Source organism: Pseudorca crassidens, chromosome 9 (assembly GCF_039906515.1).
Source record: "Pseudorca crassidens isolate mPseCra1 chromosome 9, mPseCra1.hap1, whole genome shotgun sequence".
NCBI lineage: Eukaryota > Metazoa > Chordata > Mammalia > Artiodactyla > Delphinidae > Pseudorca > Pseudorca crassidens.
In genome coordinates this window covers 88,876,344-88,948,271 of record NC_090304.1, presented here as the reverse complement: position 1 = coordinate 88,948,271, position 71,928 = coordinate 88,876,344, and the positions used below count along the sequence as shown (strand labels likewise).

At 42.3% G+C, this 71,928-nt stretch overlaps 2 protein-coding genes across 2 annotated transcripts in view; both read right to left on the bottom strand.

Annotated features, from left to right (window-relative positions):
* POU2AF3 (POU class 2 homeobox associating factor 3) overlaps positions 1 to 6,276 on the bottom strand; it is an 11,758-nt gene extending 5,482 nt beyond the window's left edge. The window contains exons 1-5 of the mRNA XM_067751697.1: positions 6,216 to 6,276; positions 4,570 to 4,715; positions 4,143 to 4,288; positions 3,064 to 3,422; positions 2,193 to 2,287 (exon numbers count right to left, since the gene is read on the bottom strand). Of these exons, the coding sequence (XP_067607798.1) occupies positions 2,193 to 2,287; positions 3,064 to 3,422; positions 4,143 to 4,288; positions 4,570 to 4,715; positions 6,216 to 6,276 (807 nt within the window). The remainder of the gene's footprint in view (positions 1 to 2,192; positions 2,288 to 3,063; positions 3,423 to 4,142; positions 4,289 to 4,569; positions 4,716 to 6,215) is intronic.
* A 7,075-nt stretch (positions 6,277 to 13,351) lies between these two features.
* On the bottom strand, positions 13,352 to 65,380 carry POU2AF2 (POU class 2 homeobox associating factor 2). The gene is made up of 6 exons (XM_067751696.1): positions 65,276 to 65,380; positions 56,727 to 56,826; positions 42,339 to 42,448; positions 17,769 to 17,811; positions 14,946 to 15,244; positions 13,352 to 13,753 (listed from the first exon to the last, which is right to left on the bottom strand). Exons 1-6 carry the CDS (start codon positions 65,378 to 65,380, stop codon positions 13,352 to 13,354), a joined length of 1,059 nt encoding a protein of 352 aa, XP_067607797.1.
* Positions 65,381 to 71,928: the final 6,548 nt, after the last annotated feature.

Genomic DNA, 71,928 nt, shown 5'->3' with positions numbered 1-71,928 from the left:
CCTAGAATCCTAGATCCTTCTGATGGTGCCCAGTGAGAGATTTTACATTTGGCTATCATAACTAAATCAACTCTGTGTTACTCCTCCATGTCTGTGAGGATCTGGGTGGATAAAATCTTCCAGAAAGCAAAGTAGGGCTGGCTTTGCTCTGCATGTTCCTGAAAGGCACTGGCTCAGAAGTACTGCTTGATTATTTCTCAGGGAGGAATTCAGAAAATTCAGATAAGTCAGACTGCTCCAGGGAACAGATACTGGTCAGATACACAAGTGCAATGTTTCAGCCTTGCCTTCCTTCCAGCAGCTAGCTAACAGGGGAACAGTGGCCAAACCAACCTGTAAGAGGCCAAGAGTAATAAAATTGCCATGTACAAGTGGGCAACTGCAGTGCAGGTTGCAGCTGGAGCAGAATTCTACCAGGTACCAAAGCTCCTTAACAAAAGATTACATTTTGTTAGGAACGTCTTGATGATTTTTTTTTGGCACCAGCAGTATTTCGCAGTTCCCTTGCTCCTGGTTTTATTAATTTTATAATAATCTCTGAACTGAAGGGGTTGATGGTTGAGGCTATCAGACTCCTGCTCAGCACAGCTGGATCTGCAGAAAGATGAATTTTAAGAGCCATTGGGTGGGAAGTTTCTTTAAATATTAAGAACAAGAAGATCATAGTCCCACTTTTTGCTCTACCATTAGTGACTGTAAGGCTTTGACCTTTAGACGTAACAGAGGCATACAGATCCCCGATCTACTTACCTCCCCTGGTTGTCATAAGAATTAAAAGAAATAGTGAGTGTGCAAAAGTGCTTTAAAAGAACCACTGGGAAACCCTGTACAAATGGAAGGAAGTTTTATGGTGTTAGCTGAAATTCTACACGTGGAGGTACTGACTTTACATCCAGAAAATGTAAAATTTGTGCTGTACGTGCCATATCACAGCAAGCTCACACCAGAACTCTAAAACTCTGAGCAAAGGGTGTGAATGAACATTACTGAAGAGCTGGCTTTCAATCCCTGGTTGTACTTTTATTTTAGCTGCTTTTTGGAAATAATAATAATGATAGTTAACATGTATTGAGCACTTTCTAAGTGGAAAGCACTCTTCTAAGTGCTTATGTGCAGTGACTCATTTAATCTTCACAAAATCCCATTATCTCCAGTTTAAAGATGAGGAAACTGAGACTGAGTAACTTGCTCGAGGCTTCCCGCCATGGAGGAGCTGAGGTCTGAACCCAGTCCATTGGTTCTAAAACTTGTGTTGATCACCCCTACCGCATCTGCCTCTTCCCGAAAAGGCCCAGTTTCATGAAGTCGGGCATTGCACACAAACAGCACTGGACACAAAAACTGTTGTGCGACAGATGCCAGTAAGCTGGAGACAGGACCAGGCTTACCACTGGCAATATGGGCTCTGTCCTTCATATCCGACATTCACACTCAAACCAACCCAAAGGCAACTGTGTGATCAAGGGCTCTCGGCAATGAATTGCCCTCTCTTGGAGGATAACCCCACCTAGTTTATTTGGTTCTGCTGCTGCCCTGAGCACTCTTGGTAGTACTTTCTGCTTTAGGATGTACATAAAATGGCAGGGTACCCTTATGACTGCCCAGATCAATCGCATGATAACTTGGAACTGCTCAAGGCTTCATTACATCTTAAGGAGGTTCTGTATTTCAAGCTGTCTCCTCTGAGGCTACACGGCCCCTTTTGGCTGGGAAATTTCAGTGCCTGGTGATTTACAGATCAATGACCTCAGAGGCTGGGTTCCAGAAGAATGAGGTGGCGGGGAATGCTCCACGGAGATTCTCTCCTTGAAGGGCTCCCTAAAAGGAAGTTTCTGGGAGAGATTTTCTTTGCGTATGTGAGGGCACGTACACTGTCTTCCTACAAAATAACAACCTACTTACCTACTGGCTGCTTCTCTCCCTGTATTGGACCAACATGCTCTTATACTCAACTATGATCAGTGAGGGATGGGCTCCCCCAAATCTTGAGCTCCACAACATGCCCCAGCTGTTCTCTGTTGTTTTCTGTGGTGAACTGGGATGAAGGTGGGCACAGACGTTATAAGAACAGCTATGGAAGGCCAGGCCTGGGGATGGTGACTGGGGCCTAGGGTGGCCTCCTACACCTTCCCAGACACAGGGCTGAATGAAGCTGAACACGAGTTGGGAAGAAGTGAAGGGTGTATGCTTACGGTTCCCCCCGAGGCTGCCTGGTGTGCCCTTCTCTGCTGCAGCAGCTCCTTCACTGTGATCTTCACCCGGACACCTTGATACACCTTAGGTTTTTCTGGGGAAAGGCAACCGAGTCAGTGGTCAAGTGTGAGGTTTGGGTGTCAGGCTGGGGTGTGGGGGGGTTCTTTATAAACTATGGCACCTGAGGCCAGATCTCTAGGTCTGGAGAATGCAAAGAGAACGCTAAAAGACAGATGGGAAAGAAACTCAAATTTCTCAAACTCGAAAGGATGAAGAGATACCGTGGGCAGGTTTCAGGGCCCCAGTGGAAACAGAACCTATGGAAATCTGTGGGGCTCCCTGCCCCAGGCTGAGCCCTATCCCTAGGCCAATAGCACAGGTTTTTCTGCTCAGGAATGTGGAGACCAGTCTAGGGGAGCTCACCCCTTGGCTAAGTTAGGGGAACCTAGGGTTCTGGTCTGGGAGAGGATGGAGACCTCTCCCAGACCAGAAGCTGAGGAGGGGCTGGGCGTCGCCGCAGCTGACATAGCCCACCCCACTCCCACGCCAGTGGAAGTTCTGAGTCCCTTCCTTCTCCGCCAGGGCAGACGTGGCTTCTGGGGAGCCTCTGACCTCTACGTGCCCTTGGCCTGGAAGCCAGCCCTGGGGCAAGCAGCCGGCAGGTGGGTTTGGCCAGCCTTGTCCTTGGATCGGTGAGGGACTCGCCAGACTGACCCCAGTAAAGGGACCAGGCCCGAGAACTCCCTCCCTCTCGTCTTTTTCTTCTGCCTTCCCTCCCTCACCCCCTTTCTCGCCTTTCCTGCTCTCCATCTTTTCCTCCTCCCTCCTTAGTCTCCGCTCCCGCTCGCTCCTCTTCCCGTCTCTCCCCACCCCCTCCCTTTCTGGGGCAGGCATTTCTCCGCGGCGCCCGAAGACTCCGAGTCGAGTCCGCGAAGCGCGAGCTGGGGAAAGCGTGCGGTGCGGCTGAGCGGCGCACTCGGCCCGGAGGCCGCCCTCCGGAAGGGGCCGCCCCTGGGGCTGGCGGGGCCGGGCCTGGGTGCCTGGCTCGCGGGAGAGGCCGAGCGCGCCCTAGGGGTCGTTGGGGAGGGCGTCCTGCGCGCCGGGAGCGGGGGCAGCCGCAGCCCCGGGCGGGCCCCGCGGAGCCGCGGTGAGTAGGTCGGGCCGGGCGGGCGTTTGCGGGCGGCGGTGGCCGCGGGATCCCAGGAGCGACTCCGGCCCTGACGTCGACCCTGGAGTGAGCGCGGGAGAGCCGCGCGGGGAGGGGCGGGCCGCGCGATCAGCCGGGGCGCCCGGCGACAGGGCCGGGCCGCCAGCGCCTCGCCTGGTCACTGCGGAGACCGCAGCAGGACAGCTGGGAGCCCCCCGGGCCGGGTCCTGGGAGCTACGGTTCTCCCCGGGAAAGGAGGTCGCGGTGTTCGTCGCCCAGACCCAAGGAATCCCGCGTCTGGCCCGCAGGGCCTGGGCGCCGCGCCCTGTCCGCGGTCCAGCGTCTCCCTGCGACTTCCTCGCCGCGTCCGCGTCCCCGCGGACAGCGGGTGCTGCCCGGGGTCCGCACAGGGGCCGCCACTCAGCTCTGCGCGGGCCGGCTCAACTGGCTTGAGTCCCACGCTCACCGTGAGCCTCTAGCTCCCGCCGCCGCTGCTGGGCGCACAAAGTCCGCGCCGGGAAGTCCAAGGGTCACAACTATGACCAAGTGAAAGGACCGGTGGTGGACCGGGGTACGCGGACGCCACAGCGGCCAACTGGACCTGTGGGCCTCTGCCCTCGGGACCAGGCGTGGAGTGGGAGCGGCCACAGCGTGGCCCGTGCCCTCTCCGGATCCCGGGCTCCTACTTGCATGCCCTGACTTTGTGCCTCTCTGTTCCATGCAGGAAAAGCCGTGGAAATACACCCGGATCAAAACGCCCCTTACCCTCGTGACCCTACCCCAGGACAAGAAGCCGAGTTACCCGACATCGTGGTCAGCAGAAGCTGGGTTGGTGGCTGGATGCTGCAGCTGCAGGGGCTCAGCGCCTAGGAGGGCTCCTGTGCAGGGGGAGAGGCAGAGATGCAACATTTTTAAAGTTTCACAAAGCATCCAGCTGCACCCAGGTTCCTGGAGCAGGAGACAAACAGAATTAATGTTTTATACCTTCGGGTATAGGTTTGAGTTTTTTCCCCCTCATGCCAAGTATTTAAAACCTCTAGAAACCCATGATTTGACAATCAATGATTGCGCGATACTTTCAATTTGAATATTCAAAGGCTTAACAAAATGGACTATCTTCTGCAGAAATCCTGCACACAGGCACCCCACAGAGAGTCCACAGAAACAGGGGGTGAGACCCCTTTGGGGCCTGGCCCTTGCTTTTATTGTATTTTGAGCATTTTGCCCACCTTCCCACAGACAGAGCAGGAGTCCTCAAAGATGCTCTGTATTTCTGCCTCAAAGGCAGCTCTGGGAGCCTTGAGTGACTTAGGGTGCCCTTCATGACCACCTGAGCCAGGCTGGCCGGGCTGACTGATTTCCATCTCTTCAGTCTCTGTTTTAAGAGAAAATCTCAGGTTTTGGGGAGTGAACATGGCAGCCAGTAGGTCTGGCCTGGCAAGGAGTCAGTCACTCTGGGCCCAGATTGCAGGCTGGAGGCCTGCAGAGGCCTCAGCTCTGCGCCTCATCTCCTTCTGGCCCCGCCTGGCCACGTGCTGGCTTCCCTCTCCTTTCTTCCGCTCTTTGTGCCCCAGACACTGGGGTTTCAGTACAGAATGCCTGCCTGTTAAGACCCTTTGCTCCTCCCCACAGAGCTGGGGATGCCTGTGGGGCTTCACCTTCTGGAGAGTTTCTGAGGCTGGTGTTTTTTTCACTATGAAGTTCCCTTTTTTCTCCTCTTTATCCCTCTAGAGCCATTCCTGCCTTTTTGCTGCAGGAGCGTGTGTTGAGAGAAATGATAAGCTTGGCTTCTGCTCATTCTAGCTGAAAGGATATGGATTTGTATCAGGCCTTCACACTTTGGGTGAGAGGTGGGAGGGATATGAAGTCAACTGCTTCATTGGTCCAGGCCTAAGCCCCTCACAAATGACCAGGGATTGTGCTGGGTTAAGTTCTCCAACCACTTGCTGTACCTCTTCTGTGTGATTTGGAAGCTGAGAAGACAGGAGTGGTCCAGAGAGGGAGTGGGTGCCAGGCCAAATCCTCTCCTGGCCCCCAAGAGAGGGCAGGGTGGGGCTACCTTCCCAGATAAGCCAAGACATTTCCATGTTGCCAGGACAGGCAATGGTTATAGGCCTCTGTTCTTTGTTCTCTGAATTCTCTGAAATGCAAAAGGTGGAGTTGAGCCCCTCAGGCCACCAGAAAAATACCCGAATGCCCTGGAATGTGTTGGATGCAGGAAGGAGCACACAGAAATGGAAGAAAGGGGCTCTAAGAGTGACAAGACACCAGGGTCTGTGATGGATCAGAGTTGCTTGGCAACTGAAGTTGTGTCTCTGGGGGAGGGAATCAGGGCTGGGAACACTTGAGATGGCACCTGGCAGTAGGTGTGGTGTGTGTTTGTCCCCAGCCCAGCTGGAATCTGTCAGCTTCTGGAGCCTCTTTCTCCAAAGGCACTGAGCCTGTGTCCTGAGTTTCCCTGATGTACTCAGGACCAGACTCATGAGGAGGCGAAGGACCCTGGGAGTTCAGAGAGCCCCTATTTCTTTCTCCCTGTCCTGCTATGTGTGGGCACGGCCCCCTTCTGAAGGAACAGTGAGCAAAGCAGCGTAGAATTAGGGACAGTCTCTTGTCCTCATAACTTCTTCCATAACTTCTTTTCTCTTTTGTCCTCCTTTTTGTTTTATACTTATTTTTTGGTTTGCTTTAAAAAAATCTTCCTCTATGGCCTTTGTGTTTATTTTTTTCTGAGTTTCTTTCTTTTTGTCTCTCTTCTTGTCATTGCTTTCTATTTCTTACCTACATTGCTGTTTTTCTCCCTGGCTCTCTGTGTGTGTCTGTTTTCCCATGTTCTGGGGTGCTGTCTCATTTTTTCAGGCTTAGTCTCCTTCCTAACCTCTCCTTTCAGTGGAAGTGGACAGGGATGACAGGAGGCCATTGAGCGCCCTTGGCAACATCATCGAAATTGGTGCTGATGATTGGCTGACCTTTGGAGAAGGCAGGCAGGGCTGAGTGAGAGGTGAGCTCCTTGGAAGTCACGGGCTCTGTAGAGACAGCAAAGACCTCTTTGTCCCTTCCTCCAGAAGCCTCTGCCCAAAGAAGGACAGCAGTTCTGGGGGCTTCTGTGTTGGCCCCTGCTGCTGGGATGGATGTTCCAGTGCTGTTGCTAGCCAGCAACTTCAGAAAACTGGGTTTCCTTAGGCCTGAGCCCTGATTTGAGAAAGAAGCCCCCCAGTTTTTAGCTCAACAATAAGGAGTTTCATTGCCACTGTTTCTATAATTGCAGAACCCCAGCACAGGTATTTAAGAGCCACACGCCACACCTGCGGGGGTGAGGGAGGGTTCTTCTTAAATTGGGTCCTGTGAACCCTCCTTGTGGGGCTGTGTGTGTCACAAGGCCTGGAACAACCGGCTCAGCACTGAGGCCCCATGGAGTTGGATGTTCCTCATAGACTTTTTAGAGTTTGTCCTTTATTGAGTGTTTATTGCATGTCAGGCACTGTATGGTATAGCCTCCCCATGTCACAGATGAGGAAACAGGCTCAGAGGGCTGAGCGGCATGACCAAGATTACTGAGCACACACATGGCAGGATTGGGAGTCAAACTTTGATAAATCAGATGCTAAACCCTTACTCTTAATTAACATTGTTGTCTTCCTGATCTTTTATAGCAGAGGCTTTCAAACTTTTCGGACTTCAAACCACACTAGGAAATTCATTTTACATGTTCACATACTATATCTATAACAATATTTATATATTTACAAAACAAACTTTTCATGGAACAATGTACACCTATGCATAAGAGATATCCTGAAAGTTTCTATTCCATCTTTTCCATCTCATTCTATTCATGAAAACATCTGTGTTGATTCGGAGTCGCTAATATAATTTAATGACCCACCAGTGCGTTGTGACTGACATTGGAAAATATTGCCTGTGAGACATGCAAACCCACTTGTCAGAGCTGTGCTCGTGGACAGCGTGTCCTGTCTGCTCTACTGTCGGGGTGTGTGGGGAGGCTGGGGCAGTGCAGATACTGACTGGAGAGTGGTCTGTAAACACTGGGGTCACCGGAACCCCGAGAAGAGGCTGACTGGAGGGGAGGGGAAGTTGCTAATTAGGCTTATGACAGTTTGTGCGTCTCAGACTGGAAACTCTTCTTTCTTGCTGGGGTCATGGTCACCTTCAAGGTGTCTGCCCTGAGGTCCTGATCATCTCTTTCGGGTTTTTAATAAAAGACTGAAAAAAATGTTGTGGGTTTTAACAGGCTCACTTGCTTCAAAATATAATATAGGATCCAGATGTTTGGATGTTGGAAGGGATCTTTGAGGGACTGAGACAGACTTGGAGTGTTTTTCCAACATCCCTGCCGGTCGTTGTCCGGCCCAGGCTCCCTCTGCCACTTGGCTGAGCTGCCAGCCCACAGAGGAAGTGGGAGCTCACCGTGTGTCAGGCCGCCTGTTCCACTATTGGACTGCTTTAAATATAATTGGCTGAGACAAAATCCAATGCGGTGTATTAGCTGAGCACCATCTATGTACCAGGCCTGGTGCCAAGCACCAGAAATACAGACTGATAGTCATGCTTTCTGTCATCAACTGCTTGGTGAGTAACATGGAATACCTGTTGTCCCATGTCCACACCACTGCTCCTTCATTACAGGTCTGTTTAGCTCATTCATTTGTTCATTCATTCATTCATTCATTCAACAAGCATATACTGATGATCTGCTCTGACCAGGCAGAGGACTAAGCCTGAAGAAGGTATCATGTCCCCTTCCACCCCCACTGCAAACCTTCTCTTTTTAAGGTTCACCATCTGTAATTTCTCTAGTTCTTCATATGTTATAGTATTTCAAATCTCTGAGCCACGGATCTCAGAAACCCTTTAGTTGGTCCTTGGCCTTCTTAAAGTCCTGTAGCACCAGCATAATGGGAATAGAATACATTTTTTTAAAAGTTTTAAACCGAATATTTTAACTGAAATTTTTTGGCAGGCTTTTGTATGCAAATGACACTGCAGAACATTATATTTAGGAGACGTTATTAAATTAGACACACATGACACATGAATATGAAAAGACTTTCAGTAGAAGAAAAAGAGGGAGTTTATTCCCTCCAAATTTGACTGTGGCTCTAAATTCTCTTCATTAATGCAAAGTTCTTTTGTCATTCTGACTGTGGGACACTGTTACCAAACCTTGTGGGAAATATCAAGTTCCAAAAACATGGAGGAAACAAGTATTTACTGGGTCCAATGTGAATGTTTGGTCCATATGAAAATGACCAGGAAGACTATTAGATGAAGGTTATTTAATGATTTCTGGTAAGTCAGTCTCCTCCCATAAAATATATCCAAAGTTTTTACATTAAGAGACTTCCATGGGGAATGAGCATTTGATAGTTTATCATTTAAATTAGGAAGATACCATCAGATTCTGCTTGAAAAGTTCATCTTTTACTTAAGACATTTTTTTTAACATCTTTATTGGAGTATAATTGCTTTACAATGGTGTGTTAGTTTCTGCTTTATAACAAAATGAATCAGTTATACATATACATATGTCCCTGTATCTCTTCCCTCTTGCATCTCCCTCCCTCCCACCCTCCCAAGACATTTTTATTATGCAACATTTGAGACATACAAAAACATAAAGATTACTGTGATAAAAGCCTGTGAATATATTATCAGTGTTAAGAAATAAGTGATATTTCATTTATGATTAAATTAATTTATTAAGCCCTAAACTTTTAGATTATCCACTCAAGATATTTGGTTAAGAGAGAAGGTTAGCAGGGATGGCTATCAATTTTCCCAATTTGAAAAGCTAATTCTTAGGTACTATTTGATTTGTCCACATTTTCTTCCTTTTGGAACTTGTAAATTTTTTTTTTCACTCTCTTTTCCTTTTGGCTTGTAATATACTGACAATGACATTACATATTGCAAACCCACACATTTATCAGAGATTATGATTAGAGGACACTTTTATAGCAAAGATCAAATATAACATGGTGTCATCATTTACAAATAATTATAGAAGATTTTCTTATTATTTATTTAACCTGATCTTTAGGGATTCTAATTCCTGATCTATTTATCATATGTGTTTTTATCACACCAGAGATAATACCAAACACTGAATAACTTTTATTTATAAGAATTCTTAGCAATATTTATAGTCTACATAGATACGAAATGAATAGATAAACATTTTTCTATGCTACTTCAAAGGTTCAGTAATTTTCCTTCTTAAAGACATTTAAAAATATGAAATCAGTCGTCTTAAATGTATTACCACTACAACTCAATAGCCAGTACTGTCATGATTTGCAAAGAGTATGACTAAGTTAAATCCTAAGCATGGTGAGGACTTTCTTATACATCAGAATTGTCACCCGTAGTGTTGAGGTCTAAGTTGTTACTCATCTTTGTGGTATAATTTTCCCTCAACTTAACAGAGATTTACTGAGCACCTACAACTTGCTGGACACTAAGCCAGGTGCTGAGGACATAGAACTGTCCTTCCCTTGATGAGTTTAGTTAGAGAATCCTCTTTAGCCAGAGTGTGCGATTTTGCACTTAACCTCTCGAGAGTCAGTAGTTATCAAATATGGTGTGTAAGATGAACAGTGTAATATTGTTTTGAACAGTGAGGATACCTTAGACAGAACCTCATGATCGAACATAAAGAAAGAGTATAATTTTGATGTGTGGTTGGTAGAATGACTGTAACGTAATGTGACTTAAACCTTGGACGTCAATTGTTGTTTCAGTTCTTTAAATATACCTGATGTTTTATTTCTTGTGAATGTATTATTTAGATTTACATATTAAAAATGGATCACAGAGGTACTAGTAATTCCTTTATATACGTTTATATTTACGTGTATATAGATATATATGTATGTATGTAAATATATATTTTACTATTGGGATTAGTAATTCTTTTCCCTTTGTGGAATTTTCTGTACAGTGCTCTAGTACTGAAGTCTTCCCCTTGCCATCATATTGTATTATTAACTGAGCTGTAGCAAGTCATAACGCTGATTTAAAAGCAGTTATTAAGTAAATGAGGTAAAGCTGTGGTTTTCTTCTCTCTTTCTTTGGGGTTTGTATAACATTGTAAGAGAAGTACAAACAGTTTCAACTACATACTATAGTATCTGTTTTTAGCGATGTATGGGGGGATTGCCTATATTTTAGCTTTTACATGGGAAAATTTTGCTTTCCACTTTTTTTGGACATTATCCTCTAGGGAGATTTCTTAGCTTGAATTTGACATCACCATCTCTGCTTACTTTAAATCTTAAGGGACCTGAAAGAAATGGTGTTTTGAACCTGAACACTTAAATTTTCTCTGGCTTCCCCAGGAAAGCTGTGAGTCTGGGAAGAGCAGGTTTGAGAAGGAGAGGGAGAGGAGAACATGTATAATCTTTATGTTGGCATTCTGCATTATTACATAAAGGTGCAGTTAGTCCCTGGCATGTGGTAGGAAATAGAGAGTACTTGAATGGGAAATGGGACAGGGAAATATAATTCATTTTCCTAGCATAAGTTTATATCTTGGTTTCACTTTTTACAAAGTATTGTAAATTCCCAGAACAATAAAACAGAACCAAATTAAAATATATGCAATATAGCAACACTATCAAGCTAAATAGAATTCTTAAAAGTCATTTACCATTTGGAAATTATTAGCACCATTCCCCACTCCACTTGATCCTTTAGACTAGAGAACTGAAACGGATACTAGACAGAGTATGGGCCTGTGTGTGTCTCCTTTCTTATAAATTAAATTTGCCAAACACTATGAAAGGGCTTGGATGCTCTGAGAAGAATGTAGACACCACTGGTCACTGAGCTCTACTTATCTGAGAGCCAGTGAATCCTCAGGTTGTGAGAAGATGAACATAATAGGTGAATAGACAATAGCAAACTAAGAGAAATAAGCATGCCTAACGTTTAGTGTTATAATTAAACCAAAGTTAAAGTTATAGGAATACATATTTATGACTTACACATAAACTTATGATTATTGTGTTATATGCTACTTAGTAACAAATGGTAAGCAGTAGATGACTGTAATTATTATAAAATTTATACAACCAATCTAGAAAAGTGACTTTGAGATCCTTCCTTGTGAAGACCCTGCATCTACAGGGAGGGCCAGATCTCTTCCTTCTGATGTGGGGCCTGCCGTCCAGGTATGAGTGAGGCTGGATGACAGATGGCTCTACCGAAGATGCTGGCAACCAGGACTAAGGTCTCCAGTCTCAGCAGACTTGAGAAGGGCAGCTCTCTCCCATGGTAGAAGCTGTCCCCTTCCACTGAAGAGCAAATATTGAGCAAAGTAAAGATCAGGTTGTGAAAAGGAGTGGTGGGAGGGAAGGAGTAGGCAGGGGACCCGGGAGAGTGCAGCCCAACAGCTATGGACCACGAATGCTCCTTTGTTTGTTTCTCCAGGGATGCTGTCCCAGGAGGGGGATGAAGGTTGTGAGGTAAAAGAAGGCTCCTATTCAAGTATTTCTTTGAGAACTCCACAAATTATGTGTGTGTTTGCTCAACCAGAATATATACCCTTGAAGGCCTAGACAAGGAGGAATATCAATTATTCACTTCTAAATGTGAATTAATATCTGTACTTGACTTTCTAGACTCCTACCTAGACCATGGAACCCTGTCACAGAGGATGCGATGGAGACTGTATTGAGGGGCTTTGGACCCCCAGGAGATGGAGGGAAAAAGCACTGCATCAGGAGAGACCCGATGGGTCAGAAAAATGTGGTGAAGAGAATAAAGAAAGGAAGGTGGTAGGAAGACAAGAAGAAGATTGTGGGTGTGACCTGTGAGCCTTGACTCACACTTTGCAAAGTTAAAGTGTGTGCAAGGTGTTTATGATGGGCTTGGCCTGCAGAGAGGCACACTGCTTGGTGGGGATTACTATGGGAATTTAATTGCCAAAGAAGTCCACACCAGTCAGACTTACATGAGATAGACTGATGCTTCAAATGTCAGTTTCTTCATTTATACATAGTAAGAGCTATATATTTCTGACCGGTGAGCCATCAACAAGGTCTTTCTTCAAAGGTCATGTTGTCAAAGGACCTGACAACATGTCCTTCTCCAAAGACCCTTTGCTTCTTGGTGTTCTGTAGTCTTGTTTCTTGCCGACAGCCCGGGACTGCTCTCTGTGTTTTCCTTACAATGCATGCATTCTTATTTGATCGTAGAATGTCCATTTTGCTAATGCATTCTGATAACTGTCAGTTTATTCCATCAGAGAGACAATGTCTAGCTTAATTAAGGCTATCATTGATCAAAGAAAGTCTTTGGTCTGTGTTGTTTTTTGGATTAGCCTGATTTTTGGACATCCTGGGCTTTAGTGCAGAGTCAAAACCATGTTATTTATGAAGCCATAGTGTCCTGACCTCATTTTAATGACAATAAAGCATTTACATGTGGTGTCACATTTGTTACCTGCAAGTTATTGTTATTTGCAAGTCACCGTAAGGGGATAAATGCATATAATGCTTCACACTTTATAAAGTCACATGATATAAAATGAGTTTTGTTTTATGCACCCTAATCTATATTATATCCTATGCATTCTCTTTTATTGAAGAACACACATAGTTCATAATTAAGAAAAACTGGAGGGAAATCGGTATGTTTTATGATCTGCATGAAGTTTTTAATGTAATTTAAGAAAAAAAACTATCAGTGCTAAAAATGATACTTCAAAGATAACAAAACATTCAGAACATAATGGGTTACTAAATTCCCCCAGAGACCCCTCTGTCAGGCTGTCTAAGTAGAATATGGTCCCTGACACACTGAATTCACGTTGTGGTGTGTTTCAGTGGGGTTATAGGGGGAGGATCACAAGTGAATGCCATCATCATCTATTAACAAAGGGTGGCACCATGGCTTATCCTGAAAATCCGGTTCTGAAGGAGCCGCCACACCACGACAGTCTGCGAATACAGACACTGACTTAAAGAAAAGCACAGAAGTCCTCTGGCATCCTCAGTAAGCTCGGCGGCACTCATATGCCCCCCATGCCAGGCTTCCATCTTCTGTGGTCCACGGAGAAGGGTCCTGGAGGACAGAGGTGTCTGCCCCCTCGTCCGGGGAGAAGGGCCCCACCTTGGGTGGTGGGTCATTGGACATTGTCATGAAAGAGGTGAAGGGGTAGGGGGATGGGGTTGGGTACCCCTGCATGTGGTACAGATCCTCCAGTGTGTGCAGAGAGTAGGACTGAACCCCCGCTAGGGGGGCCGCCCAACCGGAGCTCCTGTGCTGGGCAGTGCTCCCCGACTCTAGCTGGGAGAGGCAGCCTGTGCTGGGCGCCAAGCTCTGCAGGGCATCGGCCGGCATGGGGTCTGGTTGGCCGAGGCCTTCGGGCACCATCTGCTCCCATGAGTCCCTCTGAGGAGGATGGAAAGATCACTGGGGTTAGTCATTAGGTGATGGTCTGACGTGGGTAGATTTCCTTCCCAACATAGGGTGCTGCTGGCCCATGTCTTCCAAAGCAGACTAGGTGTCCTCCCTCTGCTGTCCAAAGCCTCCCTATCAGGCAGCTCTCCCCTCTGGTGTTTGACATCAGCAGTGGGAGTTTTAGTTCCTTTCTTACTCTAGAATTAGATTGTGTGTGTGTGTGTGTGTGTGTGTGTGTGTGTGTAGAGAGAGAGAGTCCTTTCCCCAGAAAACATTAAATGTGAAGATAATAAAATGAACATTTTGACAGCGTTTCATCATTTACTCCTGGAAGGAGTAGACCCTAAGCTACACAGTGGGCTTCTGAGAGGGCTAGGAAGGCTACCTGCCCTCAGTGAGCAAGGGGGTAGAGCCTCATAGGCTTGGAGCTGGAAAGATTTGGCTTCAGTTCATGGCTGGGCCACTTACTACCTTCCTGATTCTGAGTATTTCACTTTGTGCATCTGTAAGATAGGGCTTTAATAACTATACCCTGAGTTGTTGCAAGTATTAAATGAACAAGTGCACATAAAAGTTCCTGGCTGTAGTAGATACTCAATAATGTTAATTCCTACTCTCCCACAGCCTGTTTTGTCTAAAATCCCATCTCCAGAGATTCATGACTTTGTGGTTGAGGGCTTTACAGTATAAGAAATTTACTAGTATTCATTCATCTTTATGAACTCATCTCTGGAAGGACTGCGAGAGAACAAGGTTCTAGAGGGTAGAAATGTCGTGGGAGAGGGGAGGCAGGGAGGGGGAGGGCGAGAGGAGTCCTGATGCGCCTGCCCTGGCTGACAGCCTCGCTGTCTGCGAGGTAACTTCAGTGCTCTTTCCTTATGCACGGGAGGAATAACGGGGAAACATCTGGCACAATCGGTAGAGTATTAACAAAATGGATATATATCCTGTTTTATCAGTCGTCCCCGCCCAAATCCCTAGATAGAGCTTCCTGCCGCGTGGCTGGCACGGATCTTTGAGGAGGGTTCCCTGGGCGTGGATCCTGGCATCTCCCGGGGCGGCGCAGAGCAGCCTCCCGGGGGTCTCCGGGGCCAGCAGACCTGGTTGCTAAGCACATTGGCTGGCCAGGGCCGCGGGAGCCCCGACGTTAGTGACCCCCTAAACTAAGCCTCTGCATACTCACCAGCACGAAGTGTGCAGGCTCGCTGGGGAAGGGCAGCGGCAGGAGCTGTGGCAGGGGTGAGGCGCTGATTAGGGAGTCGCTGTTGGGGGTCAGGGCCGTGGGGCGGTGGTCCCCGTAGAGCTCCGGGAAGTAGGAGTCCAGGTGGGCCGGGTGGCCCTGCCCTGCCGAGGACTCGCAGGCAATGTCCTTCGCCACAGTTCGGGTGCAAGCATTGTTTGCGAACTGTTTACTGTTGTGGAAGTCCGAGTCGGTTAGGAGGGATCTCCTGACACCATAGTAACCTGACATCACCGGTGAGCCTGTTGCCAAGGGGAAAACAAACGGGCAAAAGTTGTTTCCTTGGAGGAAGTCAAGGCATCTCTGTTGCAGCCAGGTCTCTCCACGTGTGAAATGGTATTTCCAACGCAGGCCTGACGCCAAGGCCAACATTTAAATAGATAAATGTCTTGAAAGGCATTAAATATAGCGGCATTACCTCTTTTAACTGGTCCAGCCCAAATAATTCATACATTTAAAGTTCGCTCTGCCTTTGGGGATAAGTTCACTTTAGATGGAGCAGTAACTGTTCAGTGTCTCTCACTTCTTGTGCACCTTCAATGTGCCAGGTGCTGTGCTAGGCGCTGTGCTTATTCTATCCCTTTGGGCTTAAGGAGATAGAATAAGAAGCCCTTGGCATTTACATTTCATCTAATGAAGTATCTTTCACAGCTTCTGAGCTCTGTCCCCATAGATACAGGACCGTTTGCAAGAGGCTGCTTCTGGGACATGTTATGTGAGACTCAGCATCTCTAGATAAGGTGAGACAATAACCCCGCCCCAAATCAGAGGCAGGCAGTACTCTTCTTCTAATTTTTTTGTACGCTGGCCGTGACTTGCACCTATTAGGCACCAGAAACGGCTGCTTGCTTTGCTTCTGTGAAGCAAAGTTAGAGGACCACAAAAAATGTTCTCTGGCTTTGATGAGTCTGGTGTTATTTGCTGCCCTCTTGTGGCCACGTTGAGTCTCTCACTCAGCTCACCTGGGCACTGCAAGCGAGAGAAGGGAATGCGTGGCACAGAAAGCTCCCCTTGGTGGAAACCTGGAGAGGCTGAAACTGAGAAGAATCTCATTTAAGGTAAGGCCAGTGAAATAGTCCCAGAGGAGAAGAGATGTGTTTGCTAAAGACTTTCTGATCTCGTAGCTCAGTTGTAGCAGGAAACCCTTCATCACTTAGAACGTGGTCAGGAGCATAGACTCAAGGGCTGTAAAACTGATTTTTTTTTTTTTCCCAGCTGGTGGTGGGTGTGATCCAATTAGCTAAGACCTACTCCCTCAGGTCACAAAGAGGCTGAGCTGGGAGGATGATGCGGGTGCTTGTCTTTGTCACCTTTCCCAAACACAGTGGACCGCTTCTGAGCTTTGTCCCTGCCCACCCTGCCCACTCTTCCACAGGGAGAGAAGACAAACTCATCAAGACCCTCCTTCTTATTACACTGACTCAGTCATACATGACTCTCCAGACACAGCACTTTGGCCCCTGCCACCTGATGTGGCACTTCGTATTATGCTCGATACTCTCTCTCCTGAGTTACAGCCCTCTTTCCAATCCATCTGCAAGCTCCATGGGGGCAGAGCTTAGGTCGTACACATTTTCTGTAAACCCAGTCATATAATACTGTGTTCAACAATTACATGTGAATTTATTCATTCATTCAGAGGAAATCAAAATTCCCTGTAGAAACTTAAAGCACAATTCCACTCACTCCACTTTCATCTTAAATTCTATAGCCCCAAACTTCTAATCTGCTCATGAATTTGAAAGCTGCAGTTAGAGGTTTCATTGTAAGCATAATTCTCCAGAAAAAACATCTGTGCAAGTGAAAATTAATACCAATAAATAAGGTTTCGTTTCATGCCAGGAATTTATATCCACAGTAGTGGTTAAGGCTGAGAACAGAATGAAGAATAAGTAAACAAGGCTTCCAGGATCTCATGTCTGTATTTCCAATTTCCAAATAAAAAAATACAGAGAAAAAAACCCTTTGCTTTTTAAGCATGTATTTTTCTCCCTAAAAAGAGGAAGAATAATTCTAGATGATAACAGAGGCTGCAGAAATTTTCTTCTGTAGAATGGAGCAGATACAACCAGATTCCAGCGACAATAAATATGATTGGGAAACACAGCATAGAGACATTCAGATATGTGGGATCGTCTCCTGCTCTTACCCCCTCCCCTTTTCCAGCTCTGAAGATTACCAAAATTAGTGAGAAACCGTATGCCCTTCTGAGTTTGGGATCTGGAAGGAACATGTGTGTGTGTGTGTGTGTGTGTGTGTGTGCGTGTGTATGTGTCTACGTGTGTATACACACACATATGAGAGTGCCCCAAATTATTATTAAGAATTCTCCTATTCCATCCCAACAGGAGTACTTAATGAGACATATGTATTAAAATGAATGTAAGATGCTTAACTAAGTGCCTGGCATATAGAAAGCACCAATAAATAATTGTTATTCCACCTGCCCTCAGGTCTCTCTCTTTCTGTTCTGAAGCATGTGCATAATCTATCAGACCACAGTGCCAGAATCTTAAACATTTTAAAACTGTATCAAGGGCTTAATTGATATTGCTTTTGCCCAATAAACTTATGCTGGATGGAATGCGTTCCAAATTCAGGAATGACTGAATGAGGTCTGCTTTCCCTGATTTTACATTTTAAAAATAAATGTTTTAAAGCTTCAAAATTTTGCAAGTGCTGTAAGGCAGCTATGAAAGAATGGAAGCCTAAATGCCTGATTTTGCTCAAAAGAGAAGGAATTGCCCCTTGAACTGCAATACTCACCTGACATCGGGCCAAACGGAGGCTGAGTAGAGCTGACACTGCCCTGGAAGACAGAGGGGGCACAAGTGTTTTCTTCTTTAGTTGCAAGTTTGAACTTAAAAAAAGTTTAGGAATACGTTCTACAAGCTTTATTTTCTGCTACTAAGAAACATTTTAGGAGAGGTTAGCTTAGAGGAGGGTCAAATGAGAGTTAAGAACACAATACCAGAAAACAAACAAGGGACAGAGAGAAACCAACGTTTTAGATTCTGATAAACTTGCCAAAAAGCACAGTTTAGATGAAATAATTTATCTTTTTTTCTTTTTTACTGTTTGTGTTAATATCCTTCATCAAATAGATATCAAAGATTTATATAAATACATACATACATGCACACACGAATATGTTTGTATTTGGTTTTAAGATTGAATGGCCACTTTTTAAGCTGTCTGCCTCCATGTTGAATGGAAGCTTCACTAAGGGTAGAGACCTTGACTGTGACTTGTTCTCAGTGTCTGGAACAGAGTGTGATCCATCATAGACACAATAAAAATATGTGGAATAAAAATAGGCGTCAAAGATCCTGCAGGTTAGTGAGCATAGGAGGCTGAGGGATGTTGTCGGTTGAATTATGTCCCCTGAAAAGATATATTGAAGTCCTAATTACCAGAACCTGTGAATGTGAACTTATTTGGAGATAGAAGGTTTGAAGATGAAACTAGTTAAATTAAAATGAGTTCGTCCTGGAGGATTGTGGGCCCTAAATCCAATATGATTGTTGTCCTTATAAGAAGAGGAGAGAGACATGCAGAGACACACACACAGAGGGGAGAAGGCAGTCTGAAGAAAGAGGCAGAAATCTGAGAGCTACAACTTCAAGCTAAGGAACACTAAGGTTTGCCAGTAACCACCAGAAGCTAGGAAGAGGCAAAGAAGAATGCTCTCCTAAAGCCTTCTGAGGGAGCCTGGCCCTCCGACAACTTGATTTTGGACTTCTAGTCTCCAGATTTGTGAGACGGTAAATTTTTATTGTTTTAAGGCATCCCATTTGTGGTTAATTTGTTACTGTAGCCCTAGGACACTAATACAGGGAGTGACTGATGATGAAACAGATAATTCAGTGTAGTGTGAGTAGTGGCATTGTAGAAGTAAGGTGGGCTGAGGTGGACACCTAAGCCAGTATTAGGGATGGGGTGGGAGACATATCCTGGAGGAGGTGATGCTTAAGTTGAGTGCTGAAGGAAGAGTATCCAGGTGTGTAGAGTCTTAATATATACAAATGCAAGCTCTGGCTCCAAGATACCCAGGAACAATGTTGCTGTTGTAAAAGGTGAGTCCTCAACATCTAGTTCTTCGGATTTGAACACTTAGTCTTGACCTTAATAATCCTACAGACTCTCAAGAGTTGCAAGAGAGTTTACAGAGAGTCTCATTCAACTACCACTCAAGGCTGAAATACTCTCCATGTTATCAGCCCTGGGTGCATTTAGCCTATAGTGGTGGAGAACTCAGCACCCTCTGAGAAAGCCTATTTCTTCTTTGGGGACCTCCAGCTGTGATAAAGTAGGCTGAAAAGAGTCATGTTCTTCATTCTAATCTTGGTCCATACAGAATAAGGTAAACCCTTCTTCCATACATAGCTCTTCAAATATCTGAAGATAACCCATCATTTCTCAACTGTCTTAATCAGTCTGGGCTGCTAGAACAAATACCCATAGACGTGGTGGCTTAAACAACAAACATTTCTCCCAGTTCTGGAGGCTGGAAGTTTGAGATCAGGGTGCAAGTAAGGTCGGGTTCTCTGGGGGCCCTCATCCTGGCTTGCAGTTGGTTGTCTTCTCACTGTGTCTTCATGTGGCACAAAGAGAAATCATCTTTTCCATGTGTCTCTTCTTATAAGGGCACCAATCTCATTCATGAGGGCTTTGCCCTCATGACCTAACTACCTCCCCAAAGGCCCCATCTCCAAATACCATCACGCTGGGGATCAGGGCTTTTTTTTTTTTTTTTTTGGATTCCATATATATGTCTTAGCATACAGTATTTGTTTTTCTCTTTCTGACTTACTTCACTCTGTATGACAGCCTCTAGGTCCATCCACCTCACCGCAAATAACTCAATTTTGTTCCCTTTTATGGCTGAGTAATATTCCATTGTATATATGTGCCACATCTTCTTTATCCATTCATCTGTCGATGGACACTTAGGCTGCTTCCAGTGATGAGGACTTTAACACATGAATTATGGGGGTGGGGTACAAACATTCCATCCATAACCCCAAACTGGAATTGTATCTTCTTCAGGCAAAATGTCCTCCAACCGTTCAGAAGTAGCACAGTATTTGAGAGTGAAGACTCTGGAACCAGAGTGTGTGTTTGAATCCCAGCTCTGCCTCTTGTTAGCTGTGTGATCTTGGGCATATGAAGAGTAAATGTGATTTTATGTGTCAAGCACTTAGAATAGTTCCTGGCTTAGAGTAAGGAGGATGTAAGTATTAGCTATTATCACTCAGATGCATTTTTATGTCGCTTCAAATCTATGGTATATGCCTCTAAACATGTTTTCCTATTTAATAAGTTAATACTTTGTTTTTTTGTTAAATTTAATTTATTGACATATAGTTGATTTACAATATTGTGTAAGTTTGTACTGTACAGCAAAGTGATTCATTTATGCATATATGTTTTTTTAATATTCTTTTCCATTATGGTTTATCACAGGATATTAAATATAATTCCCTGTGCTATACAGTAGGACCTTGCTGTTTATCCATTCTATATATAATAGTTTGCCTCTGCTAATCTCAAACTCCCTAATAAGTTAACAATGGCAAATGGCAGAAGGAAACTCGTGGGCATGCAGGGTCAGAGATGGGTGTAGGTCAGGGTACTGTGATTCTTATATGGGAAGGAAAGGAGTTACTGATTAACTGTAGAAGCACTTGTGTTTGGGCACATTTTCCCATGTTGCCAGGGCCCATGTTATCCAGTGTTTCCCTCTGATTGCCAGCTCTGTCCATCTGGGTCTTTCCTCCGAGGCCTGTGCCAGGGCCCATTCCCTGTGGCTTCTGCCTCAGCCTCCTTCACTGGGTAAGCAGGCTGTGGCAGGATGGTAGCTGTCCTGGGTGCTGCCTGGGGAGATGTCCTGTTGCTCTCCTGCATCTTTTCCTCCCTACCTGCTCCCTTAAACTGCTCTGACCAAGGCTGGGGCCAGGAGGAAGGCTTCTGTGAGATGCAGTGCATATGCCCAACCTGATGGACAGAAGTATCGGCACCTGTCAGCCATGCACTGGTTCATCAGCTGCTGTGGCTCTGCCCTGGCCTCTGCCTGAGGCATGACAGAACTCAGTCTGTGCCAACACAGCCCCTGCAGCATCTACCACCAGTAATGCCACCATCTACCACCACCAATGCCACCAACAGTCTTCTTATACCCCTTCTTCATCTTCTGCCCAGTTTTAATTATTACTGTGGAATTGCCAGGACTGTACCTCCCACCCCAACCCAATTTTAATACCTGAAGACTCTACAAAGCTTTCATAATTACTAGCCTAGTTGATTTTATTTATTATTTGATGAAAAGAAGCCTCTTGTGTTTGTTTCTCCTGCATACTTTTGCCCTTTACCTGTTGTGGAAAGTAAACACTCTATTTCCATTCTTTATGGTTAGTCATAAAATTTTACCTGCATATTTAACAAAGACAACAAGCAGTATCTTTTTAAAATAATTTATTTATTTTATTTTATTTATTTTTGGCTGCATTGGGTCTTCCTTCCTGTGTGCAGGCTTCCTCTAGTTGCGGAGAGCAGGGGCTACTCTTCACTGCAGTGCACGAGCTTCTCATTGCGGTGGCTTCTTTTGTTGCGGAGCACGGGCTCTAGGCGTGCAGGCTTCAGTAGTTGCAGCACGTGGGCTCAGTAGTTGTGGCTTGCGGGCTCTGGAGTGCAGGCTCAGTAGTTGTGGCACACGGGCTTAGTTGCTCACGGTATGTGGGATCTTCCCAGATCAAACCCATGTCCCACTCATTGGCAGGTGGATTCTTAACCACTGCACCACCAGGGAAGTCCCTACAAACAGTACCTTAAACCTCCCACTGACAGACAAGATCCTTAGGACATTAACTCTTATTGCTCCTCTCCTAATTTACACGAGTATGTATTTTCTTGTATTTTAGCTTGTTTCTTTTTATTAAACCTCCACAAATTAGACTTCATAATTATTTTTATCATTTTATCAAGTAAATCTGTATTAGATTTACTTACATGTTCATCATTTTCTTTGCTTATCTGTCCTCCAAAATTTTTTTCTAGATTCAAGTTTCCTTCTTCTGAAATAACCCTTTAGAAAATTCCTTCCCTGTAGGTGGTGTTAGTGGTAAACTGTTTCAGTTTTTTATTTATCTGAAAATATAATTTCTTTTTCCCTGTACTTAAAAGATACTATTTTGGGGTTCATAATTGTAACTTTACAGTTATCCTTTTGTCAGCACTTTAAAGATAGCACTCCATTGTCTTGTGGCTTCCATGACTGCTGTTGAGAAGTTTGCTATTAACCTTAAACTTACTCTTTGTAACAATCTTTCTTTCTTTTCTGACTACCTTTTTAATATACTCCCTTTGTCTTTATGGTTTTTCAAGTCCATCTTATTTTACCTTGGGGTAGATTTTTAAAATGTATTCTGCTTGTATAGGGTGTGCTTCATGTGGCTGGGGGTACATGTCTTTCAGAAAAGTTTCAACTATCCTCTACTTAAATATTGCCTTGCCTGTATTATCTGTATTCTCTCCTTCTGGGTCTTCGATGTATGTTAAATCTTTTACTTTTATCCCCTATATATTCTTAACTTTTTGTTACTTCCTCTATATCCATGATTCTATGTTCTATATTTTGGGATAGATGGGTATAGATTTCTTCAGCTCTACATCCAGTTCACTAATTCCTTCTTCAACTGTAGCTAATTTACTGTTTAACACAAACATTGAAATTTTTTGGTATCAATGATTAGATATTTTTTCATTTCTAGAAGTTCCATTGATTTTTAAAAAATTTTGCTTGGTCTTTTGTTGAGTGTTCATTATGTATTATGTTATTATTTATTTTGTATTTGGTAGTTCTAATATCTGAAAGTCCTGAGAATTTAACTTTATTGTTTATGCTGACTGTCATTCTTAGTGACTTGTTTCCTCATGCATTTGGTGATCTTTGATTGAAACTCATATCTGGTTGACCTTAATCTGTGAAAATCTGGGTTCCTAACTTGAGTTGTGCTTCTCCAGAAGAGTTATGCTTATATTTCTTTGGAGGTAGCTCCCTTCCAGGTTCCCTGTCCCAGGTTCAGCTCCCCAGTCTTGGCAAAAATAGCTCAAGAACCAGTCTTCATGTATCAGGCTAATTTGAACACCCTTCCTTAGGGGAATCTGCCTTTTTGGTGTGATCAACTTCTCTTCATTCTGTGTCCTTACTTCTGCTCAAACATTTTCCCCACCTTCCATGCTAACCTTCAACCCAACCCCCCCTGCCCTAAACCCCCTAGCTTTGGTGATTTCCCTTACTTCCAGTCAGCCCAACAAATTAGCAAAATTTGTTTTATGCAGGATTCTATTTTGTTTTGGGTACAAATCTCCCCACCTCCAGACTGTTGACTATCTGAAACAGAGTCAAATCCCTAAGTATTAAAACTAGAAGTAGATACTGTCCTGTTTTAACCACAGCAGCTTTTATTTTTAACTTTTTATTTTTCTATGACTGCCAACATTTTCCAGCAGAGATTTAGATTATAAATAAAATTCATAAGCACGCACTTGTAGTAATTTCATAAGCACACCATTAGGCACATGACCAAATGTGTTATACCTACTAACATTTAATTATCACAACCACCCCAGAAGATAAGTAATGCTATTTTCATCTTGATGAGTAAATTGAAACAGAGAAAATAACTCGGGTTCCCCTGTAGGTAGGGTTGTTGTTAGTGGTGGTGGGTGGGATCAAACAAGGAACTTTCTGATTCCAGAGCCTATTTCTTAACTACCACAGCATACTGCCTTCCAAGAGCTTTCATAACTTGAAAATAAAAGTCAGAAAACTTCATAGTTTAAAATATTAGTATAAAGGAGACTTAGGGACATTCAGAGAGATCATATAATTACATAAAAGCTCACAAAGAACTAGTGAGATTTGTATTTCCCTGTGTGTAAATACTATCCTGGGGGGGCTTCCATGGTGGCGCAGTGGTTAAGAATGCCTGCCAATGCGGGGGATACGGGTTCGGTCCCTGGTCCGGGAAGATCCCACATGCTGCGGAGCAACTAAGTCCATGTGCCACAACTACTGAGCCTGTGCTCTAGAGCCCGCGAGGCACAACTACTGAAGACCACGCGCCTAGAGCCTGTGCTCCGCAACAAGAGAAGCCACTGCAATGAGAAGCCCGTGCACCGCAATGAAGAGTAGCCCCCGCTCACCGCAACTAGAGAAAGCTCACGCACAGGAGCAAAGACCCAACACAGCCAAAAATAAATAAATTAAAAAAATAAACTACCCTGCATGTATATATGCGTGTGTGTGTGTGTGTGTGTGTGTGTGTATATATATATATATATACATACACACACACACACACACACACACACTCTTTAGTCCTTCAGTGGATATTCTATTTTTGGGGAGGGAAGTCAGCTTTATTAAGGTATAATTTACCTGTAATAAAATTCAGAAATTTTAAGCAAAAAATTTGATAAATTTTGACCACTTTAACAAACTCTTATGACCCACCACCATGATATAAAACATTTCCATTTAATTATTTATAGTTGTAATTAGTGCTGTGCTCTCTATGGTGGCCTGGGAAATATTTAGATGGATAAGTAATATAAAAAGCAATGATAACACATAACTTCACAGAACATAGACGAGCTCTAAAGGGCTTATGTTGGGACTGGGAAGGATTTCACTGGATAGATTTTAGAGCTGGCGTCCCAGATTTATAGGTTGAGAAAGAACAGCTTAAAACATGAGCCTTCGGCATGCACACTAGTTATCATTGCTCATGTGAAGGGAAAACACATTCCTTTTCACCTTGTTCAAGATATCGTATTTGGGACTTCCCTGGTGGTGCAGTGGTTGGGAGTCCGCCTGCCAATGCAGGGGACAAGGGTTCGAGCCCTGGTCTGGGAGGATTTCACATTCCACAGAGCGACTGAGCTCATGCGCCACAACTACTGACGCCCGCGCGCCTGGAGCCCGTGCTCCACAACAAAGAGAAGCCACCGAAACGAGAGGCCTGCGCACCGCAGCAAAGAGTAGCCCCAGCTCACCACAAATAGAGGAAGCCCATGCACAGCAACGAAGACCCAACTCAGCCAAAAATAAATAAATAAATTTATTAAAAAGAAACAAAGATATTATATTCACGCAGTTGCATCTCACCATACTATTTCTCCAGAAGTAGTATTGAAATTAATATCGAAAAGCCCATAAATTTTGACCAAGCGAGATGGTATATAATTTTTATTTTGCATACTGCAAACAACAGGATCCTGCAATGCCAAGTAGCCAAATTTAGAGGTTTACATTTGAATGAAATTTGCCAGTCTGCAACTTCCTGTAGCTAACACAGCAGCCTCACAGCTGCCCCCAAATCCCCTCCATGAAAATGAGTTAATTTGAACCAACAGGTCACCATGGTAGTAAAGTGATAAGATTAGGAGTTCAGTACATTTATTGTCATTTTTATGACCCTATAATATTTTTAGATGCCAACCTAGTTGAAGGACTATTTTGAAATGTACTAAGGAAAAGAGCTCCAAGTAGCATAAGCTTTTTCACACTGCTGTATATTTTAAAAATTCTGATTACATAGTTTGAAAGTGTCTCTTTAAAATTAAATATATTGCTATTAATGTTTAAATAAAAATCATAGCCACTTGTGAATAGCTGTGATCCTTCTTCAAGGAATTCACAGTATATTTAGTTTTTCATTGTCATCATATCTATGGCTGGGAGAGAGGTGGAACTGATGAAATACTGAACATTTTAAAACCATCTTTTAATATCTGTTTTGAGACCCACCATAAGTCATATGATTTTCCTCCAACTTTGAAATGAATGTAAAGTTAATGCCAGATATAATGCTGTTAGCTTTTAAATGGACACCTGTGTTAGGATGGAATACCTCCTTCCTCCAGAAGAAAATGGGCATAGAGAATTAGATGCCTTAGTTAATGTGACAAGTATGTAGTAGAACTGGGGCATTCTGATTGGTGTGAAATTTTATACAGTGACTAAACTATACCATACCTCTTCTAATAAATCTTACTAGTTTTGCAAAGTTTGAAAGAGGTTTTTATTTATGGACCCATTATCTGAGTTACTGATACATAGTAATTTAATCATAAATAAGAAAAAACACTTCATAATGAATAGGAACTACAGTTTTAAGCATCTACCATGTTCCAGGTGCTTTATATGATGTTATCTTATTATAAAGTAGATATTACCATCTCAAGTTTACAAAAGAGGAAACCAAGCATCAGAGCAGTTAAGTAATGTGTCCCAAATTATCTATTTAATAAATTACAGAACTAGGATTTAAACCCAAACTCTCTGACTCTCAAATTTATTCTCCTTTAACCAGTAGGTTCTGTGCACTAGCCCTTCCACCAAACCAAAGATATTTACCGGGCATCTCTGATAATCTAGGCACAATGCTGAATGTTTCAGGTGTTAGAAAAAATGCAACAAGGGCTTAGATTAGTATCTACTTAGGGACACAAGCCATTTGTGGTGGATTAAATATGGCCAGAATTACTTTGCAGCTCTTCCCATTGACAAGTTAGTCTATCTCTATACCCCTTGAATCTGGGATGGTTTTGTGACTAATAGAATGTGGCAGAAGTGATGTTGTGTGAGTTTCAGAGTCTAAACTTCAAGAGGATTTGCTGCTTTCACCTTTGCTTGCTTGAAATTCTGCCTTACAATTTCCTCTTAAAAAGTCATTCTAGGACTTCCCTTGTGGCACAGTGGTTAAGAATCCGCCTGCCAATGCAGGGGACTCGGGTTCGATCCCTGGTCAGGGAAGATCCCACATGCTGTGGAGCAACTAAACCCATGTGCCACAACTACTGAGCCTGCGCTCTAGAGCTCGCAAGACACAACTACTGAAGCCCACGTGCTCTAGGGTCCATGTGCCGCAACTACTGAGCCCGTGTGCTGCAACTACTGAAACCCGTGTGCCTAGAGCCCGTGCTCCACAACAAGAGAAGCCACCGCAATAAGCCCGCACACTGCAAGGAAGAGTAATCCCCGCTCGCTGCAACCAGAGAAAGCCTGAGCGCAGCAACGAAGACCCAAAACAGCCAAAAAATAAATTTAAAAACAATTAAAAAAACCCCCAATGTATTAAGAAAAAAAAAAAAGTCAGTCTAGCTTCCTGGAGGATGAGTGAGTGTGTGGAAGCAAATCCAGGCACTCTGCTGACAGTCAGCACCAACTGCCAGACATGGAAAGAGACATCCTGGACTTTCTGACAAGGCTGGACCTCCAGTTGAATGCAACTGCATGAGTGCACAGAAGTACACAGCCAACCCACAGTATTGTGAGAAATAATAAATCATTATTATAAATGACTAAGGTTCAGTGGGCTCTTATGCAGCAATAAGTAACTGATAGAGACACACCCAGGAAAAAGTAACTCATGGTACAGAACAGTATGTACCTAGTGTCCAGGTGCATGGTCCATGCTCTACATACTCTGGAAGTGAGAAAAGGGGCAAATCAATGTGCTAAGGATTTGAATTTGGCACTGAAAGATGAGAGGATGCAGAGGAGAAAGGAAGCTCCCAGGTGCAAGGAATTTTGTGAACCAAGCACAGATATGGAAAAACATGGCTCTTCTTCAAGGAATAACAAGCAAGTTGGTTTGCCCAGAGCAGAAGTTTCACTTAATTGATTAAATAAAACTATGTTGTGGGGACTTCCCTATCGGTCCAGTGGTTAAGACTTCGCCTTCCAATGCAGGGGGTGCAGGTTCGATCCCTGGTTGGGGAGCTGAGATCCCACATGTCTCGGGGCCAAAAACCAAAACGTAAAACAGAAGCAGTATTGTAACAAATTCAATTCAAATTAAAAATGGTCCACATCAAAAAATCTTAAAAAAATATATTGTGTGCCTACTATGTATCAGGATTGTGGTAATTCCCAGAAATACAAAGAGGAATAAGGCATGGATTCTAAGGGAGCTCACAGTTTCAAAAAGAAGAGAGTTGCACAAATATATATGTAATTGGTGCAGTAATAAAAACAAGGGTTGGGAGGACTAGCATTTTATGAATACCTGTTTCATGCCACATTCTGTATCAGGCACTTTACATATGTGTTTCATCACTTTTAGTAACAACTAACATTTGTGTGCTTTATATGCTCTGCAGTATGCTAAAGATTCACACGCATTATCTCATTAAAGCCTTGTCATTAACCAATGAAATAGACTGTAGTAAGTTATTATCTCTAGATTACAGATTGGCAACTACTAGACAGTATAAGGACTTGTCAAGGTCACAAAGCTAGTGAGTGGTATAGGCTGGATTCTACTAGATCTACTCTAACCATGATTTAGTGCAGGTAGGGGGAGGAGGTTGGGGTTAGGATGAGGGTAGGGGTGGAGGTGAGTTGCTATCTTGAGGGATGACTGAACGTATCATACTGTAGGTGATATATGAATCCCTTTTTGAAGGATGAAAAGAAATCAGTAAGCAGATAGGATAAGGGGCATTGTTGTTGGGGAGGAAAGCAAAGGCTCAAATGTGTGGACAGCATGTCAGAGACAAGGAAATGTGTGCAGGAAGTGTGCAGACAGGGAAACTGGGGAGAAGCTGGAGGAGGGGGCAGGAGTCAGGTTATAAAAAGCTTTTTTGAGCCAGGCTGAGGAGCTTGGACTTTGTCCAGTAGCAGGCAGTGGTCCTTTAGGTGGTTCTTAGCAGTGTAGATGTGCTGAAAGTGGCATTCTAGGAAATTTAATCTGGGGCTGAAAATGATAGGTCAGAAATTGTTGGTGGGGTGAGTATATGGGCTATTGCAGCTGAACAGATCCAGTGATACAGGTCTGAGGAGCTCTCAGTAAGGCGGGATTTCAGGAGGCCAGCAGGGGACATTTATATCCACCTCTATTTGGCTTTGTGTTAGAGCCTGGCGAGAGCTGATACTCTCCCTGTGGGTGCTAAGGGCTGCTGGCCACCTGTCCCAGTTGTACCAATTCCCAGGGCTCTTTCTCTCTTTTCTTCTTTATCCCCATCCTCCCCACTGATATCCGTGTGTAAAGAGGGGCCTGGCATGTCTCCCTCATACTGCCCTGTTTACAGAGGAAAAAACTCTACATCCTTAAGTGATTTAATAGGGCATTGTGTAGGTCCAATCCTAAAGCCTATAAGAATTTGTGAGGAAGGAATATTGAAACATATATCCTTAAAAACATTTACCTTGCATCTATAAAGCCTAGATTATAGGGGATTTATCTCACAAAGAAAGAGTTCTATTTGTGCACCTTGTTTGCAATGTCACCACTTCAGGTGACAGCAGGGACTATGTAATTGACATAGATGGAGACATGAAAGGATGAAGTGCTTTACTTAGTGCCTTCAAATGTATAGAAGTGAAATGAAGACTAAAAAAGGTCTGTTTAAATTCTCTCTTGGGGGACAGGAATTCACCATGAGAACATTATTTTATGCATTTTTGTAATAGTACATGTAAATATCTAAGATTTTATGTTCATTAACTTGGTGCGACAGCTTAATTTCTTTCTAATAAAATATCATAGAGAAATTCTGGAAGACAGCACATAAAACTCAGTATGGTGACCCTGGGAAGTAGAACGAGGGGATTGGTAGGCAGGGAAGGTCAGTAGACTTCTATTTTTTATTTTATATTATTTTATTATATTTGAAATTTTATCATGTGTTACTTTTGTAATTGAAACAACCAGTTAATAAAAATTTAAAAAATAGAATTTAAGTCATATCTTTATTGTAAATCTCAAATAAAAAAAAAAACAACTGTGGTTCCAAGTGTCTTGCATTTCTGGTATATGAACTATTTTATGCCCTTTGGAAAGTAACACTGTTTACAGAATTCCAGATTTCTGACAGTTTCTTGAAATTTTACTGTTAAAACTCTCCTGCTTGGCACAAAATTATGTCCAGGCTGCCTTTTGTGGGAAAGTGGTTTCTGTTGCTTGAGTTACAAAATGAAACACTTTTTTTTAATTTAACCCCTGGGTCTTGGTGTGCCTTTGGAATGCTATTTGTATTTATGTAGCTAAGTTAGAACAACAGGAGCTACTGGGATGCACATTAATAAATGGTCCTGTACACTTTGGCCAGAGCAGAATCTGCAGAACTTCAACTCTGCCAGATGGACCTGCCATGGCTGTTTCACTGCAAAATCTGATTATTTTTGCAAGCTGTGTGAAAGGATTCACCACCAGGAAATGTTTTAGATTTCATGATATTAAAAAAAACCCTACAGAATCAATAAGACAGCTGAAAAAATAAGGTGCTTGCAGAAGGTTTGCCTTTATTATTATTATTATTTTTAAATTTCTGCAATTGCGAAGGAGCAGGTGGTTGGGTGGGGAACATGGACAGCCCTGGAAATGCAGTTCAGTTCTCCAAACAGGCGGGACCGTGGACTAATTAAAGTCAGACAATGGGCCATTTTGAAAGCTTTAGATAAAACATTAATTCAAATGAATGCCAGGGATATAATATGTACTTATGTATTAAAACATTGGCATTTGGAGTTTACAAGGCATTGCCAGCTCAGAAAATGCTTTTTTTCTTTTAAAATTCTTTCTGGGCTCAGGAAGGGGGTTAGTTGGCAACGTTAGCAAGCAATATGCAAGGCACTGCGTTATGAGAGTGAGTGAAAGGTTTGGGGGGACACTCCCAGGGTAGACACTGATCCCATTTATCAATAACTGTGCAAACATTACAGATGAATGGATCCTTCTGCTGGCAATTCAGAAAAAAGTAGCAAGGGCAAGCGAGATGTACTCATTAAGGAAAAATTATAGTCTTCCTAAGAATTTGATAAACACAAAGAGCATGCGTACTTCTAAAATATAAAAAAAATATATATAAGAAAACTAAAACATTAGCAAAGCAGAAAGATACACTTTGGGCCATCTGATGACCATTTGCTGTGCCCAGGCAAACACGAAATTCTTACTAAAGCCAGAACACATTGTAGGAAGGGCTCTTTTATGAAAGTGGAAGAGATGAAAAATAACTTTTATGGTAAACTTTTAGAAATAATAGAAGAGCATGAGGATTTCTTGTAATAGCAGTAGTACAGATAATTTGCACTTCTGTGCCTTCAGAGCTTGCGGATGCCTCTGACGATGGAGTCAACAGAACATACATGTGCTCTGTTTTTACGCTTGGCAAGTACAGTGAGGGCTGCAAAGGCTGTGATTTCTTCTTTGAACTTATATATGGCCAACTGCCTAAATTTAAAGCATGGATAAGCAGTGTGTGGGCTTATTTACGTTCTGCCTCTTTCTTTCTTTGAGGTTTTTCATTGTTATTTAGCACCACAATTAGAATATCAAAGAGAAGTAGCACAGTATAAAATTGTCCAAGTTTTAGGAGGCTTTGGGGGTTATATCTTGATTAAAATTAGATTTTGATGTTAGTAAAGGCTTCCATCTGTCTTTAGCATGGAATTCTATAAACTGCCCAGGAAATGAGACTATTGGTGGTCCTTCTCTCTCCATCTTTTTCCGTTTGTTCATAAGAGGGTAAGAGCAGAAGGAAATTGCCCTCCCCTTTCCTTAGTGGTTATTATATTTATTCAGAGTATGCATATGATTCTTTAGTGTGTGCAACTGTGAGAGAGTGCTGGACACCACGTAGGCTGCGAGAGCACCTAAGAGGTGTATCAGCAGAGTCAACTGAGCTGGTAAGCTCTGCATTTCCCTGGTCTCGGGGATCTTTTCCAGCCTTCAGAAGGGAGCTGAGATGGTCTCCTCCTCCTCGAGTGGGAGAAGTGACATATTACATCCTGCCCCAGGAGCAAGCCATGTGATACCAGCCTCTCAGGTCAACTCGGCAACTTTCAGAAAAGAAATCACACCTCAGCAACAGGCAGAGCAGGGCTATAAGATTCAGGCAAGAAGAAGAGGTCAGAGTATAATGGGTTGGCCGAGGCAGACCCTAGAGAGCTCAAGCAGAGCAGCAGAGAGGTTTCTGCGAGGTCGGTGTGGTGTGCTTGGACTCTGGCTCCGGAAATGGTTTCCTCTTTTACAGGGAGGGCTAGATGCCATCCAAAGCGCAGGAGAACAGGGGTTCCCGAGTGGTGGGGAATGGCAGAGAGAAACTACACTCTGGAAGCAGGTTCTGGGACAGAGCTAGAGATAGGTTCTAGAAGGAAATTGAGAACTTCTGTGTCCAGTTTCTTCTAAGATGTCCGGGTATCAGAGGAGAGGAAGGTCCTGGCTCTGGTTTGGGCTGGGTGTGGCATCATCTGAGCAGTCTATGGAATTGCTGCAGAGACGGACAGGGATGAGGACATATGGTTGAGAGGGAATGAAAGCATGATGGGGCCAACAGAATGTATGGAGTGTGAAGGGTGAGCTCAGCACTGAGCAGAGAACCCGAAGCAAAGTGGTTATTCCTAAGATAGCCCTTCCTTGGGCCAGAAATGTAAACTTAAGAAGGCAATACTACTTTAAGTAAAATAAAGACCTGGGTCCAAATCTAAGCTCCACTGATTCCTACATGATTCTTAATTTTGTCATCTGAAAAATAGGTATGAGTGTCACCCTCTTAGGGCTATTGTGTTCCTTGTTGATAAGTGAAATTTACTTTCAAATGGATAAATGAAAATATTTGTAAAGTTTCTGTTTCAGAGCCTAGCAGTAAATGATAGCTATTATCATTAAGAATTCTTATTTACCCCAGAGAAAATTGAGGTGATGGAAGGGAACTCAGGCTCAGAAGTCACCGCAACTGTCCTACCCATGCCAATCTTTGACCAGATATCAGTGTAGAATATTTGCACTCCACATAATTGTTCTTGTGCTTTATGTGGTTTTTCTGTTGCCTATTTCCCTTGCAAACTCAATTTGCAAACTCTTGTCAAACTAGAAGAAATATGATTTATCTTTTTCAGAATAAATAAGGGATACAGCTTAGCTTTGGTTAGACCCCTCAGGTCGGGGGTAGGGTCGAACATGTTTTGGGGTCGGGAAAATCTAGCAAAGCAGAAAGATAAGCAGCTGTACCCAGTGGGTATAAGGGAGACACATCAAAAACACAGTGAGTACTGGTCCCCTCCCACCCATATCATTCATAGAATTATATGATCCTTTGTAATTGAGGAAATGTAGGCTTAAAAAAGTAACTCATTAGGTCAGTAAATTGAGAGCAAATCCTGATCAAAATGTTAAGACTTTTATTTCCTTCTTCCTGCCGTTTGAAGTTGGTGTTTTCATAAAACAGTCATCCACGATGGGTAAGTATAATACGTGGTTTGTTATCCAAGACTGGTTACATATTTGGAGATTCAGAACTGCAGGATGGGAGCAGTTGAATCTATCTTAATGAAATGTACCAAGTTGGAGCTTCATCTCTAGCCATCTCAACCCGCAGAATGGAGGAGGGTGGTATTGCTGAGTCAGAATAAAAACAAAGTTGCTAACTGTCGCTTCCACTATTTTGTTGTTTCATTGGCTCATAGTGAATCAATTTTTCGAACCTACAAAAGTTACCCAGTGGTCTTTCTCTGGGTCGATTTATTTATACTCTATTAGAATTTGTAGTAATGGATTCAAAGTATCTAATTCCCAAGGCTGCTGTTCGGAGCTCACCACCAACTGTGGGTGTCTGCCTTTGCGCAGCACACTTGCACGATAAGTAACATTTATCAAATGCTACCACACTCCAGGTACTAGCAAAGCCATACAAGCTGCCATTTGCTGAGCACTTACAATGTGCCATGTACCAGCCGTATCGGGGGCTTTTTATACCTTATCTAATTTAATTTTCATGACACATCTGTGGTGGGTATCACTCTCTCCATTTACATAGGATGAAACAGAAGTCCAGAGAACTTCTATCACCTTGATGCAATAGAGTCAGATCCTCACTCTGTCAGACTCCAAAACACAAGCTCTTAACCGTTCTACCCCACTGCTGTTTCTCCTGGGCTGGAGGCTCCAAAAGGAAAAAAATGGGAATAGCAAGAAATTAGCCAGTTGGGGGAGAGATTTAATAAAACAAGCAATTATCGTGCAGCATAAGAAGTATTTTAGCAGATAAATATGCCGGAGGCTCTGGGCATGGAGGGGAGTGTCTGGGAGACCTCAGCAGGCAAGACTAAAACTAACTTTTGAGAGGTCATGTCCCAGGCCAGGCCTCCTGACTTCCTCTTCACTTCTCTACCCTATGCACCAAGTGGGTCTATGCACTGCACATCACAGAGTCTCTCCTCTCCCTCTGGACCATCACCCAGGCCTCGTGTTCTGTTTGGACTCTACCCCTCCTCACTGCTCATCTGAGTTACCATCTTCCTTCCAAACTTAGCTCAAGGCTCACCCTCCTCCAAGAAGTCTTCTTCCATCTACCCTGTCCACGCCCTGCTCTCCCCCTTTTCAACCTCCATCTTGTTCACTGAGGGTCACTATTATGCATTTGGCACTTGGAAACCAAAGCCATTTTTAAATTTTTAATCACTTATTTCATGTATAATTCTTTTTTTTTTTTTTTTTACATCTTTACTGGAGTATAATTGCTTTACAATGGTGTGTTAGTTTCTGCTTTATAACAAAGTGAATCAGTTACACGTATACATATGTTCCCATATCTCTTCCCTCTTGCGTCTCCCTCCCTCCCACCCTCCCTATCCCACCCCTCTAGGTGGTCACAAATCACTGAGCTGATCTCCCTGTGCTATGCAGCTGCTTCCCACTAGCTATCTATTTTACATTTGGTAGTGTATATATGTCCATGCCACTCTCTCTCTTTGTCACAGCGTACCCTTCCCCCTCCCCATATCCTCAAGTCCATTCTCTAGTAGGTCTGTGTCTTTATTCCTGTCTTACCCCTAGGTTCTTCATGACATTTTTTTTTCTTAAATTCCATATGTATGTGCTAGCATACAGTATTTATCTTTCTCTTTCTGACTTACTTCACTCTGTATGACAGACTCTAGGTCTATCCACCTCACTACAAATAGCTCAGTTTCGTTTCTTTTTATGGCTGACTAATATTCCATTATATATATGTGCCACATCTTCTTTATCCATTCATCCAATGACGGACACTTAGGTTGTTTCCATCTCCGGGCTATTGGAAATAGAGCTGCAGTGAACATTTTGGTACATGACTATTTTTGAATTATGGTTTTCTCAGGGTATATGCCCAGTAGTGGGATTGCTGGGTCATATGGTAGTTCTATTTGTAGTTTTTTAAGGAACCTCCATACTGTGCTCCATAGTGGCTGTACCAATTCACATTCCCACCAGCAGTGCAAGAGTGTTCCCTTTTCTCCACATCCTCTCCAGCATTTATTGTTTCTAGATTTTTTGATGATGGCCATTCTGACTGGTGTGAGATGATATCTCATTGTAGTTTTGATTTGCCTTTCTCTAATGATTAATGATGTTGAGCATTCTTTCATGTATTTGTTGGCAGTCTGTATATCTTCTTTGGAGAAATGTCTATTTAGGTCTTCTGCCCATTTTTGGATTGGATTGTTTGTTTTTTTGTTATTGAGCTGCATGAGCTGCTTATAAATTTTGGAGATTAAGCTTTTGTCGGTTGCTTCATTTGCAAATATTTTCTCCCATTCTGAGGGTTGTCTTTTGGTCTTGTTTATGGTTTCCTCTGCTGTGCAAAATCTTTGAAGTTTCATTAGATCCCATTTGTTTATTTTTGTTTTTATTTCCATTTCTCTAGGAGGTGGGTCAAAAAAGATCTTGCTGTGATCTATGTCATAGAGTGCTCTGCCTATGTTTTCCTCTAAGAGTTTGATAGTGTCTGGCCTTACATTTAGGTCTTTAATCCTCATGTATAATTCTTTCTCCCACAGCTGGACTGTACATTTCTTCAGCTCAGTGAATTTCTTACATCACTTGAATTCTAATGTTCCTTCACTGCAGTATTTAATAGCACTAGTATTGATCGAACACATACCATGTGCAAAGCTCTTGACATATTAAACCTAACCTTGCAAGGCACGTATTATTATCTTCCTCTGACACCAAGATTAAAGTACCTTTACAGTTATCATACAGTTGACAAATGGCAGAGCTGGGTAGTACATTCAGGTCATCTTGATCCAGAGCCCATACTCTTCATCATGCTATGCTGCCTGTGCCTTAGATGAGAAAATTCTGTGAAACTAAGTGCTGAAGATTCCCAGATGACAGAGTGATCTGAAACTTCAGCTCAAGGATGCTGCAGCCTGAATATGAGCTAGTTCTCAGAGATTCAGATCTACTTCAAATCATAAGCAGTGAGATGTGAACATTTGAAATATGAATAATAAAGAAGATAAGGGGATGGGATAAACTTTTTAAAGTTTGAGTATTAAAATTGAATACTGAAATGAGAGGAATCAAACTCTACTTTTATTGACAAGGACACTGAGGCCCAGAGAGGAGAAAGGAATTGCCAGAGACCACTGACAACCAGAAGGAGGGGGTTCAAACAGACTGAGGAGGCAGCAATTTCCTTTGGTGCAGAAGAGGAGTCTCAGATGTGTTTTCCAAAGTTTCAGGGAAATCAAAGAAACTTTGAGATGCTGTAATATACAGTTTCCAATTGTCTACTTTCATTTTTTAATACTTCACGAGAACTCCAAATGCAAATCACAGATATGGACATCATGTTTACACTCGGTGATAACTGAAATGCACATGTCATTGGTGCCACAAAACAGCAGCTGGATATGGAACAAAACAAATCTCTAACTAGCAGTCCTGATGGAAAGACAGACAGTTGTTACAGATGGAGCTGGACAATGTGCATCTGTTCTACAGTTAGAGTTCACTGACCTCCCAAGGAAGATCAAACACTTTCATATAATTTATGCCATAAATGCACTATATGGCTTCCATTCACCTTCAGTTCTTCCAGTTTTTTTCTATCAGTATGTACTATTGTCACGCTTCTTTCTGTGCTTACAATGTTTTACTTCCAAAAATAATTAGGAAAGATTAACCAAGACACCTAGCTGACAGTATGGCTTTAAGGTTAGTATAAAAAGAATCATGCCAAGTGGAAATAGTTAGATTTTGGTCTGTGTATGTATATTATGTATAATTCAAGGTTGATATGATGCAAATATATTTCCCACTTGGGATATTGCTCCTCAACATTTCCCTCAGATCCCTCCCTCGGATCTTCTAAGAACAACCAGAAATCGTCACTTGTTTTTCCTCATATTTATGTAGGATATTAACTTAAAATCACTTTCATATCTATTTCCTTATTGTTCTTCACTCTAGCATTTTGATGAATGAGCAGAGCAGAATAGCTATGAGGGTGTCCATAAACCAGTAAAATGGATTAAATATCAGACCCTGATTGCTAAGCCTATTCTTAATTCCCCCTATATTGCACTGAACTCCCCCATTCCACTACTCAATTTTAACTCCAAATTTGGGTTACTGAGCTCCATTTCCTACTTAGAAAGTTTAGAATTTTTTCCCTCATGCAGCTGTTTTATAGTCAATGATTTTAAATGAATCTTTATGATACCTTGGGAAAAATTTGATTAGAAAGTTCAATAGCTTGCAAATTGTTCATTGAATTTCAAAACAAAATGAAAAATTGTGGCCATTAGGCTTACTGCCTCTTCTTCTTTTTAATTTTAGTATACATAACTGAGAGCTCACCGAATTTTGTGATATTATTTAAAATTTTCAATGATCGGTTTTTATGGAATGTCATAGAAATAGTGTAATTGAAAACAATGCAACATAAACTTACATCAAAAGTCTAAATACATATCTTTTGGTACCAGATGTTGGTGAGTGGCTCATATTTTTAATGATCTGGTCAATAGTATAGTAAAGAATAACCCAGAAAAATTTGAAAAAGAAAGAGGAAACGATTATTTAAAAAGATATCCATGATAATAGCTGTGGAACCACAGGATTATGGCTAAAATGCACACAGTGGTTTTAAGTCCAGTATTTGGTGAAAGTTTCTTTTTTTCTTTTTCTTTTTTTTTTTTGCGGTATGTGGGCCTCTCACTGTTGTGGCCTCTCCCGTTGCGGAGCACAGGCTCTGGACGCGCAGGCTCAACGGCCATGGCTCACGGGCCTAGCCGCTCTATGGCATGTGGGATCTTCCTGGACCGGGGTACGAACCCGTGTCCCCTACATCGGCAGGCGGACTCTCAACCACTGTGCCACCAGGGAAGCCCTGAAAGTTTCTTTTGATGCAAAGGATTTTTTTCCCCTTTGATTCCTACTGCAAAAATGTGAAAAACACTTCATGGTATAGAAAACAGATGTTCATGAGAGAAGTTGAGTCAACATAACCCATGTAAACTTATTCAAGTGCTGTCATAAAGAACAGAGCAGCAATTTGGGCATCAGATAGACACTTCCTAGAGAGTACTTATCTGGGGGATGTAGTTTTCATAATATCTGTGTACTAGTTTCTTAGGGCTGCTGGAAAAAACTACCACCACCTGGGTGGCTTAGAAAGACCAAAATTTATTCTTTCTCTCTCTAGGGACCTCGAGGGGAGAGTCCACTCTGCCTCTTCCAGCTTTGGTGGCTGCCTACCTGCCTGCCTTCCTTGATATGTGATATCTGCCTCCCTGGTCACATGACCTCTTCCTCTTTTGCGTGTCTCTCAAAACTCCCTCTTATAAATGTGGCACATATATACAATGGTATATTACTCAGCCATAAAAAAGAATTTAAATTGAGTTATTTGTAGTGAGGTGGATGGACCTAGAGTGTCATACAGAGTTAAGTGAGTCAGAAAGAGAAAAACAAATACTGTATGCTAACACATACATACACTACCAAATGTATAATAGATTGCTAGTGGGAAGCAGCTGATAGCACAGGGAGATCAGCTTGATGCTTTGTGTCCACCTAGAGGGGTGGGATAGGGAGGGTGGGAGGGAGATGCAAGAGGGAGGGGATATGGGGATATATGTATACATATAGCTGATTCACTTTGTTATAAAGCAGAAACTAACATAACATTGTAAAGCAATTATACTCCAATAAGGATGTTAAAAAAACCCCACAAAAACAAAAAAACCCCACAATTCTTCCACATTAAAAAAAACAAGAGTACATGGGATTGCATTTAGGGATCACCTCTTCCAGGGTAAGTGGAAGATCCACCCAAGATCCTTAACTTAATCACATATTTTGCCATTTAAGTCGACATTCACATGTTTCAGGTATTTGATGTAGGATCTTTGGGGGTCCAGTTTTTGGCTTAGGATAATATCTATGGTAAAACAGTGTGGTAGGGCCTCCAATCTCCTCAAGTTATCCTTTGACTGGTTATTACCCATGTTATCAGTAGCAAATTTTGAACACGTCTAAGGATGGCTTTCCTATCTAAACTTACCTAAGATATCAGACTCATTGTCACCTAGTGAACTGGTATGAAAAAGGGTAAGGAGTGTCAGTATTCCTCATGCCATTCGAGCCCTGTAAGTGCTGCCAGTAATGTGATTCTACATGACTCCTGCTCATTGAGTTGTGTTTGACACAGGGACAGAAAAAGTCCTTGAGAGTCAGTGATTAATTAATATGATGTCTTTCTTGGGATTTTCTAGAATAGTGGTTGAGATGAAAGAAATAGACAGTAAAATCAATTCATGGAGATACCTAAAGTCCAAATAGCCATGTAATGGGACTATATGCATTTAATTACCCAAATTTAAAAGGTCTTTGAAATGAGGACGAGAGTAAGATACCAGCAGTGAGACACTGAGTAATATGTGAGAACAGGAAGTTAGGGCTGAGTTCATACTGCCTGTGTACCTGATGCCTGAGAAGAACAACCATAGTTAGAGCTGGTTTGCACCTTTCCAGTCCTTTCTATATGATGATATTTTCTTATGCCTTCATTTCCTTTGTTTGCATGTGCTGTGGTCTGAATGTTTGTGTCCTTCCCAAATTGATGTTGAAATCCTAAGGCCCCATGTGATTGTATTAGGAGGTGGGGCCTTTGGGAGGCAACTGGGTCATGAGGATGGAACCCTCGTGAATGGGATTAGTGCCTTTATAAAAGGGCCCTAGAGAGCTCTCTATGCCCTCCCATCATGTGAGGATACAATGAGAATTCTGCAACCCAGAAAAGGGCCTTCACGAGAACCTTACCATGTTGGCAACCTGAACTTGGTCACCAAGCCTCCAGAACTGTGAGAAATAAATGTATGCTGTTTATAAACTCCGCTGTCTGTGGTATTTTGTGATGACAGCTCAAACAGATGAAGACAGCATGAATCAGAAATGATTCTACTCCAGTCCACATTGATCTTTCCCTTTAGAAGGCATATGGAATTGGCAGTCAGAAGACCTGCCACTTGCTAACTGCAACTTGCAAACAATCCCTTCCCTTCTTTTGTTCTCAACTTTTTCATCTGTAAGATGGAGAATGATGTCAACGTCAATCTCATAGGAGTAGTGTGTCTATTGAATGAGATAACACACAGGAAGTGCACTTTAAACTGTGCTTATGCAAATAGTATTCCAATCTTCATAACACGTGGCTATGCTGCCTGGTCCTTTGTCTTCAGCATTCAGTGTAGTGCTTGGTTATATGGTCTTTTATTTTTTAAATGTATAAGTGTTTTCCTTTCCGCCATTGTTGTTTAATGGCACAGACCATGTATCACATGTTTCCTGTACCCACTTTTGTATAACATTTGCAGTGTCACTGGGCCAGTAGCAATAGCTCAGCAACTTCTAATCTGGGTAGAGATAAGAACCTTGGTTATGTGTGGGGTTTTGACAGTTGCACTTTGCTGTGTGGTAAATTTCTTATATTATGATGTGCAAAGAAATCACCCAAGGAGCTTGTTAAGAATGACCATTCCCTGGCCCCAGACCAATAACTCTATGTTAATAGACATGGAACAGGGACCAGGAATTTGCATTTTAAAATTAAATCAAATAATATGACTTATTGTTAATTATGTTTATAGTGTTATATCTTTTAAAAAGTAAAAGCATCAAAAAATAGAGAAAACACACTCTTCGATAGTCGCAGAGCTTAAGTAAGAAATCATGTTAGGTAATTTTTTAATAAAAAATATATTTCCATCCACCATTTGGATAGGTGCCTCTTTGTCTTGTTATGCAATTCCATCTGGCACAGTGCCCTATTACTGTATGTGTGTATGGATGACGCTGCCGAGGAGGGAATTATAGCCTCACATGGGGCAGATAGACTATCTGTTCCTTGACTATGAAGTTATCTTCATTGCGCCTCTTATCTTCCCAACTGACAGTATGCCTGGAACTTTTGCAAGTTTCACAATTCTAGCCATAATAGTGGCCAAGCAATCCACGTTACATCCATGCCGCTATGGTTCACTTAGAGTAGACTGAATTCTCTGTCTCTTTCTTTTTTCCTCTCTTTCTTTCAAGAGACTAGATTTGTATGGATGTTTTTAACTCACATTCCAGATGATTCTGAAGAAGCATGAGGAGAAACATGGCACTAGGAACAGACAAGGAGCCAATTATTCAGATTTCTCTTTATCAACTAAGCTCCATTTGAACTAGAAGAGAGGAGGTGGTTTAAAAGAAAGGAAAGCCAAAAAATGTGCAAATAAAGGATGTTCTTAGATGGGAGGAAATTGAATCTGGAGTTGGTTCATTTGAAACAAGTCCCAGAAGTTTGACTTTGGAGCAGTGTTGAATATGGTGCTGACGTTCTGGGCAGAACACACTGGAAGAAGCAGTTCCCACTGTGTACCAGCCCCTGTGCTCAGTGCTGTATGTGGTTGCCTCCTTTATTCCTGGTCATCTGCTCTCCCCCAGCAATGCAGGTGAGTAATTATATACACAACTCGATAACCAACTGCTATTTCCATTCAAGAATCATTATTGGAGATTTGGGTGTAACTACTTAAACATTTTAGGTATAGAGCAGAGCTATTTATAAAGACAAGGATGTCAGATAGAGATTTTAGACTTAAGACAACTCCTACTAAGATGTTTAAATCTGATTTTGCACGTTATATAGAAGACGTTTAGAAGTTGTCTCTATCAGATTTAGAATAACATGTATATGAAGGTCAGCATTATTCCCACCAACTGAGCCTTTGGTAGTTCATGACTGGCAGAAATGAAAAAGTCAGGACTCATGATCATTTCATATCCACTAGCTGAAGTAGCCAGCAAATAAGTTCACAGAGCTCTTGGAATCCTTGCTTATAGATTAATTATATAGTGTGTGCCAGTTAAAGGGGGGCTTTGCTGTGGAGAATATCAGACTCAAGAGGTGAGAGATTGGTGAGAAGATAAAGGGAGAGGGGAGATAATTAACCTTAATAGGACTTAAATACCCAAAGACTTCAGAATGGATTCAACTGAGACTTACATTAAATCTTGAGTTACTTGTATGCTTGGATCGTTTTTCTGCCAGTAGATCTTTGACTGTGTGCTTCACTCTCACGCCTTGATACACTCGTTTGCTGTAGTCTCCTGGGACTTAGGCAAATGGAATAGTAACAATCAAATGTGGATACTATAAGTAGGTTAACCTGTCCAGGGTTAATACTGTGATGCTATTTTCTCATTAGAATGATAGACTTGAATTTGAAGTGGCTTCAACACAGGTCATTTAGTCCTATCTCCTGATCCTTGACAGAAACTGATCCAAGCTAAGTGAAAGAAACACTATTCCATCTTTTACGTATTAGCCACTGACTTGGGAAAATCACAATTTCTCAGCCCTGTTTCCTTCATCTGTAAAATGGGTTTAATAATCTCTCTGAAACTGACTGCAGAGTTACATAAGATATGCATATGAAAATGTTGTGAAAAGTACCAAGTTAAATACAAAATTCCTGTACAAAATGAAGGAGAGAAAAAAACTAGGTTCCAAGACAATATATTATTCAATTCAAATAAAGCCACATGCAAACTGATTTCAGCAAAACAAAGTTATTTGACTGATCCTTTGGGTCTTATTTTGACAGGATTTGGCCTATATATCTTTTAATTAAAGAGGCTTAAGTATCTCTTTCAAATCAGCCTCAAATTTAAAGCTAAATGATCTTAATGTTTGTTCCAAAGGAATCTAAGTGCTGCTCTTAGAATTGTGTGTGATGCCTTATTTTTTGGGAAAAGCCTGAGGCTACATTTATTCATCGATAATTTATTGAGTATTCTTTATGTGTCAGGCATTGTGTCAGAGCTGGTAATACAAAAGAACATGCCATCTAGTGGGAGGAGAGAAATACTTAAAAATAATTATAATGCAAATGTGCAAAGTACAACAAAAAGTATGCCTGAATAGAATACTCAGAAAAACACAGAACGTGTCAATTTCTCTTGAGGGTGGGGAAGGAGTTAGGGAAGGCAATGTGATAGCGGAGGTAAGCAGTGTGTATGATGGTAAATGAGTAAGAACATTCCAGGTATAGAGGGCAGCATGGGCAAAGTCCTGGAGGTAAGAACAGAAGGAGGGAGAAACTGAGCCTGGGGAAGGGAAATGATCAGGGCGCAGTCATGAAGTTTCTTGTAGGCGAAGGAGTTTGGATTTCATCCTGTGTGCAGTGAGCCATTGGAGGCTTCCAAGCATGGTAGTAGTGTGGTTAGATTTGCATTTTAGACAGACATTTCTAGCAGCTGTATGAAGGTGGATTTAGATTTAAGAATCACAAAGCCACAGGGAGAACAGTCAGGAAGATTCTAGGATAATTCAGGCAAGAGATAGTGGGGTCTGAGTTGTGGTTGATAGGAGGGCAAGGAGAGGACAGATCTGGAAATTATTTAGACGTAGGAGGGAAAGGAGCAGGAAGATTCAAGGCTGATTCTCAAGCTTCCACCATGGGATTGGTCTGGGTATATAAGTTTCAGAGACATCATAATGTTGATAGTAAGGAAACCAGGAACGAGAATGAACTCTCTTGGAATGTTTGAAAGGTAGAGTCATAACAATGGCATTGAGGGAAAACTTATGCATCTGGCATATTAGGATAAATAGACCAGGCTACTCTCAACGGCTGAGATCAATATCCTGGGAACTCCTACAATACTGATTCCTGACACACTGGTTGGGAAGCTCTGGACTAGATGGTTAAAGATGGAAGCCTGGGGAACATCCACATTTGAAGGCTTGTCTGAGGAGAAGGAGAGAACCCTAATGAAGAAGAAGTGGTTGGAGAAGAACCAGAATAAAACAGGAGAATGAGGTAGAATTCAAGGGAAGGGATTTCAAGAAAGAAGGAAAAAGAGTGAGATACCACAGAATTGTTCAGGAAGATAAGGACAGCAAAACATCCATTGCTTTCAATTCAGTGGTTGGTGTTGTCTTAGCAAGAGTAATTTTGGAAGCATTACCTAGAAGCCAGGTGATAACGTCAAGGGCAGAGGTGGAGAAAGGGAGGGAGACTATTTCTTCTTGAAGTTTGAATGAGGAAGGGAAGCAAGAGATTGAATGATCATTGGAGACAATTACAGGGACAAGGAGAGGTTTGCTTATGTTTTTACATCTATTTAATGAATTCGTGGATAGGAGATATTTGAGGATATTTGAACAGGAAGAGGGAGGGACTGAAGATTTAGGGAAGAGGGAGAAAATGATGAAAGGAGATCTTGAAGAGCTAGAGAGAAATTGGGGTCAAGGACACAAGTTGGCTCTCAAACTTTTGAGCCCAGAAAAAAGAAGGGCAGGGGAGGGGTGGTGGCCCAGTCGTATGGTCAGTGACTAAGACATCTCTAGTGCTCGTTCCAGCAGCCTGGAGTAGGAGAGTGACACAGGCACTAAATGTCAGAACAAGGCAGGAGTCAAGGCCAGACAGAAAAGTCCAAGTAAGAATACACACCAGTGATCCTCAGAGTGTGAATCTTGGGCCAGGAACAATAGCATCGGCTAGGAATGTGTTAAAAATGCAGATTTTCAGGTGCTGCTCCAGATGTACTGAATCAGAAACTTTAGGGGTGGGCCCAGCAATTGTGTTTTAACAAACCCTTTAGGTGATTCTGATGTTCTCTGTAGTTTGAGAACCAAAGATATGCATAAGAGTAGGGACTTTATAAGGCTCCTGTGGAAGAGGGGGACAACTCTAACCTAGGCATTCCTAGCTGGCTGATTGATGGTGGATGTGGACTTAGGTCTGAGAGGAGATTGGAGTGGACGTTGAAGAGGTCCAGTTGCCCAGTCCCAAAGGTTGATCCTTTGTGTGTTTGCAGACAGTCTTGGTTTCACTTTTCCGAAGGGCTTTTTAGTTGGTGGTTTCAATCTGAATTATCCATTTATGCTTTATATGTATGCCAAAAAGCCTAGAGGAAATATACCTATTCTAAATAAGTTTAACAAATAAACACATGGTGACTAATGGATAAAGTTCATGAGATGGCAAATAAGCAGATCAAAACTTCTGAAGTTTTGCCATAAAACAATCAGTCTTATGTACCAGTTGGCACCGACTCTAGTGCAAAATGTGGGGCTATATGCCACAGTGGATGCAAAATAAGTTTAGAACATATAACAGATGTCCTTAAAGACATCTCTTCTTTTAGTGAGAGAAATAAGACATGCACATGTGAGGGATTAAGGGAGGGGGAAGAGTATACTTTATTGATGAAAATTTTGTGGGAAGGGATGGGATTTAGTCTGGATTCAGATAGATGTGGATAGGTTAGGAGGAGGGAGAAAGGCCTTGTAGACATTAGGCATGGCATGAGCAAAAGCAGAGGTCGGAAAGAGCAAGGCATGTGTAGGAAGGGAAAGGAATGAGGGTAACTGGAGTTAATGGATTTAAATGCCATCAATATATAGATGAAGTTCAGATGGATATCCCTAGACCAGACCTGTCCTGGACTTTAGATGTGGATGTCCATCTTCACTTTGATGTCTAGTAGACATTTCAAACTCCACATGTCCAAATCTGAACTCTGTCCTTCCCTTTATATTTGCTTTTCTGAAACCTTCCTATTAGTTGTTGGCAACTCCATCCTTCTGTTTGCCCAGTCCCAAAGCTATAAAGTCATTCTTAGTTCCTCTCTTTTCTCTCATACTTCACAACCCATCCTTTAGGAGTTCCTGATGGTGCCACCCATAAAATAGAGCCAGAATCTGCTGACTTTTCTCCACCTCCACTGCTGATACCCAGGTAAAATCAACTGTCATCTCTCATGTAGATACTGCAGTAGCCTTCCAACTGATCTCTTTGCTTCCACTCTTCCCCCATCCCCAGTGTATCTCAACACAGTAGCCAAAGTGATTCTTTCAAAAAGAAAGTCCAATTGCCTCACTCCTCTTCTCAAAACCATACAGTGGCTCCCCATTTAACTCAGGGTAAAAGCCAAGGTCCTTACAATGGTCCTACATAACCTTGTTCCATGACACCTCTGATCTCATCTCATAACACTCTATTGTACTCCAGCCAGTTTCTGAAATGCATCAACCACACCACTTCTACCTTAGGACTTTGCATTGGCTGTCCACTCTATCTGGAATATTCTTCCTCCAGTTATCCACATGACTAAATGCCCTTGTCTCCTTCAAAATTTGGCTCAAAAGTCATTTTCTCAATGAGAACATATTTAAAGTTACACCTTCCCATAAAACATCTCTATTCCCCTTTATCCTATTTTACTTTTTATTTCTACGTAGTACTTGTCTGTTATAATGTCCTATATAATTTCCTTATTTATTAAGTTTATTGTTTATTGTCTGTTTCTTCCTTGCTAGAATGTAAGTTCCATGAGGGTAGGAATCTTTGCTTGTTTTTACTCACTGAAACATCTTAAGTGCCAATGCCTATAACAGTGTCTGGCACTTAGTAGGCCTTCAGTAAATATTTGCTGAAAGTATCCTTTTTTTTTTTTAGTTGAGAATAATGGAAATGTTGAAGGTGTTGAAAACCAGGTGGTAAAAATTTATACTTTATGTTGTAGGTGATGGAAACCACTAATCTTTTTGACCAGGGCTATATTATGACTTTATCGTATTTAGGAAGATTTGGAATTTTTTTTGGAAGATTAATCTGAGTGCCCATCTTAGGATGGGTTGAGGATGAGGAAGAAGAGAGGATGGAAAATGATAAAACAGTGAGAAGCTAACCAGAAACATTGGAAATGACAAGGGAAGGGCAGATTTAAGGAATCTTAAAGGTCTCTTTCAAAAGAACACAAACACACACACATGCACACACACAATAAAAAAGACTACCATGATTAAAAAGAGAAATCAAGGAGGCAGGGAAGAGGGTTGGTTTTGATGTGGAAAGAAGAGTTCAGTTTTGAATATGCTGACTTTGAGGTTGTGGTGGCTTAATCAAGTGAAATCATCCTATAGATAGACGACAACTTTGACCAGCATTAGAACTGTACATCTAAGAAACATCTATAAAACTATGATAACTAGAGCTATGGAAATAAAGTTCTCCAAGGAAGACTTTGTAGCAGAAAGGAGTAGAAGCCCTGGGAAAAGGCTATAGTTCTGATGCCCAGGGAAAGTAAGGGGACAGGGAAGGTCAGGGCAGAAGTGGAGAGGAAGGGGCAGAGATGTAGGTATGTGACACAGCAGAGTGGTAGCAACAGGGAAATGAAGGAAAGACAGAGTGTAGAGAAAGAGGAATCATGATGGAGGGGGAAAGGCCTTGTAGACATTAGGCATGGAGAAAGAGGTGATGTCAAGTATCTGGCACCTAGTAGGTGCTCAGTAAATACTTGTGGGGTAAAGAAAGTGCCTTAGAGAATTTGAGGAAAATGAAGACATAGAAATATCATAGGGTTTGGAAAACTGGAGATCTTTAGAATGTGGGAGAGAGCAGTTTCATAAGAGGTGGGGAAGAAACCCTTTCTCTGGGGCTTCAGCATGGGTGGTAAGAAAACAGGGACAATGGAGATAAACCAGGCTCTGGAGTAGATACAAAACAGCAAATGCATTTTACACAGCATATAAGGTGGATAAAAATACATTTTAACTAAGAGATGGAACCTAGTAAAAACTCTTTAAACTATTACCTGGATTATTCTTCCTATTTTTGGGAATTCTGAAAGTTCCTTAACCTACCCTATCCTCCTTTTTTAAAGAGGAGTGATATTTAGAGTTTAAAAATGTTGCTAGTATTCCTACTTCCAAATGTATTTCCCCTTGTGCACTGTGTCTATTTAAAGAGTCCACACCTGCATAAGTGAGGAGATGCTTAAGAGGTTTTATTCAAATACCCTAGATACAAACTTGCATTCAGATCAGTTGTTGAGAAAACAAAGACGTGTGTTTCTGGAGAGAAAGCACAAGCAAATTTATTAATAAGAATCATTTATCCTTTCGAATTTGGGAAAAAAATTCATGCTGTTGTATCGTGACTGTGTACACGCAGCAAACTGTCCCAGTCATGCCCTTTCCACATTCCTGTTCACTTTGAAGAAGGATTTGGCCCACAGTAGATTTAATGATGCTGTTGCTTTAATGTTGTTTCTGAAAATTACATCTTTTCTCCATCAAATCAAACTCATACATTCTGAAATTGGCTATTTAAAATGTAGGCGATTCCTCAACTGTTTTTAGTTATGAAATATCAAATATATTTATGACATTTGAAGCACCTTATTTTACTACTTTTGATGACAGTTTCTGTAATACATTTTCTTGCTTTTAAATTCTTTAGAGTGTTTGAGCAGGTGCTTGTTACATAAGGTAAGGGAATAAAGAGACAGTTCGAAACAAACAAACAAAAAAAGAGTAAAACAAAAACAATCCCATAACTTTAGAAAACAATTCATATTTTGAGTTACATCATTAGACAATGGTAAAATTAAGATAATAGATGATGTCTCTCTGAATTGTGGTCCCTCATGGTATGAAATACAGGCACACTCTCACTTAAGAAAGAGCAGAATAAACATCCTGGATTATTGGTGAACAGCATCTACGTTTGTTCCATTTCTCTGCTGGTCAGGGAAGTGCCAAGAATGAGGTCCTGGACAGGCCAGTGGCAATACAGTGCTTTGGCCCACCGTCTGGCTCAGGTGACAGCCTTGAGACTGTAGGTACCCCTCTCCTTACCCCACCAACCCAGCTCAGCCTGTCTTGCTGAGGCTGAGAACCCTCTCCCCAAGAGGAGGCAGATCCCTATGTAGGAATATAGTGCTTGATCTATACCCACTAGATGCTCAGCATTTGTGGTTCCACTTTTGATCTGGGAAGATGATATTACTAGTTTTATTATGCAAAGCCTCTGGAAGAATACAAGGAAAGACAAGGAAATACAAGGAAAGTTCAGAAATTAATCTTGAAATGTTCAATATATTAATTAATATATACTACTTAGGAAATTTCACACTGGAAATAAAGACTGAAACTTTTAAAGAAGTGGGGCTAAATTAGTTAACATGTGAGGATTTTCTAGCAGTTTAGTTTGCCCATACCATAGGCATCCACAAGTCACTCCCAATAGCCACTCCCCTCTTCCACTTTTTAAGCCTCAGAGCTGGATCCAAACACTTAGCACTTCTGTCATAACCAGTTCCATACTGCAGAAGATAGATGCGCTTATGGCTCTTTTTATCTTTGAGGAGCTGTGGTGTTTTAAAAAATATTAATTTTTCTTTCAAGCTACTTTACAAAGTGTTTAAAGAATATTTCTTCTATCATCACTTATTACCATTTAAATGCAAACTTTTTAATCTAAAATTTGTTCCTGAAAGGGGTTTACTCTATGTTGACACTAACATTTGTATCCTCAGAGTGAACACACTGAGAAAGATCTATATATAGTTTGAATTCATGAAATAACAGCCCTTCCTTACCATGTGTATGTGGAAAGCCCTTCATCCTTAATCTTAAAAGCAAGATGCATGAATAAAAGATATTTCAAGTTCTATATAAATGTGGATTCTTCTCCTGCACTTTCTTTATAATTGAGGGCTTACTGGAAGTTGTTACTTTTAACATAAAATTTGGCTACACTGGAAAAGAATGCTTTAATATCCAAGTTCTCATTTTATAAAAATAATGTTCAATAGAATTGATCTTTCAGAAACCATACCTCCATGAACTTGAAACAGCAAAATAAACCCAACAATTAATAATTAAATGCAACAGAATTATGAAAATGTTACCAAGAGTTCAAAGTTGTTGGTCTCTGGTCTGTGTTTTTATACTTTTACGGTATATGTTCTAGCTGGACTTAGGGATATTTCTTCTTGTCCTTTGCTTTATGTTATGCATTTGTGACGTTAAAAATAAACATTAGGATTATTAAAGTTTTAAAAAAGTTTTAAATCATTGATATTGACTCACCACGTTCCATTCTGGATGGTTCTGGTGAATTTCCTTCTTAATGGCAATGTAGGATTTCTGGTGAATGGTGTATTTTGCTTGATAAGGGAGCCTGGTCTCCTGGAAAGGTCTGATGCTGATGGGAACGGCTTCTGTACATGGTAGTGATGCTTCTGAAATGACTTGCTTTAGATTTGATTAAATGCAAATACTTTTGTGTCAGTTTCTCTACAATTTGCATCCTCAATGTAGATTATATATGAAGGTACTTTTTTCCTCCCCAAGAGGATTTTTAGTCAGCAACAATGAGTTTCCATTGGGAACAAACTCTCTTGAACGTTTATTATGGAAACAAGGAATCCATTATTTGCTTTATGAATAGCAGTGGCATTTTCTATCCTTTTAATATAGAGTTAGGTTTTAAAAAATAGTACGTATGAAAAAGCCATATTTCCCAGTAGGAAATATAGGTACTATGCTGTTAATACTGTAATTATGAGTACACGATTTTTAAAAGCTAGACTATCTTTCAGATAAAGATAGAATTCAGAAAGGTTTTTTATTTAGGGATAAAAATCAAAATGAATGTCACTTTACTACAATAGGATATACTTTTTATTATATATAAACATCAATATATGATCTATAGCAGAGGTTCCTAAACCTGGCAGTACATCAGAATCACCAGTGGAGCTTGTTAAAAATAACTTTGCCCAGCCCCCAGCCAATTCTAATTCAGAATCTTTTGAAGTAGAGGCCCAGATAGCTATATTTTAAAACAAACTTTCTGATTTTTTTTTAAAAATTGTCTTTTTTGATGCACTATCAGTGTGAACTCCTTTAGACCATAATTTAAAGAAACCAAATTTGAGGTACTTTCTGATATTTCCATCATTTATCTTAACCCACTATTGCTGCTTAACCTAATTTTGGCTTTTCTCCCAGTCTTTTTTTTTTTTTAACATCTTTATTGGAGTATAATTGCTTTACAATGGTGTGCTCCCAGTCTTTTAAATTATTTATTTATTTTTGGTTGTGTTGGGTCTTCGATGCTGTGTGTGAGCTTTCTCTAGTTGCTTCAAGTAGGGGTTACTCTTCGTTGCGGTGCACGGGCTTCTTATTGCGGTGGCTTCTCTTGTTGCGGAGCACGGGCTCTAGGCGCATGGGCTTCAGTAGTTGTGGCGCACGGGCTTAGTTGCTCCACGGCACGTGGGATCTTCCTGGGCCAGGGATCGAACCACAGTCCCCCACATTAGCAGGCAGATTCTTTTTTTATATATACAATTTTTAAAGGTTATATTCCATTTACGTATATTACAAAATATTGACTTTATGCCCCATTTTTTTTTTTTTTGCTGTAAGATTTTTTTTTTAACATCTTTATTGGAGTATAGTTGCTTCACAATGGTGTGTTAGTTTCTGCTTCATAACAAAGTGAATCAGCTATACATATATCCTCATATCCCTTTCCTCTTGTGTCTCCCTCCCTCCCACCCTCCCTATCCCACCCCTCTAGGTGGTCACAAAGCACCGAGCTGATCTCCCTGTGCTATGCGGCTGCTTCCCACTAGCTATGGGTTTTACATTTGGTAGTGTATATATGTATATGCCACTCTCACTTTGTCCCAGCTTACCCTTCCCCCTCCCCGTGTCCTCAAGTCCATTCTCTAGTAGGTCTGAGTCTTTATTCCTGTCCTGCCCCTAGGTTCTTCACGACCATTTTTTCCCCCTTAAATTCCATGTATACGTGTTAACATGCGGTATGTGTTTTTCTCTTTCTGACTTACTTCACTCTGCGTGAAAGACTCTAGGTCCATCCACCGCACTACGAATAACTCAATTTCATTTCTTTCTATGGACAAGTAATATTCCATTGTATATATTGCCACATCTTCTTTATCGATTCATCTGTCAATGGACACTTAGGTTGCTTCCATGTCCTTGCTATCGTAAATAGAGCTGCAATGAACATTGTGGTACATGACTCATTTTTTTTTTTTTTGCAGTATGCAGGCCTCTCACTGTTGTGACCTCTCCCATTGTGGAGCACAGGCTCCGGACGCGCAGGCTCAGCGGCCATGGCTCATGGGCCTAGCCGCTCCACGGCATGTGGGTTCTTCCCGGACCAGGGCACGAACCCGTGTCCCCTGCATCGGCAGGCAGACTCTCAACCACTGCACCACCAGGGAAGCCCACATGACTCATTTTGAATTATGGTTTTCTCAGGGTATATGCCCAGTAGTGGGATTGCTTGGTCATATGGTAGTTCTATTTTTAGTTTTTTAAGGAACCTGCAAACTGATCTCCATAGTGGCTGTATCAATTTACATTCCTACCAACAAGTAGGAACCCTACCAGCAAGAGGGTTCCCTTTTCTCCACACCCTCTCCAGCATTTACTGTTTGTAGATTTTTTGACGGTGGCCATTCTGACTGGTGTGAGATGATATCATTGTAGTTTTGATTTGCATTTCTCTAATGATTAATGATGTCGAGCATTCTTTCATGTGTTTGTTGGCAATCCGTATATCTTCTTTGGAGAAATGTCTACTTAGGTCTTCTGCCCATTTTTGGATTGGATTGTTTTTTTTGATATTGAGCTGCAAGAGCTGCTTGTAAATTTTGAAAATTAATCCTTAGTCAGTTGCTTCATTAGCAAATATTTTCTCCCATTATGAGGGTGGTCTTTTCATCTTGTTCATGGTTTCCTTTGCTGTGCAAAAGCTCTTAAGTTTCATGAGGTCCCATTTGTTTATTTTCGTTTTTATTTCCATTTCTCTAGGAGGTGGGTCAAAAAGGATCTTGCTGTGATGTATGTCATAGAGTGTTCTGCCTATATTTTCCTCTAAGAGTTTTATAGTGTCTGGCCTTACATTTAGGTCTTTAATCCATTTGGAGTTTATTTTTGTGTATGGTGTTAAGGAGTGTTCTGACATCATTCTTTTACATGTGGCTGTCCAGGTTTCTCAGCACCACTTATTGAAGGGGCTGTCTTTTCTCCATTGTATATTCTTGCCTCCTTTACCAAAAATAAGGTGACCATATGAGCATGGGTTTATCTCTGGGAATGTTCCATGAGCAGTTGAGAAGAAAGTATATTCTATTGTTTTTGGATGGAATGTCCTGTAAATATCAATTAAGTCCATCTTGTTTAATGTATCATTTAAAGCTTGTGTTTTCTTATTTATTTTTATTTTGGATGATCTGTCCATTGGTGAAAGCGGGTGTTAAAAGTCCCCTACTATGATTGTGCTACTGTCAATTTCCCCTTTTATAGCTGTTAGCACTTGCCTTATGTATTGATGTGCTCCTATATTGTGTGCACAAATATTTACAATTGTTATATCTTCTTATTGGATCGATCCCTTGATCATTATGTAGTGTCCTTATTTGTCTCTTGTAATAGTCTTTATTTTAAAGTCTATTTTTTCTGATGTGAGAATTGCTACTCCAGCTTTCTTTTGATTTGCATCTGCATGGAATATCTTTTACATCTCCTCACTTTCAGTCTGTATGTGTCCCTAGGTCTGAAGTGGGTCTGTTGTAGACAGCATATATACAGGTCTTGTTTTTGTATCCCTCAGTCTGTCTATGTCTTTTGGTTGGAGCATTTAATCCATTTACATTTAAGGTAGTTATCGATATGTATGTTCCTATTCCCATTTTCTTAATTGTTTTGGGTTTGTTATTGTAGTTCTTTTCTTTCTCTTGTGTTTCCTGCCTAGAGAAGTTCGTTTAGCATTTGTTGTAAAGCTGGTTTGGTGGTGCTGAATTCTCTTAGCTTTTCCTTGTCTGTAAAGATTTTAATTTCTCCATCAAATCTGAATGAGATCCTTGATGGGTAGAGTAATCTTGGTTGTAGGTTTTTCCCTTTCATCACTTTAAATATGTCCTGCCACTCTCTTCTGGCTTGCAGAGTTTCTGCTGAAAGTTCAGCTCTTAACCTTATGGGAAATCACTGGTATGTTATTTGTTGTTTTTCCCTTGATGCTTTTAATATCATTTTTTTTGTATTTAATTTTTGATATTTTGATTAATATGTGTCTTGGCGTGTTTCTCCTTGGATTTACCTTGTATGGGACTCTCTGTGCTTCCTGGACTTGATTAACTATTTCCTTTCCCATATTAGGGAAGTTTTCAACTATAATCTCTTCAAATATTTTCTCAGTTTCTTTCTTTTCCTCTTCTTCTTTTGGGACCCCTATAATTCGAATGTTGGTGCATTTAATGTTGTCCCAGACGTCTCTGACACTGTCCTAAATTCTTTTCATTCTTTTTTCTTTACTCTGCTCTGCAGTAGTTATTTCCATTATTTTATCTTCCAGGTCACTTACCCATTCTTCTGCCTCAGTTATTCTGCTCTTGATTCCTTGTAGAGAATTTTTAATTTCATTTATTGTGTTGTTCGTCATTGTTTGTTTGCTCTTTAGTTCTTCTAGGTCCTTGTTAAACGTTTATTGTATTTTCTCCATTCTATTTCCAAGATTTTGGATCATCTTTACTATCATTATTCTAAATTCTTTTTCAGGTAGACTGCCTATTTCCTCTTCATTTGTTTGGTCTGGTGGGTTTTTGCTTTGTTCCTTCATCTGCTGTGTTTTTCTGTCATCTCATTTTGCTTAACTTACTGTGTTTGGGGTCTGCTTTTCACAGGCTGCAGGTTCATAGTTCCAGTTGTTTTTGGTGTCTGCCCCCAGTGGCTAAGGTTGGTTCAGTGGGTTGTGTAGGCTTCCTGGTGGAGGGGACTAGTGCCTGTGTTCTGGTGGATGAGGCTTGATCGTGTCTTTTTGGTGGGCAGGACCACGTCTAGTGGTGTGTTTTGGGGTGTCTGTGACCTTATTATGGTTTTAGGAAGCCTCTGTGATAATGGATGGGTTTGTGTTCCTGTCTTGCTAGTTGTTTGGCATAGGGTGTCCAGCTCTGTAGCTTGCTGGTCGTTGAGGGGAGCTGGGTGCTGGCATTGAGATGGACATCTCTGGGAGTTTTTGCTGTTTGATATTATGTGGAGCTGGGAAGTCTCTGGTTGTCCAATGTCCTGAACTCGGCTCTCCCACCTCAGAGGCACAGGCCTGATGCCCGGCCAGAGCACTAAGCCCCTGTCATCCACACTGCTCAGAATAAACTGGAGAAAAAAAGAAAGAAATAAAGAAAAAATAAAATAAAATAAAAAGTTATTAAAATAAAAAATCATTATTAAAAATTAAAAAAATTAAAATGTAAGAAATAAAAAAAGTGAAAGAAAGAAAGAAGAGAGCAACCAAATCAAAAAACAAATCCACCAATGATAACAAGTGCTAAAAAGTATACTAAAAAAAAAAAAAACCTAAATAACAAAGAAACGGACAGAGAGAACCCTGGGACAGCTGGTAGAAGCAAAGCTATACAGAAAAAATCACACACAGAAGTATACACATACACACTCACAAAAAAGAGAAAAAGGAAAAAAAAATCATTGCTCCCAAAGTCCACCACCTCAATTTGGGAGGATTCGTTGTCTATTCATGTATTCCACAGATGCAGGGTACATCAAGTTGATTGTGGAGATTTAATCCGCTGCTCCTGAGGCTGCTGGGAGGGATTTCCCTTGCTCTTCTTTGTTTGCACAGCTCCCGGGGTTCAGCTTTGGATTTGGCCCCGCCTCTGCCTGTAAGTCACCTGAGGGCATCTGGTCTTCGCTCAGACAGGATGGGGTTAAAGGAGCAGCTGATTTGGGGGCTCTGGCTCAGGCCGGGGGGAGGCAGGGGTACCAATGCAGGGTGAGCCTGCGGTGGCAGAGGCTGGTGTGAGGTTGCACCAGCCTGAGGCGCATTGTGTGTTCTCCCGGGGAAGTTGTCCTTGGATCACGGGACCCTGGCAATGGCGGGCTGCACAGGCTCCTGGGAGGGGAGGTGTGGATAGTGACCTGTGCTTGCACACAGGCTTCTTGGTTGCAGCAGCAGCAGCCTTAGCGTTTCATGCCCGTCTCTGGGGTCCGCGCTTATAGCCGCAGCTCGTGCCTGTCCCTAGAGCTTGTTTACACGGTGCTCTGAATCCCCTCTCCTCGCGCACCAGGAAACAAAGATAGAGGCCCGAAAAAGTCTCTTGCCTCGTCGACAGCTCCAGACCTTTTCCTGGCCTCCCTCCCGGCTTGCCATGGCGCACTAACCCCTTCAGGCTGTGTTCACGCTGGCAACCCCAGTCCTCTCCCTGCGCTCAGACCGAAGCCCGAGCCTCAGCTCCCAGCCCCCACCCACCCCGGCAGATGAGCAGACAAGCCTCTCGGGCTGGTGAGTACCGGTCAGCACCGATCCTCTGTGCGGGCATCTCTCCACTTTGCCCTCCACATCCCTATTGCTGCACTCTCCTCCGTGGCTCCGAAGCTTTCTCCCTCCGCCACCCGCAGTCTCAGCCCACGAAGGGGCTTCCTAGTGTGTGAAAACTTTTCCTACTTCACAGCTCCCTCCCACTGGTGCATGTCCCGTCCCTATTCTTTTGTCTCTGTTTTTTCTTTATTCTTTTGCCCTACCCAGGTACGTAGGGAGTTTCTTGCCTTTTGGGAGGTCTGAGGTCTTCTGCCAGCATTCAGTAGGTGTTCTGTAGGAGTTGTTCCTGTAGATGTAGTTGTTCCTGTAGATGTATTTCTGATGTATCTGTGGGGAGGAAGGTGATCTCCGCGTCTTACTCTTCCGCCATCTTGAAGCTCCTCGGCAGGGGGATTCTTAACCACTGCACCACCAGGGAAGTCCCTGTCTCCTAGTCTTGAACAAAGTTAGTTCCTGGACACTTTCCAGGTTGTTCTGGATTTGTATAACATGGTATTTCAGGTCTTCAAATGGGTAACAGCTAGTGGTCCTCAGGCTCTGCATCACATGCCCATTTCAGACAAATGGAATCCAGATGACAGTGGTTGTGTTCTGTTCAAAGTGTGTTCTGGAGATCCTCATAGGTCCTAGAGAATGGTTCAGGAGATCTGCGTAGTTCAAACTGATTTCATAATAAAAGTAATACGTTATTTGCCATTTACTCTTTCATTTTCTCATGAATGTCCAGAGGAGTTTTCTAGAGGCTACATGACCTGTGATATCGTAGCAGATTGAATGGAGAAGCAGATATGAGAATCTGGCTGTTTCTTTTTTTTCTTTTTTTTTTAACATCTTTATTGGAGTATAATTGCTTTACAATGGCATGTTAGTTTCAGCTTCACAACAAAATGAATCAGTTATATATATACGTATATTCCCATATCTCTTCCCGCTTGCGTCTCCCTCCCTCCCACCCTCCCTATCCCACCCCTCCAGGCGGTCACAAAGCACCGAGCTGATCTCCCTGTGCTATGCGGCTGCTTCCCACTAGCTATCTACCTTACGTTTGGTAGTGTATATATGTCCATGCCTCTTTATCGCTTTGTCACCGTTTACCCTTCCCCCTCCCCATAGTCTCAAGTCCATTCTCTAGTAGGTCTGTGTCTTTATTCCTGTTTCACCCCTAGGTTTTTCATGACTTTTTTTTTTTTAAATTCCATATATATGTGTTAGCATACGGTATTTGTCTCTCTCTTTCTGACTTACTTCACTCTGTATGACAGACTCTAGGTCTATCCACCTCATTACAAATAGCTCAATTTCGTCTCTTTTTATGGCTGAGTAATATTCCATTGTATATATGTGCCACATCTTCTTTATCCATTCATCCGATGATGGACACTTAGGTTGTTTCCATCTCTGGGCTATTGTAAATAGAGCTGCAATGAACATTTTGGTACATGACTCTTTTTGAATTATGGTTTTCTCAGGGTATATGCCCAGTAGTGGGATTGCTGGGTCATATGGTAGTTCTATTTGTAGCTTTTTAAGGAACCTCCATACTGTTCTCCACAGTGGCTGTATCAATTTACATTCCCACCAACAGTGTAAGAGGGTTCCCTTTTCTCCACACCCTCTCCAGCATTTATTGTTTGTAGATTTTTTGATGATGGTCATTCTGACTGGTGTGAGATGATATCTCATTGTAGTTTTGATTTGCATTTCTCTAATGATTAATGATGTTGAGCATTGTTTCATGTGTTTGTTGGCAATCTGTATATCTTCTTTGGAGAAATGTCTATTTAGGTCTTCTGCCCATTTTTGGATTGGGTTGTTTGTTTTTTTGTTATTGAGCTGCATGAGCCGCTTACAAATTTTGGAGATTAATCCTTTGTCAGTTGCTTCATTTGCAAATATTTTCTCCCATTCTGAGGGTTGTCTTTTGGTCTTCTTTATGGTTTCCTTTGTTGTGCAAAATCTTTGAAGTTTCATTAGGTCCCATTTGTTTACTTTTGTTTTTATTTCCATTTCTCTAGGAGGTGGGTCAAAAAGGATCTTGCTGTGATCTATGTCATAGAGTGTTCTGCCTATGTTTTCCTCTAAGAGTTTGATAGTTTCTGGCCTTACATTTAGGTCTTTAATCCATTTTGAGCTTATTTTTGTGTATGGTGTTAGGGAGTGATGTAATCTCATACTTTTACATGTAGCTGTCCAGTTTTCCCAGCACCACTTATTGAATAGGCTGTCCTTTCTCCACTGTACATTTCTGCCTCCTTTGTCAAAGATAAGGTGACCATATGTGCGTGGGTTTATCTCTGGGCTTTCTATCCTGTTCCATTCATCTATCTTTCTGTTTTTGTGCCAGTACCATACCGTCTTGATAACTGTAGCTTTGTAGTATATTCTGAAGTCAGGGAGCCTGATTCCTCCAGTTCCTTCTTTCGTTCTCAAGATTGCTTTGGCTATTCGGGGTCTTTTGTGTTTCCATACAAATTGTGAAATTTTTTGTTCTAGTTCTGTGAAAAATGCCAGTGGTAGTTTGATAGGGATTGCATTGACTCTATAGATTGCTTTGGGTAGTAGAGTCATTTTCACAATGTTGATTCTTCCAATCCAAGAACATGGTATATCTCTCCATCTATTTGTATCATCTTTAATTTCTTTCATCAGTGTCTTATAATTTTCTGCATACAGATCTTTTGTCTCCTTAGGTAGGTTTATTCCTAGATATTTTATTCTTTTTGTTGCAATGGTAAATGGGAGTGTTTTCTTGATTTCACTTTCAGATTTTTCATCATTAGTATATAGGAATGCACAAGATTTTTGTGCATTAATTTTGTATCCTGCCACTTTACCAAATTCATTGATTAGCTCTAGTAGTTTTCTGGTAGCATCTTTAGGGTTCTCTATGTATAGGATCATGTCATCTGCAAACAGTGACAGCTTTACTTCTTCTTTTCCGATTTGGATTCCTTTTATTTCCTTTTCTTCTCTGATTGCTGTGGCTAAAACTTCCAAAACTATGTTGAATAAGAGTGGTGAGAGTGGGCAACCTTGTCTTGTTCCTGATCTTAGTGGAAATGCTTTCAGTTTTTCACCATTGAGGATGATGTTTGCTGTGGGCTTGTCATATATGGCCTTTATTATTTTGAGGAAAGTTCCCTCTATGCCTACTTTCTGCAGGGTTTTTATCATAAATGGGTGTTGAATTTTGTCAAAAGCTTTCTCTGCATCTATTGAGATGATCATATGGTTTTTCTCCTTCAGTTTGTTAATATGGTTTATCACATTGATAGATTTGCATATATTGAAGAATCCTTGCATTCCTGGAATAAACCCCACTTGATCATGGTGTATGATCCTTTTAATGTGCTGTTGCATTCTGTTTGCTAGTATTTTGTTGAGGATTTTTGCATCTATGTTCATCAGTGATATTGGCCTGTAGTTTTCTTTCTTTGTGACATCCTTGTCTGGTTTTGGTATCAAGGTGATGGTGGCCTCGTAGAAGGAGTTTGGGAGTGTTCCTCCCTCTGCTATATTTTGGAAGAGTTTGAGAAGGATAGGTGTTAGCTCTTCTCTAAATGTTTGATAGAATTCGCCTGTGAAGCCATCTGCTCCTGGGCTTTTCTTTGTTGGAAGATTTTTAATCACAGTTTCAATTTCAGTGCTTGTGATTGGTCTGTTCATATTTTCTATTTCTTCCTGATTCAGTCTTGGCAGGTTGTGCATTTCTAAGAATTTGTCCATTTCTTCCAGATTGTCCATTTTATTGGCATAGAGTTGCTTGTAGTAATCTCTCATGATCTCTTTTATTTCTGCAGTGTCAGTTGTAACCTCTCCTTTTTCATTTCTAATTCTATTGATTTGAGTCTTCTCCCTTTTTTTCTTGATCAGTCTGGCTAGTGGTGTATCTATTTTATCTTCTCAAAGAACCAGCTTTTAGTTTTATTGATCTTTGCTATTGTTTCCTTCATTTCTTTTTCATTTATTTCTGATCTGATTTTTATGATTTCTTTCCTTCTGCTAGCTTTGGGGTTTTTTGTTCTTCTTTCTCTAATTGCTTGAGGTGCAAGGTTAGGTTGTTTATTCGAGATGTTTCCTGCTTCTTAAGGTGGGCTTGTATTGCTATAAACTTCCCCCTTAGAACTGCTTTTGCTGCATCCCACAGGTTTTGGGTCGTTGTGTCTCCATTGTCATTTGTTTCTAGGTATTTTTTGATTTCCTCTTTGATTTCTTCAGTGATCACTTCATTATTAAGCAGTGTATTGTTTAGCCTCCATGTGTTTGTATTTTTTACAGATCTTTTCCTGTAATTGATATCTAGTCTCATGGCGTTGTGGTCAGAAAAGATACTTGATACAATTTCAATTTTCTTAAATTTACCAAGGCTTGATTTGTGACCCAAGATATGATCTATCCTGGAGAATGTTCCATGAGCACTTGAGAAAAATGTGTATTCTGTTGTTTTTGGATGGAATGTCCTATAAATATTAACTCCATCTCGTTTAATGTATCATTTAAAGCTTGTGTTTCCTTATTTATTTTCATTTTGGATGATCTGTCCATTGGTGAAAGTGGGGTGTTAAAGTCCCCTACTATGAATGTGTTACTGTCGATTTCCCCTTTTATGGTTGTCAGTATTTGCCTTATGTATTGAGGTGCACCTATGTTGGGTGCATAAATATTTACAATTGTTATATCTTCCTCTTGGATCGATCCCTTGATCATTATGTAGTGTCCTTCTTTGTCTCTTCTAATAGTCTTTGTTTTAAAGTCTATTTTGTCTGATATGAGAATTGCTACTCCAGCTTTCTTTTGGTTTCCATTTGCATGAAATACCTTTTTCCATCCCCTTACTTTCAGTCTGTATGTGTCTCTAGGTCTGAAGTGGGTCTCTTGTAGACAGCAAATATATGGGGCTTGTTTTTGTATCCATTCAGCCAATCTGTGTCTTTTGGTGGGAGCATTTAGTCCATTTACATTTAAGGTAATTATCGATATGTGTGTTCCTATTCCCATTTTCTTAATTGTTTTGGGTTCGTTATTGTAGGTCCTTTCCTTCTTTTGTGTTTCTTGCCTAGAGAAGTTCCTTTAGCAGTTGTTGTAGAGCTGGTTTGGTGGTGCTGAACTCTCTCAGCTTTTGCTTGTCTATAAAGGTTTTAATTTCTCCATCATATCTGAATGAGATCCTTGCTGGGTAATCTTGGTTGCAGGTTTTTCTCCTTCAACACTTTCAATATGTTCTGCCACTCCCTTCTGGCTTGCGGAGTTTCTGCTGAAAGATCAGCTGTTAACCTTATGGGGATTCCCTTGTGTGTTATTTGTTGTTTTTCCCTTGCTGCTTTTAATATGTTTTCTTTGTATTTAATTTTTGACAGTTTGATTAATATGTGTCTTGGCGTATTTCTCCTTGGATTTATCCTGTATGGGACTCTCTGTGCTTCCTGGACTTGATTAACTATTTCCTTTCCCATATTAGGGAAGTTTTCAACTATAATCTCTTCAAATATTTTCTCAGTCCCTTTCTTTTTCTCTTCTTCTTCTCGAACCCCTATAATTCGAATGTTGGTGCGTTTAATGTTGTCCCAGAGGTCTCTGAGACTGTCCTCAGTTCTTTTCATTCTTTTTTCTTTATTCTGCTCTGCAGTAGTTATTTCCACTATTTTATCTTCCAGGTCACTTATCCGTTCTTCTGCCTCAGTTATTCTGCTATTGATCCCATCTAGAGTACTTTTAATTTCATTTATTGTGTTGTTCATCGTTGCTTGTTTCATCTTTAGTTCTTCTAGGTCCTTGTTAACTGATTCTTGCAATTTGTCCATTCTATTGTCCATTCTATCTCCAAGATTTCGGATCAGCCTTACTATCATTATTCTGAATTCTTTTTCAGGTAGACTGCCTATTTCCTCTTCATTTGTTAGGTCTGGTGGGTTTTTATCTTGCTCCTTCATCTGCTGTGTGTTTTTCTGTCTTTTCATTTTGCTTATCTTACTGTGTTTGGGGTCTCCTTTTTTGCAGGCTGAAGGTTCGTAGTTCCTGTTGTTTTTTGTGTCTGTCCCCAGTGGCTAAGGTTGGTTCAGTGGGTTGTGTAGGCTTCCTGGTGGAGGGTACTAGTGCCTGTGTTCTGGTGGATGAGGCTGGATCTTGTCTTTCTGGTGGGCAGGACCACGTCTGGTGGTGTGTTTTGGGGTGTCTGTAGACTTATTATGATTTTGGGCAGCCTCTCTGCTAATGGGTGGGGTTGTGTTCCTGTCTTGCTAGTTGTTTGGCATAGGATGTCCAGCACTGTAGCTTGCTGGTCGTTGAGTGAAGCTGGGTGCTGGCGTTGAGATGGAGATCTCTCGGAGATTATTGCTGTTTGATATTATGTGCAGCTGGGGGGCCTCTTGTGGACCAGTGTCCTGAAGTTGGCTCTCCCACCTCAGAGGCACAGCACTGACTCCTGGCTGCAGTACCAAGAGCCTTTCATCCACAGGGCTCCTTAATTTGGGATGATTCGTTGTCTATTCAGGTATTCCACAGATGCAGGGTATATCAAGTTGATTGTGGAGTTTTAATCCACTGCTTCTGAGGCTGCTGGGAGAGATTTCCCTTTCTCTTCTTTGTTCTCACAGCTCCCAGGGGCTCAGCTTTGGATTTGGCCCCGCCTGTGCGTGTAGGTCGCCGGAGGGCGTCTGTTCTTTGCTCAGACAGGACGGGGTTAAAGGAGCTGCTGATTCGGAGGCTCTGGCTCACCCAGGCCGGGGGGTAGGGAGGGTCACGGAGTGCGGGGCGGGCCTGCAGCGGCAGAGGCCGGCAGTGACGTTGCAGCCTGAGGCGCGCCGTGCGTTCTCCCGGGGGAGCCGTCCCTGGATCCCGGGACCCTGGCAGTGGTGGGCTGCACAGGCTCCCCGGAAGGGTGTGTGGCTAGTGACCTGTGTTCGCACACAGGCCTCCTGGCGGTGGCAGCAGCGGCCTTAGCGTCTCATGCCCGTCTCTGGGCTCCGCACTTTTAGCCGCGGCTCGCGCCCGTCCCTGGAGCTCTCTCAAGCAGCGTTCTTAATACCCTCTCCTCGTGCACCAGGAAACAAAGAGGGACGTAAAAGTCTCTTGCCTCTTCGGCAGGTCCAGACCCCTCCCCGGACTCTCTCCCGGCCAGCCGCGGCGCACCAACGCCCTGCAGGCTGTGTTTACGCCGCCAACCTCAGTCCTCTCCCGGCGCTCCGACAAAAGCCGGAGCCTCAGCTCCCAGTCCCGCCCGCCCCGGCGGGCGAGCAGACAAGCCTCTCGGCTGGTGAGTGCCGGTCGGCCCGATCCTCTGCGCTGGAATCTGTCCGCTTTGCCCTCCGCACCCCTGTTGCTGTGCTCTCCTCCGCGGCTCCCAAGCTCCCCCACTCCGCCTCCCGAAGTCTCCACCCGCGAAGGGGCTTCCTAGTGTGTGGACACTTTTCCTCCTTCACAGCTCTCTCCCGCTGGTGCAGGACCCGTCCCTATCCTTTTGTCTCTGTTTAGTTTTTTCTTTTGCCCTAACCAGGTACGTGGGGGGTTCCTTGCCTTTGGGAGGTCTGAGGTCTTCTGCCAGTGTTCAGTAGGTGCTCCGTAGGAGTTGTTCCACGCGTAGATGTATTTCTGGTGTATCTGTGGAGAGGAAGGTGATCTCCGCGTCTTACTCTTCCGCCATCTTCCCGGAAGTCCTGGCTGTTTCTTTTTGAAGCCAGACAGGCAATTTGTAAAACAGTGCCACCCTTTTCAATACATTTGTTTGGGTTTGGAAAGCATAGCTATTTTTTTGGAAAATTTATTTATGTTGACATGTTATGGATTATTACTGTTATTTTAAATGAATAATAAATATTTTAAATACTATTAGTTTTAATTTACAATGTGATAAATATACGTCGATATAAGTCCTATAAAACAGCTGTTTGGTGTCCTCAATAATGTATACGAGAATAAAGGTGTTCTGAGACCAAACAGTGTGAGAACTCTCCTCCGGAAGAACATCGGTAGTTTAAATGAGTTTCTAGAGTGTTCTAATGCACACTTAATTTGAGGACTTTGTGTCTGTGTTTGTCTTACTGATAGAATACACCTTTTTTGGTCTCCACATTTCTAAAAGAAAACCAAAACGACAAAATTTGTCTCAATTTCCCAGTTTCTCATACCTGTTTTCTTTCCTCCTTTAAGCAAAGAGGAAGAGCATAAACACACTGGTTCTAGAGCTGGTGATTTGCATCCTTTTTTCAAGCAGGAGTGCATTCTTGCTTAATCTTTGAACCAGTAGCTCTATATTAAAATAAAATATAAAATTTTTAAGTGACAGTAAATTCTCCAAGCATGTAGATTTTTCTCAACACTGTAGTTTTAAAGGAGCTGGAACATTATAAAGCTTTCAAGCAGAATGGAACCATTTACAAACACAGATACAGCCCCCATTGCTGATGGAATAAAACTCAACTTCCTTAGCCTGGCACTCGACGTCTTCTATGATCTGGGCCCATCCTACCTTTCTTCTTGTTTACTAATTCTTCCCTCCACACAGCCTCAATCCCAGTGCACAGTGTGGTCCTTGACCACCTGCCTCAGAATTACCTGCAACACTTAATAAATGCAGTCTATCTTAGATTTACTGAATCAGAATGTCAGGCCATCATGACAGATAATCTGCATAATACACAAGATTCAAACCCCCCCCCCCGTTTTGATTCTTAATAAACATTGTAGTTTGAGGGCCCTGCTCTAGCTATAACTAATAACTCAGTGATTTTCAAGATTCAGCCCAAATTACTTTCTCCAGGCAGTTTGCTTGTATACTCACCAAGATGGGTTCAATGGCCCATTTTATGGTGCTTCTTGCTTGAGTCTCTGTAATGGCAGTGATTTCATGCTGCTTTCCATTCTGGTCAGTGGCTTGCATAGTCATCCTCCATCCCCATGCAGACTGCCTCTCTCTTCTGCTCTGTATTCTCTCCGCTGTTAACTGTGTTGATGGTGCTGTGTACCCCTAGTAGGTCCCCAGTGAGTGCCTGCCATGCTGAACCCTGCTACAGAATCTATCAGAGATGACAGTTTCTGGATATGAGCAGCAATAAGAGATAAAACATAGCAGAGGGAATTCCGTTATTTTTCATGGTAGAGGAACGTTATTATAAGTATAACCTTTCTCTTTCCACAATCTGGACACAAAACTGAAGAGTTTATAACCATCTCCCTGTAGGCTGATCCTGCATCCAAAACTCAAAGACACGATGATTTTCTAGAAGAAGTTTAATGTAGAGACGTCTAGTACCCTGCAGAAGCATTTCAGAGACTAGACGTCATGGGAAGAGCTGGAATGCGTTGACGCTGAGAAATTGATTTGAAATAGGTATGGGCTTGGGCTTTAAAAATACCCTCTAGTACACTTGCTGCATTTGCATAGAACTCCAGAATTGTTTACATGGAATTAAATACATTTAAAAAGAAATCCCAGAAAGGCTGTTTTCTTATCCCAAGGAACCAAGTCTTCAGCAGATGTGAGTGGATGGTTGTTGCTGGAAGGATGTGGGTTGGTGACCTATTTTGCCTGTGTTCGCTTCAGTTGCCTGTGGGTTCAGAAACATGGCACATGCACAATCAGGCAGGTTGTTGGGTCATAGTGAGGTCTGATGATGGTGTGGAGCAGCTTGTTATGAGTGAGGGGAAAACGAGTGTAAGTTTACGTAAGGTTAACACAAACCCACATAACGCAGGCACCACTAGTATTTGCTTCCTTTATCTTTTTGGGGAACACCTGTCAGATGCTCCCAACCACAACATTTCTGTACCAGCTTCCCTATCCTTTCCAGGGCCTGCTGCATGGGTTGGGTAGCTCGTGACGACTTGGCAGGTGCTTCATTGACAAACTTGCTGTAAGGCAGTCAAGTGGAGGTGAGGTTGCAGAGGGCAGGTGAGAGGAAGCCCAGAGCAGGCCTGCCAAGGTGGGAAGCACAGCACCCTCTGTTTCTTCCACCCTGCCTTTGTTCCAAGCCTTTCCTGTTTCCAAGGCCTCTTTATGAGGGGGCGTTGAAGTGAGCAGTAAAGGCCGCCTGGTGGTTTGGGCTTCACGGCACAGTGCACAGGGGCCCAGGGCACCCTTACTACTGGTGCAGGAGCAGAAGGAGGCAGAGGTGAAGTGTGCTAGTAACATGTGAGCTGCCTCTTAAATGGAGAAAAGAACAGGCATTATGACATAGTAAATATATATTCAGGCTCTGCTCTTGATTCTTGACACAGAGCTTCTAAAATCCTTGTAACTTCCTGAGCGTTAGGGGTGCTAGGAGCATCTTTTTTTCTAATATTTGGCCTTTGACCCTGGTTCCTGACACAGAGTTCCCGAATCCCTTAGAATTTCCTGGTTGATAGGCGAGTCTGTTTTTTTTTTTTTTTTTTTTTTTTTTTTTTTGCGGTACGCAGGCCTCTCACTGTTGTGGCTTCTCCCATTGCGGAGCACAGACTCTGGACGCGCAGGCTCAGCGGCCATGTCTCACGGGCCTAGCTGCTCTGCGGCATGTGGGATCTTCCCGGACTGGGGCACGAACCCGTGTCGCCTGCATTGGCAGGCGGACTCTCAACCACTGTGACACCAGGGAAGCCCGAGTCTGTTGTTTTAAGGAGGTGACGCTTGATGGGCTCTTGGATAACTTCAGAATGGGTGCTGGTCACCAGAAAGACCAAGCCACGACTGAGAGCTTGGAACATTCAGCCTTGCTACACGTCCTCCAGGGAGGGGAGAGGAGCTGGAGTTTCACCATGCCTACATGATAGAGCCTCCATGAACATCCCTAAATGGCAGCGTCCAGAGAACCCCAGGGCTGGTGAGGTGCCACTCTCTGGGAGGGCGGCACCCCGGAGAAGGTGTGGACCTTCCCACCCCTTGCCCTGTGCATCTCTTCCATTTTTTCCTGAGCTGCATCCTTTATAATAAATGCGTGATAGTAGGCAAACTGTTTCCCTGGGTTCTACGAGCCATTCTAGCAAATTATTGAACCTGAGGAGGGGTCATGGGAACTCCTGATTTATTGCCTGTTGGTCAGAAGCACAGGTGACAACCTGGGACTTGTGACTGACCTCTGAAGAGGGGGCAGTCTTCTGAGACTGAGCCCTTACCCTGTGAGGGCTGCACTAAACTCAAGGCACTTAGCGTCAAACCTGAGTGAAATTCTAGGACAACCAGTCGGCATCTGCTGAAGTTGAACTGCTTGATGTGTGAAAACCCATGCATTTGGTGTCAGAAGTGTTGTCAGTAGAGAAAGGAGAAACAGTTTTTGTTTTATTCTTTTGGGCTTGAACAGTGGGCCCAGTGGGCCCAGTGGGATTCTCACATGAAGATCGAAGTTACTTTCCTCTCTATGCTTGGACAAGTATGAAGATTAGAGTGCCTCAGGCACCTCTGAGGCACAGACTCGTTTCTCGGTCTGCCCCGCAGCTTCACGCTTCACTGTGGGTGTGAGGGCACGGTGGTCCTGATGAGGACTGAGCAGAGAGTGGGCTTGGCCACCAGAGTTTTCCATGTGAGGGTGAGGATGGCTGGAGAAAAGATCTGAGGCACAGAGAGGGAAGGGAAGGTGCTAACACAGCCACTTTAAGCCATCTAAATTGTCATTTGGAGGGACCTGCCTGGGGTTTGCGGTGGTGACCTGGTGACTTATCATCCAATCCTTCTACATGCAGCCAGTTTCAGGCCACAAGCTTTCTTTCAAATCTGAAAACGACTGTTTTGCAAATACTCTGGCATTGGGCGTAAGGAAAGTCAGCTGGGAAATAAAACGTGGATGTTAGGCTGTGTCTGTTGGAAGGGACATGGGAGATCAGTGACCTATATTCCTCAGTTTGCATGGGAGAAAATGCAGTCCTAGATCTGCCAGGTCAGAGTGAATCACCACCCCTGAAAATGATTAAATTGGCCCTGGTGGTTTGTTTGGTAGAGCAGGCACATTGGGGTTACAGACTTGAGGGATCTTGAGGCCCCACCCTAGGGACTGCTTTGTGGCCAGACATGCTCCAGGGGAGGTTGACCTAGCCATGGGAAAGGAGGAATGAGAGGGCCTAAGGAAGACTTTGAGGATGCAGTTATTTATTTCTTAGGTGACACCATTCTGTGACCCCACTCGATCCTCCAGGAAGCAGTGAGATTGCTGAAAAATCTCTTTAGGCCAGGGAGGTGGATGGGTTTATTTGCTGAGCAATGCATAGGGGCTGAAGAGGGTCTTGGACGCTGAGATTTACAGAAATCAGTCAATTCCCTGAGCCTGTTCCCAGAATCCTTTAGCGAGGGGAGTTTGGGTATTGGGGGAAATGCTGAGTGAGCTGGTCTGGTGGTGCTTAAGGTGAATGCCTGCCCCTCCCACCCCCGACTCTCAAACCTTTTTCTTTGGTGAAATAGGCCACCTCTGAGTCCCTCAACCATGGTGTCTGAGGGGGAAGAAGCAGTGATGAAAGGATGGAAATAAACCCTCTTCCCAACCATGATCCTGATTAGCAAAAATGCCAGAATTTTGCAATCATAAAGTTCCTATATACCGAGGTTCCTGAATGTGACAGTTGAAGTGGAGATCTTGATTATACAAGTCAAGTGGGAGACTCAGTAGATTTTATTTATTTATTTATTTTTAAAATTTAAAAAAACTTTTTTGGCTGCATTGTTGCTGTGCGCGGGCTTTCTCTAGTTGCGGTGTGTGGGCTTCTCATTGCAGTGGCTTATCTGCGGGGGCACAGGCTCTAGGTGCTTGGGCTTCAGTAGTTGCGGCACGTGGGATCAGTAGTTGCAGCACACGGGCCCTAGAGCATGTGGGCTTCAGTAGTTGCGGCTTGCAGGCTCTAGAGCTCAGGCTTAGTAGTTGTGGCACATGGTCTTAGTTGCTTCGTGGCATGTGGGATCTTCCCAGACCAGGGTTTGAAGCCTTGTCCCCTGCATTGGCAGGCAGAGTCCTAACCACTGCACCACCAGGGAAGTCCCTAGATTTTATTTAAATAGCGATTTTATTTCACTTTTTTTAGGTACAAGAGCATGTAAGCCCTCAGGGGGATTCTTGCTTTCTGGCCAGAGCTGTGCCTGAAGCTTGGCCCAAGCACACTGCTGGGAGGATCTGAGGGGACTTGATAAACCACCCTGACAAACAGCTTCAAGTCAGATACTTTTGCATATTTTCTACCAAAAAAAATTAACACGCCTCTATGGACTTTAAGTATCTACTTTACTTGGGTCTCATGGACACTGGGTTTTACATTGTAAGAAAAACCTGGAATTGTGGCCATTTCTCCAACAATGAGTACTTGTTTTAGTAATATCAAATTTACATTCCACTGCTGTTTCTGTATCTTTTGTGGACATGAGATTTTAAACTTCAATGCTTATCACAGTATAGTCTGTTTGAAGACATTTTGAATGACATTTACATCCAGCATACATGGTACTAACTAGATGTATCACTAGGGTGACCTTCTGTCCACATTTGCCTGGGACAGGCACCGATTACTCTTGTCATAGCGTCCTGTCTGGTTACTGTCCCCTTTCATTCTCAAAAGAGTCTCATTTTGGAGGATCAAATTCCGTGGTCACCTTACATATACTTCAACTGGGGTGGCAGCATGAACATCTATGACCAAGTGCAGTGACACACGCAGGAATGACTAGACATAACTGCTGCTCAGATGGCAGGGATTGAGAGGTGCTACTCAATTTCAGAGATGATGAAACCTGAAGATGTAAGTGTCTTAGAATCCATAAAATAAGGAAGAACTCTTATAAGATTTGCATGTCTGAGTGTTCATTTTCCCAAGCTGCTAACATTTTCCTCTAGTAAGGGGTACAAATCCATTCTCTTCAGTCCTTCAAATGGATCACACTGTGTTTGAGGAAACCATAAAATCCATTCCCTTAAGGGGCTTGTGGTTTAGTGGGAAAGACAAAGAAATGAATGATTAGCTTGTAGTGTGATAAGAGCTATTAGGAGATTATTATTCCTGCCCTCAAAGTGTTTACAGTGCAGGTCAGTGTTTCTCAACCATTTTAAAATTCGTGTTTCTTTGTGTTAAAGATTAAAAATCGGGCTTCCCTGGTGGAAGTGGTTGAGAGTCCGCCTGCCGATGCAGGGGACACGGGTTCGTGCCCCGGTCCAGGAAGATCCCACATGCCGCGCGGAGCGGCTGGGCCCGTGAGCCATGGTCGCTGAGCCTGCGCGTCCGGAGCCTGTGCTCCGCAGCGGGGGAGGCCATGACAGTGGGGGTACCGCGTGCCGCAAAAAAAAAAAAAGATTAAAAATCTCCTCCTCCTAAAGATTCAGATAGTAGCAACTTCCTCTTCACTTTCACCCCCCATTTCCTCTCTCCTTCGTCTACTTGTCTTCTCTGCCTCATCCTCTTTCTTCTTAGTGGAACAAAGAATTCCATTCAAATTAAGGTATATCAAAGAAGAGCATAGTGCCCTACTAATGGCACAAAATGTCTATGAGTAGCCCAGAGAAGGTGTTCAGAAGGCAGGAAGGTTACAGAAGGAGACATCTGAGCTGAGTCTTGAAAATGTATGTGTGTGCAGATGTGTGCGTGTGCATGTGTGTGTATTGGTATATAATGAAAAGTTTCCTATTTACTCATCCCTTCTATCCTATAGATAATCATCATTGCTAGTTTCTTGTATATTTTTCCAGGGATTCTTTATGCATTTACTAGTAAATACAAATATAAATTCTTATCTGGTTCTCAGCTTCTACAAAAAGATAGCACACTACATACACTATTCTCCCACCTTCCAATTTTTGCTTCTTAATTGTCTTGGAGATTCTTTTAAATTTCTACATTGTACTCTTTTGTATGCCTGTACCACCATTCATTCAATCAGTTTCCTATTAATAAACATTTGAGTTGTTTCCAATCTCTTATTGCAAACATTGCTACAATAAATAATCTTGGACATCCATCATTTCATCTGTATGCAAGTATATCTATAGAATAGATTCTCAAAGTGGGATTGCTGGATCAAAGGTAATGTGCATTTATTTATTTAAATGTTTATTTTTATTAATTTTTTTCCAGTTGTACTGAAGTAGAATTGACATATTACATTGTATAATTTTAAGGTGTACAACATAGTGCTTTGATATATGTATATATTGGAAGTTTATTTTAAATCTTGAGACATATTGTCATATTACATAGCCTTTGTACCAATTTCCCTCCTGCCAGTAATTGTGGGAGTGCCTGTTTCTTACATCCTCATTGGTAGTGTCTATACACTACCAATAATCCCCTCCCCCCATGTCCAAGTCCTAATCCCTGGAACCTGACTATGTTAAGTAACATGGCAAAGAGGAATTAAGGTGGTTAATTAGCAGACCTCAAGATAGGGAGATTTTTCTGGATTATCTAGGTGGGCCTAATGTAATCATAAATGTCCTTAAAATAGAAGAGGGAGGCAGAAGAAGAGTCAGAGGAAGATGTGTCAGTGGAAGAATG

Bases quoted from the DNA above. Each gene is read 5' to 3' on its own strand.
- POU2AF2 (XM_067751696.1), bottom strand. From the start codon at position 65,380: ATGACTATGCAAGCCACTGACCAGAATGGAAAGCAGCATGAAATCACT. The intron at 17,812-42,338 runs GTAAGTCTCAGT...TCTGTCTTCCAG, and splicing joins CAAGTAACTCAAGATTTAAT to GGCAGTGTCAGCTCTACTCA. The intron at 15,245-17,768 runs GTGAGTATTGCA...CCTTGGCAACAG, and splicing joins TCCGTTTGGCCCGATGTCAG to GCTCACCGGTGATGTCAGGT.